Source organism: Brienomyrus brachyistius, unplaced genomic scaffold (assembly GCF_023856365.1).
Source record: "Brienomyrus brachyistius isolate T26 unplaced genomic scaffold, BBRACH_0.4 scaffold53, whole genome shotgun sequence".
Lineage (NCBI taxonomy): Eukaryota > Metazoa > Chordata > Actinopteri > Osteoglossiformes > Mormyridae > Brienomyrus > Brienomyrus brachyistius.
The window spans coordinates 667,808-737,405 of NW_026042328.1; the positions used below are offsets into that span (position 1 = coordinate 667,808).

At 43.9% G+C, this 69,598-nt stretch overlaps 5 protein-coding genes across 20 annotated transcripts; 3 read left to right on the forward strand and 2 right to left on the reverse strand.

Moving 5' to 3' along the window:
* Nucleotides 1-5,329: 5,329 nt before the first annotated feature.
* mak (male germ cell-associated kinase) lies at nt 5,330-19,975 on the forward strand. Of its 9 annotated transcripts, none has more exons than XM_049000849.1 (16): nt 5,330-5,424; nt 7,919-8,210; nt 11,532-11,586; nt 11,878-11,999; nt 12,926-13,008; nt 13,510-13,642; nt 14,464-14,635; nt 15,084-15,251; nt 15,492-15,779; nt 16,251-16,423; nt 16,534-16,676; nt 17,085-17,219; nt 18,297-18,371; nt 18,480-18,599; nt 18,764-18,850; nt 18,942-19,975. In XM_049000849.1, exons 2-16 carry the CDS (start codon nt 8,107-8,109, stop codon nt 19,091-19,093), a joined length of 2,010 nt encoding a protein of 669 aa, XP_048856806.1. In that variant the 5' UTR covers nt 5,330-5,424; nt 7,919-8,106; the 3' UTR covers nt 19,094-19,975. The 9 variants fall into 9 exon arrangements, with proteins under 9 accessions (XP_048856806.1, XP_048856805.1, XP_048856807.1 ...); XM_049000848.1 differs by having other exon boundaries at nt 5,331-5,450; XM_049000850.1 differs by lacking the exon at nt 12,926-13,008 and adding an exon at nt 12,254-12,333 and having other exon boundaries at nt 5,342-5,450.
* Nucleotides 19,976-20,102: 127 nt separating this feature from the next.
* LOC125723994 (transmembrane protein 14C-like) lies at nt 20,103-22,269 on the reverse strand. 3 transcript variants are annotated; one of them, XM_049000823.1, is made up of 5 exons: nt 22,195-22,269; nt 21,847-21,951; nt 20,794-20,895; nt 20,607-20,694; nt 20,103-20,334 (listed from the first exon to the last, which is right to left on the reverse strand). In XM_049000823.1, exons 2-5 carry the CDS (start codon nt 21,920-21,922, stop codon nt 20,277-20,279), a joined length of 324 nt encoding a protein of 107 aa, XP_048856780.1. In that variant the 5' UTR covers nt 21,923-21,951; nt 22,195-22,269; the 3' UTR covers nt 20,103-20,276. The 3 variants fall into 3 exon arrangements, with proteins under 3 accessions (XP_048856780.1, XP_048856779.1, XP_048856778.1); XM_049000822.1 differs by having other exon boundaries at nt 22,149-22,259; XM_049000821.1 differs by having other exon boundaries at nt 21,847-22,253.
* A 520-nt stretch (nt 22,270-22,789) lies between these two features.
* On the reverse strand, nt 22,790-27,034 carry pak1ip1 (PAK1 interacting protein 1). Of its 3 annotated transcripts, none has more exons than XM_049000818.1 (11): nt 26,918-27,034; nt 26,199-26,347; nt 25,766-25,928; nt 25,055-25,178; nt 24,867-24,941; nt 24,359-24,411; nt 24,132-24,277; nt 23,814-23,911; nt 23,575-23,674; nt 23,265-23,385; nt 22,790-22,948 (listed from the first exon to the last, which is right to left on the reverse strand). In XM_049000818.1, the coding sequence occupies exons 2-11, from the start codon at nt 26,274-26,276 to the stop codon at nt 22,812-22,814; spliced, it is 1,095 nt and encodes a 364-aa protein (XP_048856775.1). In that variant the 5' UTR covers nt 26,277-26,347; nt 26,918-27,034; the 3' UTR covers nt 22,790-22,811. The 3 variants fall into 3 exon arrangements, with proteins under 3 accessions (XP_048856775.1, XP_048856774.1, XP_048856773.1); XM_049000817.1 differs by having other exon boundaries at nt 26,199-26,341; nt 26,918-27,031; XM_049000816.1 differs by lacking the exon at nt 26,918-27,034 and having other exon boundaries at nt 25,055-25,175.
* trnau1apb (tRNA selenocysteine 1 associated protein 1b) lies at nt 26,362-32,620 on the forward strand. The gene is made up of 9 exons (XM_049000819.1): nt 26,362-26,649; nt 27,338-27,435; nt 27,584-27,683; nt 28,092-28,144; nt 28,452-28,583; nt 29,239-29,358; nt 30,028-30,298; nt 30,591-30,633; nt 31,167-32,620. Exons 1-9 carry the CDS (start codon nt 26,614-26,616, stop codon nt 31,307-31,309), a joined length of 996 nt encoding a protein of 331 aa, XP_048856776.1. The 5' UTR covers nt 26,362-26,613; the 3' UTR covers nt 31,310-32,620.
* A 2,386-nt stretch (nt 32,621-35,006) lies between these two features.
* Nucleotides 35,007-46,684, forward strand: LOC125723998 (transcription factor AP-2-alpha-like). Of its 4 annotated transcripts, XM_049000829.1 has the most exons (8): nt 35,052-35,154; nt 37,132-37,266; nt 39,627-40,043; nt 41,074-41,125; nt 42,476-42,707; nt 43,346-43,464; nt 44,801-44,942; nt 45,265-46,684. In XM_049000829.1, exons 2-8 carry the CDS (start codon nt 37,222-37,224, stop codon nt 45,545-45,547), a joined length of 1,290 nt encoding a protein of 429 aa, XP_048856786.1. In that variant the 5' UTR covers nt 35,052-35,154; nt 37,132-37,221; the 3' UTR covers nt 45,548-46,684. The 4 variants fall into 4 exon arrangements, with proteins under 4 accessions (XP_048856787.1, XP_048856786.1, XP_048856784.1 ...); XM_049000830.1 differs by lacking the exon at nt 37,132-37,266 and having other exon boundaries at nt 35,007-35,154; XM_049000827.1 differs by lacking the exons at nt 35,052-35,154; nt 37,132-37,266 and adding an exon at nt 37,993-38,470.
* Nucleotides 46,685-69,598: the final 22,914 nt, after the last annotated feature.

The window sequence follows — 69,598 nt, forward strand, 5'->3', positions numbered from 1 at the left end:
TTGAGTTCTGTTTAAAATAAAGTTCTCTGTGTTTTGTGAGTCGTGGCTTTGATTGTCCCTCCATCATGCGCGACTGTAACGGTGGGAGCCTGAAGATATCTAAGCCACTCCCATTGTTTATGGTTTTCCACACATTTCTGTGAAGAATAAAACTGAACTGCACAAAACTGGACAGACAACTGGAGATGTACAGCTTCCCCTGGTGTTACTGGAGGTGTAAAAAACAATCACATACTCTTTATATGAAAAATGGTGTGACCCTGCCGTGATGTGCAGGACGCTCCCCCCCCCCCCGCCCCCCCCCGGCTGAGTTTTGACCAACCCTTCCAGTACCAAGAACAGCCCATTACCCTGTAATTCCTCACACTGCTGCCAGCATGTTATGACAGGTGGATGACAATAAAAGCAAGCAAGGTGTCCAGGAGGTGCCACCTACAGCTTCCTGTGGAAGCCTGAGTCATTTTTTTCAGTTATACATGTGAAACAATTTTCTCACTGTTTGCAACACATCCATACTTGTATCTGACATTTGTGCAATTCCTGTATCTTGCAAGTTTTGATGACATCAGTAACCGGGGAGCCTAAACAAACTGGGCACGTCGAGGAAGCTAGCACCACTCCCTCAGCTGAACAAATGATGGGAAATTAAGATGAAGAACAACCTGATTCACCTAACAGGAAGACCCCAAATCCTGCCCGCAGAAAGCTACTTAATGCTACGTCAGGTACAGATTTTCTTATATAAGAATGATGCATTGGATGAGACATGATTATGCAAATACTTACTGTACTTAGTGAAGTGGCAACCGTCCCATATTACGCTGTGCCTGTGTGTGTGTGAATAACACTCAACAAACTTCCCGAAAGGCTACGTAAATCCTTCATCCCCAAAAATTAGTCTGGAAGAATCTATCGTGCGTGTCTTATATGCTATTACCATCCAGGTTTCTTTTGTGATAATACAGCACCCCCCCCCACCCCCCCCCAAGGCCTGATACCAAAGTACTGGTAAAATGTTAAATACACAGGAGATGCGGATGCAGTACGGTCAGACATATTGTGAGCTACACAAATCATTGTTAAGAAGTCTTGGCATTATTAGGAAAAGGGGGGATCCTGCATCCTGTCCCACCAAACGAAAGGCACAAGGCACATCAAATTATACTGGAAACTATGAAATAACATCATGGGCCCAAGGGCGGGATGCTATCCAGCTGTGCACTTCGTCACAAGAACATCCATAGCAAGGAGACTTCTCACATATAAAGTCACATGCAAAAATAAAACTACAAAAATTGAATATATTTCATTATACATCAAGCATTTTACTAGCCGTTCACCAGGGCACAAGAGTGTTCATCCCGAAATTCAGACAGAATTGGCAGCTTTGGGGCTCCCCAGTCTAAGAGGTTGACTGAAAGCCAGCTGGAGTGAAACAGGGAGGGGACTCCGAGGGAACGGGCGCTTGGCAGCCAGTGAATCAGCTGCTGTCTCGCAGGCTTAATCGATCTTAATCAAGGCTGCTCCGCGCTTGGCTAGAGCTTTTGAAACTTAACACGACAGAAACACATACAGACACACACAGAAGTGAGCGTTTACACAGATAAACTGTCACTTCTAAACACTCTTTCTTTATTTCTCTCCGAAGACACAGTGATATACTAGAGTCGGTGTATACAGTGGCAAGCCTAAGCAATTCAATTCAATTTTATGCATACAGCGCTTTAAACAGCGGAGCACTGTCATAAAGCACTTTACGACATGCTGGGCCAGAGGAAAAGGTGTGGCACAGGGAGTAGGGTGATTTCCCGGGAGGTGCTCCACAGAAACAGCAGCTAACATCCTGCTTTGGGGCGCATGCTGCCTACAGTGATGCGGGCAGCAAGTTCCCCCAGAGCTGGTGCTGGTATCACTTTCTGCTGCTGTAATAATAGGAGATTATTGGAAGGAAGATCAGTTTCTTCTCTCTTCAGAGAATACCAACTTCCAGTGAACTGTATGTCTCTGCAGTGCACAGAGCAATGCAGGTAAGCCCAAAAGATGAAGAACAGTCTTAGGTGCCACTGCACTGACCCTGTGCTGGACAACCTGACCCTGCAGACAGCTGAGACAAGTGGGAAACACAGGCACAGACACACCCAGCACAGGCACAGACACACCCAGCACAGGCACACCCAGCACAGGCAGTCCAACACCAGGAGGTAGCTTGGGGGGGCTGTAGCTACTCCCGTGATAACCAAAACACCTCCTTAGCACTATGTGGTTCTGTGATTCATTTGGAATTGGTTATGTTTAACGTGTGAATACAATAATTTATACTTTGAAAATAAATACACTAATAAAATGTGTGTAGGTGTGTTGGGTTGTTGGAGTAGGAATTAACCTGTAGAGACTGGGACATTAAAGAGAAACTCTGAATTTCAGAGCACCCTTGCAGAAAAGTCAGGCAATCCCATAGCACCAGTAAAAGAAAATCTCGGGCTCTGCCCCTGAGCACAGGCACACAGCACAAGCAAAGATATGCAGACAGACACAAAAAGGAACACACCAAAGGACAGACACACACACAGATACGCACAGGAATACACACAGGCACACAGCACAGGCACAGATATGCAGACAGACACACAAAGGAAAACACCAAAACACAAGCACACACACAGATACACCCAGACACACAGCACAGATGCAAACACAGGCACAGACACACAGGCACGCACACACAGGCACACGGCACAGGCACAGACATGCATACAGACACACAAAGGTATACACCAAAGCACAGACACACACACAGGTACACAGCCAAGACACAGACACACACAGTCACACAGCACATGCACGGACGTGCACAGGTAGGCACATACATACACACAGATACGCACAGGCATACACACAGGCACAGACACGCACAGGTGCACACACAGGCATAGACACACACAGATGCGCACGCACACAGGCACAGACATGCAGACAGACACACAAAGACACACACCAAAGCACGGACACACACAGATACGCACAGGCATACACACAGCACAGGCACAGACACACACAGTTGCGCACACACACACAGGTACACAGCAAAGACACAGACACACATAGTGACATAGCACAGATGTGCACAGGTGCACACACAGGCACAGACAAACACATAGATATGCACAGGCACACACATGCAGACAGACACACAAAGGAACACACCAAAGCACAGACACACACACAGATACGCACAGGCATACACACAGCACAGGCAGAGACACACACAGGCGCCCACACACAGGTACACAGCAAAGACACAGACGCACACAGAAACGCACAGGCATACACACAGGCATGCACACACACAGGTACACAGCAAAGACACAGGCACACACAGAAACGCACAGGAATACACACAGGCATGCACACACACAGGTACACAGCAAAAACACAGACACACACAGCACAGACACACACAGTCACACAGCACAGGCGCAGACACGCACAGGTGCGCACACATACAGGCACACAGGAAAGACACACACACAGACACATGCAGGTGCACACACAGGCACATTCACACAGCAAAGGCACAGACACACAGATGCGCACACAGGCACATAGCACAGAGACAAACACAGGTGCAGACACACACACATTCACACAGCACAGCTGCACACACAGACACATTCATGTATTATTATCATTGTAGCTACTGTCTATTCAGTTATATGTGCAAAACCCTAATCCAAAGAATGACAACCTTACCCCCTACCCAGCCCTAACCTTAATCATAAGTAACCAAACAAAATACAAGACTTTGGGCTATTTTAGTCTTTTGACTGCATTCACGGATTTTTATGAAATTGGGTTTAAATTGTGGGGATCTAAAATATGTCCCCACAAGGTAAAAAAGTAACAGGTTTTGCCACATGGTGGAGACACACCCCCACACACAAACACATACAGTAGTATCTCAGTATCACTTCTGCTTGTTCTAGTTTCAGTCAGAAGACATAAAATATCACACCTGGATGGTAGCTTCTCCTTTTATTCGATTATTATTTTACCCTCAGAAACATTCCTTCATTCCACAATCTTCATTCTTACTCTTTGTGAGAAACATTTTCTTCAAAATTTTTCCAGTAATTTTGTGTAGAGAATTTTATATTATGAATGACCTGCGACCCAGCGCAGGCTGAGCGGTGGATGGATGGATGGATTTAGTAGGGGGATTTCTGAAGCCTCCATACAGATCGCTGAGGTCAGGTGGGACAGGGTTAATCGGTGTTCCAGAATCAAGACCAAGCAAGATGCTCCTTGTCTGGTGAACAAACTTCCCGAAGACCTGAGGTCCGCTAAAACTGTTAGCTCATTTAATTCAGACCTTAAAACAACACATTCAATAAATTAAATTAGGTTAGTCATACACTGTCACTACCGTGTAACTTCTTTTTTGGTTAAATATTTGTTTGGCTTGTATTGTTTTTTTATGTCTCCCTATGCTTCCATACTTACATTACGTACTTATAATCTGCTTCCCTCTGAATTGTCCTATATAAATAAACTTGCCTTACCTAAAACTAGGCTTGGCGTCTCTGTTTTAAAATTAAGTTACTAGCGTGTAAAACTTAATGCGCACATAAAATAAGGATCGCTTCTGGTCTCTAGTCCCTGAAATATATATTTTACCCGATTTAGAATTGGGTAGTTTAAAATCGATGTGGCACTGAGCGTTAGTAGGTGTTCTGTGTAGCTGCGGTAGATTATTTTCAGAATTACTAAGCAACTATATGAACACTTGCTCTAATAAACCGCCACCCGTCCCACCCCTATCGCCGGTCGCTGATCACGTTGCTCCATCTACCGGAAGAGTAAGAGGAAGAGTCTTTTAAAAAAAATATATTTTAATCCATGGTAATTCCGCTCTAAAAAGACTTATCTGTTCTGAAAATTATTAAAGATATAAAGGAAATAATATTTATATATATTTCTGTCAACAATATTAGATCAAATTAGTTTGTATTTTACACATCCGTATTCCATATATGTGGCAAAATTCCTATCTATACCTGTCAAAACAACAAAAACATTATTACAAACAAACAAATCTTATGAAGATTTTTTTTATTGCGAGGAGGTACAGTGGACATTACTTCCATAAGAAGACTATCTGACAGAAATTAACGTATATAATGTCTGGAGCCACGGCGATCGCACCCCAGGTCTGCCACTAGGGGACAGTAAGCCCGCTTTTCGCGGCGCACATCAAATCCCAGAATGCACAGCGGCAGACCGGTCGGGCAACGCGTTTGCATGCGGGGCGGAGCCTCCGTTGCTAAGGTGAAGGAGTCACACACATCAAGCGCAGTACAGGGTGACGGCGACGGCGGCACCTCCGGCACGGTGAAAGTGCTGCCTTTCCGCACACGACACAGCCGCGTAGGTGGGGAGCGGGGGTCTGCATGGTAAGAGTGTATGAAGCGGAGAGGGAAAAGCCTTGGTCAGTCCTTTAGCTGGATGGACCTAGTGGGCAACTCGCCATGCGTCGTAATCGCGCTGCCCTGTTCACCTAACGTTCCCTGCGGTAAATCGCCCTGTCGCCTGTGTGCTTCGTAATTATCTATATATGGCGAGTGTGAAGACACACTTTTGTTATTTGAGTGTTTTCTTTTAGCTAAATAGCTTAATAACTGATGTCTTTAATAAAAGAATGATAATTATATTTAGTGCCCATTTCAGTGAACAACGATATACCCCAGGATTGAAACATTTTTTAGTCTTGCGACAGTGTTGTAAAATGTACTACTTTATTGTTAAGGAATATTTGGGTTTCATTTTCCTTAAGTTTAGTGCTTTCTAATTTCTAGTGTCTGACTGCTGACTATTTCCTGAAAAATATGAATGGAAAATATGACTCGGCAGAGGCAGTATGACTCAATGCATAGGTTGATCTTTTTGATAGAAATTGCAGGTACTCATGAAATTTAAATAGCCTGTCATTTAATTGTACTTAATTGTAATTATCTTTCACATTGTTATAGACATGCTAGCTGATTTCGCTGGTAAATATAACAGGTAAAGATAAGTGGCTGGCACCTGGTTAGTGTGCAGTTGTGTGTGCTTGCTTGTGCCCTGCGATAGACTTTCATCTTGTCTAAGGGGTGTCCGCCTTGCGCCATACGCAGCCTGGGATGGGCTACAGACCTGCTAACCCTGTCTGGGATATGCAGATGGATGGATGGATGGGTGACCGAATTTTAACAGAGTATTCTATGAGACTGGCATAATTATGAATCTAAAACCACCCATCCTGTTTATTAAGTTGTTAGATAATCCTCATGGGTGTGTGTCAAAGACAGTTACATGTTTGCGTGGCGAGTGTTTGAAAGGCGTAATTTGTCCTTTGCATAACTCTGTAATTCCTCCTAAACGCCTTTCCTGCAGATTACACCTGACCAGAGCTTAGCGTACTCTGCAATCTGCTCCAGCCAAGGCCCTATTTACTCCAGGGCTTCTAGGAACTATTTTTAGAGGGTCTAGTTATTTAATCCTTTGATTTTGTGCAAGCAAGTTATACGTAATGCTATGTGCTTTTAGTTCTGCAGAACTCAACTTTTTATTTCCGTAACACAGTGGACAACAGCCCAAACGTGAAGTTAAATTACATCTGGAATTCTAGGGTAGGTTTTAATCAGGAAACTGATTTATGATGATAATTTATTAAAGTTATACTTGTTAGTAGTTTGAAGGCTGTGGTGCATTAACTATCAGATTATCTTGACACCACAGGGTAAATAGTGCAGCATGATAACAGATTCCTCTTTTGATGTAGCCCGTGAACTCAGTAAAAGCATGGTGAAGATCACATACAGGAGAGGCAGAACTTGTGATATGTTAATCTAATTTGCTAGACTGTCTCGGCACTTTAATCAGGGGCGGATTTAATGAACAGGCTTGCCTAGGCTGCAGCATAGGGGCCCCAGAGTGCTCAGGGGCCCCCTACTGCCCCGCAAGTTTCTTTAGTTATTATTGTTTGAAAGTGATCCATAATTGGTTGTTTATATGCTTGCGAGTTGGGGATCAGTTAAAACCAATTGTAGATGCATCTCTATTTATACCTTTGTGAATTTTCTGGTATGTTTACCCGTAGTCTGTTTCCTGCGTGAAATGGATTTTATGAGCCTGATCAATAAGTTCTGTGCCAGCAAAATGCTGTAATGGTAAGAACTTATTTTATATTATTTTGAAACTTTCCCCTCTCTGTACCGTTATCTATGGTGATTGTGTATTGTGGATGCAGTGGACACGCATCACGCTGGAATGTTCTAAGGTTACTGATATTGTGATGCTCTGTTGGGCCCTTTCCTGCTGCTGCATATGACTGATTTGACAGTGTCAGTTTGCCACTTTGTTCTTCCCAGGTGGTTGGCTCATTTGGTACTGTGTCACATTCTCTTTGACTTTGTAGAAATAATTTTATAGTTAATAATACACATTAGTTTTATTGTAAATTGTTGAATCATTTTGGGCAGTGGGGGTCAGAAGAGGGGCCTCCGGAAAGTGTGGCCTAGGGGCCCTTGAACTTCTTAATCCATCACTGACTGGGATTAAGTGAACAAAACTGATGTTGTGTGGTGTACTGTAGTGTACAGTGGAGCACTGTGGTGTACAGTGGAGCACTGCGAAGTACTGTGGCATACCAAATATATTAGGGAGCTCCCCCAGAGATGATTTGCCATGATTGGCCGGATTGACTGGTGTTGGCGACCTCTGCATTAGGCTGAACGCCCAATGAGTTGCCCACTGCAGCCTCCATAGTGACCTTTCAGGAGGGGCTTGCATGGTCTGCTGCATATCTGACTTTGGGCGGTACTCTGCATCCAGCCTTTCTCCCAGTGACAGCTCAGTTCTCTTAAATGTTCTTCATCTGAAGGGCTGCCAAGATGGAACACCATCCCATCGGTGACACAGCAGTGACGCTTGGACGCCTTCGCTAGAGGACAGGCATGACTTTGTGGTCGGGGCATTTAGCGTAAGCCTTGTTGCTGGGAACACACCCCTCCCCCACTTAATGATCAAGAAGACCCACCGAAAACAGGGTCTCCTGAAGGACGTGGCCGCATGATGAATCGCTACACAACCCTGAAGCAGCTGGGCGATGGCACTTACGGCAGCGTTCTCATGGGCAAGAGCAACGAGTCCGGCGAGCTGGTGGCCATCAAGCGGTAGGTTCAGCTGCCTGCTGCTCCACTCCGTCCCCCGACCCGCTACCGGGGCCCCGCTCTCCGGCTGCTCCCCTCTGTCCCCCGACCCGCTGCCGGGGCCCCGCTCTCGCTCTCCGACTGCTCCCCTCCGGCTGCTCCCCTCCGTCCTCTGACCCGCTGCCGGGGCCTCGCTCTCCGACTGCTCCCCTCCGTCCCCCGACCCGCTGCCGGGGCCCCGCTCTCGCTCTCCGACTGCTCCCCTCCGGCTGCTCCCCTACATCCTCTGACCCGCTGCCGGGGCCTCGCTCTCCGACTGCTCCCCTCCGTCCCCCGACCCGCTGCCGGGGCCCCGCTCTCGCTCTCCGACTGCTCCCCTCCGGCTGCTCCCCTACGTCCTCTGACCCGCTGCCGGGGCCCCGCTCTCGCTCTCCGACTGCTCCCCTCCGTCCCCCGACCCGCTGCCGGGGCCCCGCTCTCGCTCTCCGACTGCTCCCCTCCGGCTGCTCCCCTACGTCCTCTGACCCGCTGCCGGGGGCTCGCTCTCGCTCTCCAACTGCTCCCCTTCTTCCCCCAACTCGCTGCCGGGGCCCCGCTCTCGCTCTCCGACTGCTCCCCTCCGGCTGCTCCCCTCCGTCCCCCGACCCGCTGCCGGGGCCCCGCTCTCGCTCTCCGGCTGCTCCCCTTCGTCCCCCAACTCGCTGCCGGGGTCCCGCTCTCGCTCTCCGACTGCTCCCCTCCGGCTGCTCCCCTACGTCCCCCGACTCGCTGCCGGGGCCCCGCTCTCGCTCTCCGACTGTTCCCCTCCGGCTGCTCCCCTCCGTTCCCCGACTCGCTGCCGGGGCCCCGCTCTCGCTCTCCGGCTGCTCCCCTACGTCCCCCGACTCGCTGCCGGGGCCCCGCTCTCGCTCTCCGACTGTTCCCCTCCGGCTGCTCCCCTACGTCCCCCGACTCGCTGCCGGGACCCCGCTCTTGCTCTCCGACTGTTCCCCTCCGGCTGCTCCCCTCTGTCCTCCGACCCGCTGCCGGGGCCCCGCTCTGCGGCTGCTCCCCTCCGTCCCCCAACCCGCTTCCGGGGCCCCACTCTCCAGCTGCTCCCCTCCGTTGCCTGACTCGCTGCCGGGGCCCCACTCTCGCTCTCTGGCTGCTCCCCTCCGTCCCCCAACCCGCTTCCGGGGCCCCACTCTCGCTCTCCGGCTGCTCCCCTCCGTTGCCCGACTCGCTGCCGGGGCCCCGCTCTCGCTCTCTGGCTGCTCCCCTCCGTTGCCCGACTCGCTGCCGGGGCCCCGGTCTTGCTCTCCAGCTGCTCCCCACCGGCTGCTCCCCTCCGTCTCCCCGTCCCCCAACCCGCTGCCAGGGCCCAGCTCTCACTCTCCATCTGCTCCCCACTGACCCCCGACTCGCATCCGGGACTTTCCGGCTGCTCCCCTCCGTCTCCCCAACTCCCGACCCGCTGCCAGGGCCCAGCTCTCGTTCTCCGACTGTTCCCCTCCCCTTATGGTGGGATAGTTTTCCTTTTTAAAGAAAAGTCCTACTGCATGGTTTGGACATTGTTAAATTACACAGATGGGACACTGATACTCTAGCAATCACTCTTCTGTAATCAGTGTACTGTAATCAGTGTACTGTAATCAGTGTACTGTAATGCTAAACTAGCGCTTTATGCTAAATTCTTGTTCACTGTATCACATGTGCTTGGGGAGCTGCGTGTCTCCCCGACTTGCGGGCCAGTGCGGCTCAGAGGCCTCCGGGAGTGCCGCTCGACGTCACCACCTTAACATCGTGACTTTCGCCTCGGCTTGTCTGCTCACAGCAGCGCCTTTTCGAAGCGGCAAATACACTGAATAATGGAGGTGGCGTGGAGGCTCCCCTGGGCCGGCGTGTAAACGGAGGGTCACCGTGCAAATGGACACCATGGGACGCCGGCGAGAAGAGTGAAAGTGGCGCAGCGTGTAATGTCAGCCCCGCTCATGCATTATTATCGCCCTGCGTTTATTCCCTTACTTACCACGGAGATGCTGCAGATCGCATTCGGACTCTTTCTAATCTCCTAGACGTAAATAGAACTAATGGAAGTGAAACAAGTGAGGGCAGATTTAAGGGGACACGGATCCAGGGCCGACGTGTGACAGTGATAAAGGGTGACGGACGCTGCCATCTCCCCATCTGCTTTCTATTCTCTCACTCCACTGTCAGCCAGCGCCTCCTTACATTTACGAAAGAAAATACAGAACTGGGGGCGGCATGGTGGTGCAGTGGTTAGCACTGTTGCCTCACTCCTTTGGGACCCGGGTTCGAGTCTCCACCTGGGTCACGTTTGTGGAGTTTGCATGTTCTCCCCATATCGCCGTGGGGTTTCCTCCGGGTACTCCGGTTTCCCCCCACAGTCCAAAAACATGCTGAGGCTAATTGGAGTTACTAAATTGCCCGTAGGTGTGAATGTGTGTGTGAATGGTGTGTGAGTGTGCCCTGCAATGGGCTGGCCCCCCATACTGGGTTGTTCCCTGCCTCATTGCTTCCGGGATAGGCTCCGGACCCCCCACGACCCAGTAGGATAAGCGGTTTGGAAAATGGATGGATGGAATACAGAACTGTGATTTTACAAAGCTGTGTTTTTCTTCTTGCTATTTTGATGGAAACTTAAAAGTGTAGCAATTATTAAACCATAAATAGTCACTGGCCGTTTATGGTCATTTATGTGCTATTGACTTAGTGCTCATCGCATTTGCTTCTCAATAATTCACCCCCCTGCGTGTTGTTGTGCCTCCCGCATGCCTAACACTGGCAGCATCAGTGTTGTCTGTCTTTTATTAATGACTTTGGTTATCAGATCCTCCCTTCTGATCCGTTTGTCTAGATTATTAAACGTCACGAGAAAATGTCCCTAAATATTGATGGCACATGCACGGATGCAGACTTATCACTGACCTTTAAATATTAAAGCTGCTTTAAAATTACACTTAAAATGAAAACATCAACAGGACACGGCGGTGCCTACAGGATAGGGGCGGTAATAAAGAATTGATGATATAAATAGTGCCTGTGTGCACTTAATCGCAATGGAAACAGCTGCGCATTTGCATATTTGTTTGTGTATTGCATGATTCAAATAAAACGTACCGGCCTCGATGTCGTTAACCAAGAAACACCATCACTGATGGACCGGGGCACTGCTACAGATTTTGGGCCCCATGAATGTGTATCATTTTGGGCCCTCAACCCAGACCAGCCTAATTATGTGTGAAAATTTTTACGACCCCTGCACCCCCCCCTCCCCATTACAGCACCCCCACTGAAGGAATTTTCAGGAATTTCATGCTAATGTATGTGGTCACCTTCCCTTAGAATGAAGAGGAAGTTTTACTCTTGGGAAGAGTGCATGAACCTGAGAGAAGTCAAGGTAAGAGTTTCAACTGCGACATCTGACCTGAACATCAAACCACGTTTAATCACTTACGAATTGACTGGCCACGGATTCAGTCCTGCTGTTATCCTGTCAGATGTGCGAGTGAAAATTATCCTGTAAAAATATCAGTCTTCCCAGCCTTCTCTTATAATTAACCAAGTATAACGATCCTGTAAGCATGTAAATCCAAATTGATAATGGTTTTAATTCTACTACCAAGAATGTATTTAATTGGTCTGTATGATTTGCTGCACAAATCTGAATAAAAACTGAATTTGTTCGCAGTCTCTCAAGAAACTTAGTCATGCCAACATTGTGAAATTGAAGGAGGTAATTCGGGAGAATGACCACTTGTACTTTGTGTTTGAGTACATGAAAGAGAACCTCTATCAGCTTATGAAAGACAGGTGAGCCTTCATCTCTGCTTGGAATCTTCATATAATAATCACAGCAGCTAATGTGACATCCATGCTTTTGTTTGTTCCTGGATTGACTTTGCAAAAACTCACTTATTGTTTAAAATAAATAAATAGATAAAAACTCCTGTCCTGATGTGTGTGGTGACTTTGAAGCCTTGCATGTAATTTTGTGTAATGATCACATTTAATGATTCTGAATCCAGCAGTTTGACAGTTCTGGTCTGTTGACTCTCTGTTTACAGAAACAAGTTGTTCCCAGAGTCAGTCATCAGAAACATAGTGTATCAGATATTACAGGGGCTGTCATTTATTCATAAACATGGTAGGTCTCTAACTCTCATTTGAGGAACAAGAAGAAGGGAGTCGGCAGCTCATTAATACTTCACAGTGTCGCTGTTTATTTGCGCTTATCCACAGTAGGGTTAGATGCGCTTATGACCTCAGGCGCTGCACTCCTGCTGCCATCTTTGTTTACTTTCCAGGGAATCCTACACTTTGGCTTTCAAGCAGCTGCAGATAACTCAGTTTTTCTTGTTCCTCCGAGAAATAACAGGGCTTGGGGTACCGGTTGGCATCAGAACCAAACACATATCCACATACAAGTCCTACAAATTATAGTGGCAGGCTGGTTTTTTCCTGGAGAGTCTGGGTCTGCCTGATGGGAACACACCAAGGACAAGGAAGTCATGTTCTGGGAGTTCCAAAATTCTCCAGATTCTAGTCCTCCGTAAGAATGGAAACGTTTGGGGCCTGCGGGACAATAGCAAGACAGTTGGAGTGTTCTAGCAGAGCAGGGCGAATCAGGTGCCAACAAGGTATCGCAAGTCCTCAAGACAAATGGCTTGATCTCTGAGCTGATTTTTCTCATCTTCTCTTTATGTATCTTTGCTGCTCCTCCATCTGTCTGCTGCCAGGGAAAATAAGATGTTCTCTGAGAATGAAATTAGGAACGTAATGTTCCAGGTACTCTCTGGTTTAGCATTTGTGCATAAGCATGGTAAGACTCCTGCTCCAGCTGTTCTTCTGCTCGCCTCTTCACCCTGATAACTACTCTATAAATTCTCTCCTGTTGCTGCTCTTCTGCTCGCCTCTTCACCCCAATAATTACTCTGTAAATACGCTCCTGTTGCTGCTTTTCTGCTCGCCTCTTCACCCTGATAACTACTCTATAAATTCTCTCCTGTTGCTGCTCTTCTGCTCGCCTCTTCACCCCAATCATTATTCTGTAAATACGCTCCTGTTGCTGCTCTTCTGCTTGCCTCTTCACCCTGATAACTACTCTGTAAATACGCTCCTGTTGCTGCTCTTCTGCTTGCCTCTTCACCCTGATAACTACTCTGTAAATATGCTCCTGTTGCTGCTCTTCTGCTCGCCTCTTCACCCTGATAATTACTCTGTAAATATGATCTTGTTGCTGCTCTTGGCATTATGAATATTGTGTGATGGTTCTGTTTTAGCGTGCTTTAGCAGGCTGCCTTATCTTCCCATGACCGGCCAGGCTTTTTCCATCGTGACATGAAGCCCGAGAACCTGCTCTGCATGGGCCCTGAGCTGGTGAAGATAGCGGATTTTGGGTTAGCGAGGGAGATCCGCTCTCGGCCTCCGTACACAGACTACGTGTCCACGAGATGGTGAGATTCGCATAGAAGTTTAACACAGATACCCTGGCAGAGCACATATAATCCCACGAACTGCATGTATCGTCATTGGTTACTCAGGAAGAGCCCTGTCTGTTTTTAAATGACATACCTGCAAAATTTAAACAAGCAGCATAATGAAATAGCAGCTGAAATTATACATTTCATCACGGAGAATCTACATATGTAGGATGAAATGAGTAATTAATAATGGTAACACTGTACTTGATGGCACAAAGAATATTGTGCTGTTATTACTTATATATTAATTAACCCCAAACTAAGTCTTAGTTACATATTGATTTCTTATTAATACATGCATCACGGTTCATTAACCATGAGTTATCTCAAGCAGTTACTATACTTGTAACTATATCTATTAAACAGTTCTATAAACCTTTGTGAACTTCTGAAGCAACCACCGAAGGAACAAGTAATGAATAACACAAGTGAAATGTTGATCTCATATGTGTTTATAATTAATGAATCATGATACATCTTTTATCTCAAGTAGCGAATATTTTTGTTCATGATTGGTACTTCAGTAATAACTGAGTTACTACTAAATGTTTGTGCCCAGTCAAGTAGTGTTACGTTAATAATAATAAAAATGATGAATGAATACTTAGAGAGTGTCTGCATTGGGGTCGGTTATCGCTGCGTTGGGGTCAGTTATCGCTGCGTTGGGGTCGGTTATCTCTGCGTTGGGGTCGGTTATCGCTGCGTTGGAGTCAGTTATCTCTGCACTGGGGTTGGTTATCACTGCGTCAGGGTCAGCTATTTCTGCAGGCCTTCTGATGTGGTGGGCTCCGCAGGTACCGAGCTCCAGAGGTGTTGCTCAGGTCCCCATCCTATAACTCCCCCATCGACGTGTGGGCCGTGGGCTGCATCATGGCCGAGCTCTACACCTTGCGGCCGCTCTTCCCCGGCAACAGCGAGGTGGATGAGATCTTCAAGATCTGCCAGGTCCTTGGCACGGTGAAGAAGGTGGGCAGCTGGCCGACCTCAGAGGCCCCATAGGCTGCTTAGTAGCTAATGTCCTCCTCTGCTGTCCTTTCAGATACTGCGTGTTTCTCAGTACCAAGAAAGATCATACTTGTGGTCTTGTTGAGACCAGTCTCGCTAACTTGCTTTATAAGAATGAACTTGGGGTACAATGAATTCTGGGATAGGTCTATTTTGGCGAGGATCCAAGCAATGCATATGTGAAATTTTACCGTCCTCCATGCTTCTGTTTTTGACTATTGGAACTGGTCTTTGGTGATGGAAGATGACATGAAACGGGTACACCAGAACACAAGTATGATCAAGTGTGCACCAGCTTCAGTGTATTCTTCAGGAGGGTCACAGCCTAGTGCAGGCCCCGTGTGAGGCGTGTGAGCTGCTCTACATCTGTTATCACTCGCATGTGACGCCTTTCATTTCTCGGGTACAGGGCGACTGGCCAGACGGCCATCAGCTTGCCTCGGCGATGAATTTCCGATTCCCACAGTGTGTCCCGACAAACCTGAAAACACTCATCCCCAATGCCAGCAGCGAGGCCATATCCCTGATGAAGGACATGCTGCAGTGGGACCCCAAGAAGAGGCCCACGGCCATGCAGGTGTGGCCTGGAGCCCCACCCACTGGACCTGCTTACTGGCCTCACCCCCTACACAGAATGGGCTGCATCACAGATTACATTTGTCATTGACAGGGCAAGGGTGACATTATGCACCTTAATGTGAAAAATAAATGGATAAATAGAAAGTCAAGCTGTTGGTTTAGCAGGTATTGGTTTGTTTTTCTAAACCTCAAGGCGACATTCTTTATTCTAAAAGCCATGTGTATCCCTTGGTTCCAGGCTCTGAAGTACCCCTATTTCCAAGTGGGGCAGGTTCTAGGTCCACCCAGCCAATATCAAGACCAGCACAAGCCCCAGGTGAGGACGGTGCACGCGGCTGAGCCGAAGCCCCTGGAGGCCCCAGAGCAGCCGCAGAAGGTTCCGGGCTTGGACCAGAGTAGGCCTCGTCTCCAGCCTCTGCACCAGATTCCCGTGCCCCAGCAAAACTCCATCCAGGACCGGTGCCATGGAGGCAGCGAAAGAGAGAAAATTGTGCCACTCACCCTCGGCAGCAGCTACTCTACAGCGGTGAGGATCACGTAGCACTGACTCCTGCTGCCTCACACAGCGCTGACTCCTGCTGCCTAATGCAACTCGGACTCCTGCTACCTCACGCAGTGCTGACTCCTGCTACCTGACACAGCGCTGAATCCTGTTACCATGCAGTGCTGACTCCTGCTGCCTCACGCAGCACTGACTCCTGCTACCTGACACAGCATTGAATCCTGTTACCATGCAGTGCTGACTCCTGCTGTCTCACGCAGTGTTGACTCCTGTTGCTTCACACAACTCTGACTCCATTATCACAAAGTGCTGACTCATGGTACCTCACACAGCACTGACTCCAGGCACCTCACACAGCTTTGACCCCTGGCATCTCATATAGCACTGACTCCAGGAACCTCAGGCAGCTCTGTAGAGCTCACACTCTACAATGACACACACAGCACCTAATGGGGTTTGTCACTGCTCTGATGAGGACCATGTTTCTAATGACAGAAAGCAGCTCCTGCAGGTAGCGAGAACAGCGTGACAGGCATGAAGAGCGGCCGCAGGCGGTGGGGTCAGAGCCTGCTGAAAGCAGCTGACAGCTGGGAGGACTTTGATGATGCTGACATGAGCGTGTCCTACTCAAAAAAGCCCAGTATCTCTTCAGTCAAGGAGCAAACCCGGCAAGTGTCAACTTCCAGGAAGTTTTAGTTTGATTAACTGTCTGTCACGGCGCCCTTCGGTTGCTGCAAGATCTGATTTGATACTTATGAGGCTTCTCATTGCTTATCAGGCCCGTGGAGGTAAAACCCTTCAATTCCTACAGTGCTGTCGTCAAGTTGCCAAGCAGCAGCACTCTGAGGCGGATTGACTCTGAGACATCCACCTCTTCATCCGCCAAACAGCACTACCTAAGGCAGTCGCGGTATCTCCCTGGTAAGTGTGTTAGGCCTTAGACGTCATCTTCTGAAGCAGCAGATCAATTAATGATTTTAGCATCAACTGCAGTTCCCCCTCAACACACGATGGAACGTCACCAGTCTCACTGTATATATAAGCATTTCTGAGGCATCCCAGCATCAGTTTCTTCATCCAAATTCGACTGCTTAATTATTATTGAAGTACTGTTTAATTCCATGTCAAGCGTTTCTGAACATCTGATTATTATTATACCAAGGGAACCTGTGTTTCTCATGATCTGATTATAACTAGGAACCACTGTAAGAGCTGTCTGGTGTGCCTGCTGTATGTTGTTACATGTTAGCTAAACACTCTTGCTTTTTGATTACCTATGTTCTGCTATGCAATAGAGAAGTGGTCATTTGATTTGCTCTTTCATTTTAGGAGTGAATCCCAAGAATACATCATTAGTTGGGAACAAGGATTTGGGGGATGATCTCTGGGGTGGTGGGAATGCTTTTCTCCGCAAGCCGCTGGGGCCTGTTGGAGCCGCACTGTCACTTTCCAGGGTCAATGCAGGTAATGGCCTCTTTCACGTGCAGTTGCCTCCACTGTAGTTGAGATTAAATTGCTGAAGTTGATCACGTTGTCCTGTCTCACACTCCTAATTTCCCTGCATCCCTTTTCATACTGATTCTTCTCGGCGCTGTTTGCAGTAGGCTTAAGTGGCAGTTCCTGGCAGAGATGGAGCTTGTTTTATTCATTCAATACGTAGACAGACACAAAAACCCTATCTCGGTTCCCTTGATTGTTTATTCATGGGAACGGGGGGTTTTGGGGCAGCCGCCAAAGCTCAGGTGTCCCACTAGATTGTCGCTCAAGGTGTTTCAAGATCAGTTTCTCCATCTAAATTTGGATTTGTCCCAAACCACGCTATATCCCCATCATTCTCCTTACTTTCCCCATCATTTCCCTTCATTCTCCTTACTTTCCCCATCATTATTTCCCTTCATTCTCCTTACTTCCATCCTTATTTCCTTTCATTCTCCTTACTTTCCCCATCATTATATCCCTTCATTCTCCTTACTTCCCATCCTTATTTCTTTTTTTCTCCTTACTTTCTCCATCATTTCGCTTCATTCTCCTTACTTTCCCCATCATTTCGCTTCATTCTCCTTATTTCCCCATCCTTGTTTCCCTTTATTCTCCTTACTTTCCCCATCCTTATTTCCCTTCATTATCCTTACTTTCCCCATCCTTGTTTCCCTTCATTGTCCTTATTTTCCCATCCTAATTTCTCTTCATTCTCCTTACTTTCTCCATCCTTATTTCTCTTCATTCTCCTTACTTTCCCCATCCTTATTTCTCTTCATTCTCCTTACTTCCCCGTCTTTATTTCCCTTCATTATCCTTACTTCCCCATCCTTACTTCCCTTCATTATCCTTACTTCCCCATCCTTACTTCCCTTCATTCTCCTTACTTCCCCATCCTTACTTCCCTTCATTCTCCTTACTTTCCCCATCTTTTTCATTTCATTCTCCTTACTTCCCCATCCTTATTTCCTTTCATTCTCCTTACTTTTTACCCTCTTACTTCCACTGTTTGAATTTCTTATGTTCCTCTTCAACCCCTCTGTTCTTCTCCTCTATGCACAGAAGAGAGTGTAGCTAAACCCTCAAACAAACCTGCATTAAAAGAAAAGATTCTTGACCAAATGGAGCATCTTAAAGGTAATTCATACTTGGAGCAAACTTTTTTGATAAACCACAGCTCTGAGTGTCATTTTGGAGCAAAAATTAGTTAAAAGTCCATTAAATGTCCATGTTGTCTCCTGCCAGGGAATTTTGTGACCACAAACTTTAGCCCGGTTGGCAGTTACATCACATCATATCACAAGAAGGAACCTGGATCTGCAGGACAGCGCCTTCACCTGGATCCTTTGGGTGGCACATCTGCAAGTAAGAGATCCTCCTGCCTCTGTGTCACAGCCTGACACTCCAGAGTTGTTTCCTTACTCTCTGCGGACAGCTGTCCTCTTGGCTTCACATGCCTACCCTTTATCCTGCCTCCTTGAAAGGCACTCCACCTCTCTGTAACTGCCTTTCTTTTCTTCCACTCGCAGTTGACTTTTCTTCCACTGCTGCTCTTAGAAATAACAAACTGAAACCATCAAAGCTAAAATCACCTTCCAAGAAAGCCGTGTCTGAAGGTAATGTGCAGTGCTCGCCAGTGCGATCACATATCTGGGCATGAAATACGCAAACCTCAGCCATGCTAATCATGCCTCTGTTGTGTGACAGAATATGAAGGCTGGAAAATGAAAGCATCCAAGTCACAGATGCCAGGGACCAGCTTTGCTACACCAGGGAAGGGCCTGCTGTCCAGAGCTGCCCCGGTGCAGCCGGTCCATGGAAGAATAGACTGGGCTGCCAAATATGGAGGCCATCGGTAGCACCATGATCCACCAGAACATCCCACGTATTTGGCAAAAACACGCAGGCCTCTCCATGCAGGAAAACACGTGTGAGGTGAGGGAGACTCTGCCTTGAACTGGGCATCCGTAATCTGGGTGTCGCTGTTATCCCTGTGTAGAAAATGTCTAAGGATGATTACATGCAAAAGTATATTACTTACTAGGCATGATAATGTGGTTTTTAGATATTAAAAGTCTGACCCAATAGGTTTCCCTGTCAGATATAATTTGTCTTGTTCAGTTAGCAATCTACATTGGGAAAAAAAGTAAAAAGGAGGTTGCAATACCACTTACTAAATCATTTTTGTACTGGAGAAAAAACACTTGAGTTGCTATTTTAGAATCCAACCATGAAATGACTGATATCTTTGCATAGTACTGTGTTGAATACCTGTACTGTAGCATGAAACTATTTTAAAGTTATTTCAAGATCTGTATGAAAAACATTTGTTTGGATATGCATGCAAAACACAAGAGTGACATCTAACCACAGAAACTTGCCCGAAGTGAGATTTGGGTTATTTGCTGGTCCTAGTACAGTATTTTCTGTAAAATGGTTTATTTTAGAAGCCCTGTATACTTCTTTGTTAGAATATAGATTTAATTTTGCAGTAAAGTGCTTTAAAAGCATAAGACATATACATTAGGTAACATTTTTATTGTCTTGTTTTAAATGCACTGTAATTTTACTTATGTATTAGTCTCAAATATAACATGACCTTTCCATATTTGTGTTTAAGAACCAAAATGCCATACATGTCTACTTGGTTTTACATAGTAACTTTTTAACGAGGAGCATTCCTCTTGTGCATTCATAATTTTATAATTTTTCTTGTACAATAAAATTTGCAAGTTTACAAATTTCTGCCTGGTCGAGATGGTTTAATATTTTGTGTGAAAGCGCATATAGTAAATCTAATCCTTTGATATGTAGCTTAGTAGTAATTATTATGATTTGTAATTATGTGCATTATGTGGTACACACCTGTAAGCTTTCAACATGCTTTATAGAAAAGATCAGAATATATTTTACACAGAATACATAAAGGTATATGACAATAATTCATTGTGAGAGCATCTAGGTCTACTTCATCGGTCATTTACACCATGAAAAGTATCTCCATTAGTATGCATGGGATCCGGAGAGTTCTGCTGATAATCACTATGGCCCATGGGGTCTCTGTAACATGCCTAGTCCAGTCCTACCTAACATCACCAGACTGGAAGAGAAAAGAAAATGAGGTAATGATTTAATGATTAAACACAAAGCAACCAAACGACAGTTTGTAAGTGGTGCCTAGCGATTGGGTGACAAGTCTCTGATCCACTCTTCTGACCTGCATGACTATTACAATACAAGAAAAAGATCAATGCCTGAAAAAGCAAAAGAAACCACTTCAGCTTCCAGTTTGACTATCCTTTAAGATGCATGGGTAGAGCGATCCCCACACTAAGCAGTGTAAATGAATGTGGTGCGTGCTAAGCGGCATACCTGGCTGCTGCCATCAGGCCTGCTGGCATAAACTTGCCGGAGTTTAAAAACCGGAATCCCATGACCCCCGCTAGACTTGCTGAGGTCGCTTTTCAAAAACATCAACGTTTAACATGCGTTAATGATGTTGTGCTGTTAAGGAAGATCACATCAGTGCTCCGGAACTAGGCAAACACCGTGAACCCACCTAGAAGAAGCCAAACGTGTTTTGGATTCTGACATATCTTGTAAGTACCAAGTCCAGCGAAGCCCCCAAAGAGCAGACCAGCAGCCAAAGAGGGCACACTACCTACAGTAGGCAGGGCAGGGCGCATGGAACAACACAAGCAACACATTTCATTAGGAAATCAACAAAACGCTTAAAACATAAAAATCTATACATTGGATTTGGTTTGGATTAATCTCGACCACTGGTCTAGCTAGGACATGTAATCCACACTTCAGGCACAAAACCTTTTACCAGCGCAGAAGGTTATACAGTAGTACCTTGGAACACGAACTTAATTCGTTCCAGATGGCTGGTCGAGTTGCGATTTGGTCAGGTCTAAGTCGAATTTCTCCATAAGAAATAACGTAAATGAATTTGATCCGTTCCAGACCGGCAAATACTTGGCTATTTAAACTTATTTACCTACCTAATTAATGATAAAACATTAACAAATAAAACAAAACCAATACACACGAAAAATACAAACAAAAAAAATGGTGCACCACCATCATGTCTCGCTATAATCTTTTTAATAATAGAGTTACACTCACTACTTTCCTCTTTGGTTTGCTGCTATCTCTGTTCGCTTTCTTAGGGGGCATCATTAGTGTACCACTAAATGTACTGTAGATACAGCACACAAAAAAATCACACCAGACACAGGAACACAGTTTTCGCACGTCGACCTCGGTCGGTAGGTACGGAGCGATTCATAGGCATCGGCATCCCAACAGAACGGTTTGCCTTCGTGCAAAAAGCTGTAGTTTCGATCCGTGTAAACTTTAGCAGAAAAGGTCGAGCTCCAAGATTTCGGTCGAAAAAAAAATCAAACGTTTGGTGAATTAAGAGGCGTTCGAGTTCCAAGGTTCTATTGTATACGATTATATTGCCAAAACTAAATTAAATTTGTCTGTATCTTAGACAGCGATACATACGTAGTACGACAAGAGCGATGGTACTGAATCCTTGAAGTGACGTTTAGTATGCATCGATAAACACAATCACAGTAGCAGTTACCCACGGAGTTATTACCTGCTTTAGCATATCCCACAATACCTCCGATTACAATCACAGCGGAGTATCCATATCCCATCCAGTCAATCGGCATTTCGTCGCCCAAAAGTACGACGTATTCAACTGTTATAACAATACAAATATGTGCACCACAATGAAATATGCAATCTGTTTTGACACTTAAGCTGATACCAGGGTAGCCATGACGCTACTCATTTTTAATTTGTTTACTTGACATTCGTATGTAGATACGAAAGACTGTTTGGCTTTTAAAATGAATAATCTTAGCCAAAACTAGGCGGCACACATGTTCTACTCACAAAGATTAAGTAATAGTCGATTTAAACTATTCAAATTATTAAACACCTGCGGAGATTGAACTCCGGGTTTTACTCGACCGCCCAACCTTTACAAACAGGAAGTGAAACTCCGGAAGTGTTGCTAGTTGGAGGCCCACGTGAAACCCATCGCTGGGCTAGTGACGCTATGCTCTTTTAAGATTTTTTTCTTTATTTTAACAATGGTTAACATTTATGCATGAATACCTGTATCATTCAGATAAAAAAAAAAACAAGCGCACCACAGGAAGTTTTGGTTTTTTACAACCGTGTGTATCCCAGCAGAATGTACAGCTTTCGGTGCATCATAAGCCTGAAATGTTCCCTTATACGCCATCGCAATGACAGAATATATGGGAATACAGAACTGTGGTGAACATGACTATTCTGTATATGTCCATACAAGTTTCACACGGAGCTAAAATTGACGATTTTTGTGTGTCAATATATACAGTTTGGCAGTAAGAGTACAGTACGGCATCAATTTTAAAATAACCATCCAAGCGACATGTGGTGGTAACCAACTGCGACAGTTCGCGAACGTTTAAACCACTTACGGAAAAGTGCAGCCATTCATTCTCTGAGAACTTGATTTACTTGTAATAAAGACATTAAACGATTCATTAAACTTGAAAAGGTTATTTATTAGTTTTTTTGTTTCTTTTTCTTTTCACCACCCCGTGTTTTTACTCTTTTTGTACAACTGGGCTCTTCGATGACCACTTCCTCTGTGAAAACTATTTCTTTCTTTCTCCTTTTCGGTTCAGTTGCAGTCGTGGATGCTAAAGCAAAGAATGCAACAGAAATTGGTACAAATCTCAATGCAAGTTCTGCCATTTCCATTACTTTACTCCCCTTTTTAACGCCCTTTTAGGTTTAAAAAAGTTCAGTGAATCAGACAAAATATTACAATATTGTACAATAGTACAATTAAAAGCAACAACATAATGCGTACATTTAGAGGGGGTTTGAAATAATGCTATTGTTTAATGTGAAATGGTTTCAAATTGAGAAATATAAAAGGAACTTTGTACAGACGCCTGCAAATGATCCCAGTAGTACAATATGGAAGAGCCATCACCGAGTAATTTACAGTACCTTGGGAGGTGACGTCCTGCTCTGCAGTGCATTCCCCCTGTGGGCCTGGTTGCCACACTGACAAGCAGGTCAGCCTGGCGGTGGTGTTCACCTTCCCCAGCAAAGCTGGAACCTCCATCACCTAAAAATGGAACACTCACTCTCACTGGAGCAACCATGCAGTGCTTACTGTCACACACAAGTGCTGAGAGCAGAAAATGTAAACCAAACATATTTATTTATATGTGAAAGCTGTGTCATTGGTCTAACTCCACCTCTGGTGTGAATTTACATTGACTAGGATAGTATGATATTGTAATCCGTACACCACCTTTTCAAGATTGACGTTCCACAATTTGATGAATCCATCATTTGATGCTGAGACAAGGACACAGAGATCGCCCACTGTACAACTGTCCAGTGATTTTACTCTATTAAAGAAAGTTGAAATAAAATACTTTCATTCAGGAAATAATTGGCATGAAGTAGGAATAAATGTTTACAAATAGTAAACCAGCGTAAGACCTCTTGCCCATTTCCTCTCAATGGCACAAAGATAAATGACCACACCTGTTCTCGTGGGCGATGAACTCACAGACACACTTCTTGGAATCAGTATCGAAAAGTCTCACTACTTCATCATCTCCAGCGACTGCAAGGACTGAATTCTGAGACAAAAACACTTTAGTTTAAAAATAAACGTCACATAAAATGTTCAAGATTTAATACTGCTGCTACAATAAGACAGGAAAAGTAAAACAGTATAACACTGTGCAGATACAATCAATTTTAAACAGTAAATTAATAATAACAAAAACAATACAGAATCTACAATCCAAGACAACTTTACAGCTGCGGAAAGAGGAAACCAAAGAGACGTGGCCTTACACTCAGAAATGTAATGGATGAGATCCTCTTTGGACAGGAGAAGGTGTCCATCACTGAGGCCGTCTCCAGCTTGTAAATGTCCATTTTGTTATTTACAACCACAACATATTTATCTCCAGCAGGAGACCACATGACAATATGAGCACCTAAAAAAAATGCATGTTTTTAATCCTCTAAGATCAAAGGCCGAAACAAACAATCCAGTGATAATAAAACTCGCAACTTACTTTGTTTAATATTTTTGATGAAGGCTGACCTCCCATCAATGAGATTCCAAGTTCTAAAGCAACAATAAGAGCCCAGGAAATGAGACATGCCAACATTTCAGTGATTAGTGCTGAGCTGATGTTTTATTAACAATGTACAGAAAAATAGACAAAGCACTTAGATGACTGATACCATCGATTAGAAGACAATGTAATGCAATCAGAACAATGACGGTCAGATCTGAACACAGATGGTTTGTACTGACGAAGGCTAAGTACAGAAACATCTGCACGGAATCCATGATGCAACTCAGAGTCGGACCTGATCTTCCTTATTTTGATGTTTTATTAATTTAAATTTATCAGTAAGATGTAGTGTGTTGCACAGGAGTTGGCTTTACAGACCTGTACTTACTGGCACACCTTTAAATTACAGGCCAAAGAGAGCTGCTAGGAACAGCTCAGTGTCATTAGCTACTCATAAGCTGGGGAGATGAATCAGGGCGCAAGGTTGCTAAGACAAAGTCACCTGAGAGTCTTGTCAGTTCCCACGGATAGAGCGAGTTTTCCAGATGGATGGACAGACACAAATGACACTTGACCCCTGACAAATAAGAAAAAAAACTTAACCTGAAGTTAAATACCTGAAAGATGACAGAAAAACTAACACAGCTGACTGCGGAGCGTTCAGAAATGCAGCCTGTGAGACAAACCCACCGATGAGCTTTGATGGATTTCAGACACTCCCACTTCCTGGTGCTCCACACACACAGCAATCCATCCTCTGCTCCACTCAGAAGGTGAGATGTGCCGTAAAACTCGAGGCATGAAATTGTACCTGCTCAAAAACAGTCAAACTCACTAACAAAAACCAAGTGGTGACATCATGCTTCAGTTTGGTGGCACTATGCTTAACTTTAACTATCAGTTAATTTAAGTGATGACCACTGATACAAATTCTCCTGTAGCTAAGGACAAACACCATGTCCAGTGGCGTTTCTATTCCACTACTGATTGTGTTACTCAATCGTGAAATGTTATGTATACTGCACATAGACAGCATGGCTCAGCGAGGAGCACTGCAGCCTCCCATCTCCTGGACTGGGGGGTTGATCCTTATCCTGACTTGGTGTGTGTAGAGTATTCATGTTCTCCACATGTTTAAATGTGTATCCACCCACAATCTAAAAATGTGTAAATGCTGTATTTTAGTGAGATTGCCTAAACTGCACTATTGTGTGTGCATGTCCTGTGAAAGACTGGCATCTAGTCCAGTGTCCAGCGTCCCATGTTCCCTAGTGAAACAGACTGGGATACGGTTCATTTTCATCAGAACCCAGTGTATAAGCGATTATGGGATGCTGGTGAATGGACGTATATTCACTTCATTTCATGATGGGCACCACGGTTAGATCGGGTATAACTCACCATTGTGATGGAGCAGGACTCCGTGTTCTCTTTTATTTTTCATGTCATAGAGCTGGATGGTTTCGTCCTTGCTGCCAGTCGCAATGTACCGCTCGTTAGCGGCCACAGCAGACAAGGACGCTGTGTGAGCATGGTGAGTGAATTCGGCTTTCAGCGTCCATTCCTGCACACCACAAGACATACCCATGGAACTATACAGTGGTTAAGCGATTTTATTTTTATTTTCAGTAATTCACCCCTCGATTTCGTTGATGTCAAAATCGAAAGCTTAAATTTGTGTGTATTTGTGAAATTCCGCACCTCTCTTTTCTACACAACAAAATAAAAACGTTCGAGACGAAGTTTGTCTCCGGAAAAACCAGGCCATCCAACATTCGTAAGTTTCAGTGTGTCCAGATACATAAGCACGCGTATGAATTACACACCCATGTACCTTTTCGCCTTTCTGCGCCTGATAACCAAAAAGAATCTGCTCGTAACTTCCAGCCACCAGCTCCAGCCCGGACTCCATGTTTCCCTCAGAAGCACATGTGACGGTGGATGGCTTCCGCTGCCGCGAGGCCCTTAAGGCTCCGCCTGTTTCTTAAATAAACGTTATCACTTTAGGAAATCACATTGGCTTTTTATATCATATTTGAATTGGAAAAAATAAAAATACTTATGAGCTACTTGAAGACAGTATATGTGGAGTGATTTGTTTTACAGGCGGCGCGAGGACACCATTTGGCTTAACTGGGGCAGCGTTGGAAGCCATTGCGTCGTCGGCAGTTAGCAGAGAGCAGTTTGTTCTCTGTCCTTTCTTCGTAATTAATATTTTTAGACATTAAAGTAGTTGGATACGCAGCAGCATGTTTAACCGGATGACAAGCTTGTGGATGGGGGATGTACGTAATTACGGTTTTATTTGTTAAAAATGCCTTCGTTAAACGTCGTAATATATGGCTATCGACGATGAGTCACGTTTGCTAACAAATTACAACGAACTGTATTTTGTTATACTTCCTGGTATCAAAAGTGCTATATTTATTACTTTTACGTAACATTGGTTTTACATTTCTACCAACATTCGTTATAACCTGTCGCATTTACTCGTTTTGGTTGCTTAGTTCGTTATTAAATATTATTTGACAACTCGAGAAATAATATGCTAACCTGCTCTTGTGGTAAAGAATGGGAAACAATTGTATCATTTTACGTTTAAATTTTATGTGTAAAATGAAATGTTTGCGGTGAGACGCGCAAGCACTCTAGTGACCAAAATCCCGTGGAGTCGCGCGCCAGGCCTCGCGCTACAGCTGTGACCGCACGTGCCGCAAGTGACTATGGTGCAGACGGAGCGATTGGTCTGCAAGGGCAAGACTTAACACGCAGCTTTACTCAAACTGGGTATCACGTCAATAAAATGCTGTTATTCATGGCAGGTCTTTGTTGTAATTATGTAATTTATGTGAAAACGAATAGACGTTCAGGGCTGGAACGTACTTATTTTAAGTATATGGTTCTATATATGTGTATAAGCTCAGATTTCATGAGTGATTTTTAAGACTTTCTCACCTTTTGCTTTTCTTTCAGTTGGACCCCTACATGGATGAGAATTTCATCAAAGAAGCATTCAGTGCCATGGGAGAGACTGCTTGTGGAGTTAAAATCATAAGTCACCGAGTAACTGGGTGAGCAGCCATTTTGTATATACATAGCGTACATACTTGTCTGAGGACACGCCTTGCCTGTATTTCATATTTGTTGAGCATTCACTACAATCTCTGTTTCCCTTTCAGCAAGTTTCAATGAGTCTGAAATGTCCTCCTTGCTTTGCAGAGGTTCTGCTGGCTACTGCTTTGTAGAAATGTCAGATGAAGCCAGTGTTGACCGCTGTGTTCTCAGACTGAACGGGAAGCTAGTTCCAGGATCCAATCCGGTAAGTATTGCTGAAGAAGGGCCCGGACTGCCTCTTCCATTTTCTCTCCTTAGCTGTTCACTCATTAAGATGACATCACAAAGCTGTGTTTCCTTTAGTAATTCTTTTATGTTTAATTGTGGAGCTCCCCCTGGTGTTTAAATGTAGAGTGTGCAGGTCAGCAGCCCTTATTGGCAGACATGTTAAGTTCCAATTTTAATTTACTATGTCTGAAGCTTGTCAAATGAACTCTGTTATGAACTTACTGCCGAGCAGGAAAGCCTGCACTGAGAGGCAGAGGTATGTAACTAAAAAAATGCTTCCACACTCTGATTGTATCTCATACTAATGTCCTTAGTGATGTAACAGTGTCCATCTGACTTTCATGAGGGTCTGAGGTACCTTTTCTTTCTATTGTGCTTTTTTTAGCCCAGAAAGTTTAAGTTAAACTATGCGACATATGGCAAAAGACCAGAGGCAGGGTAAGTCCATGTTCTTTCTCCTCATTTAGACCCAGAAAAGGTGGGAAGGGAGGTGATTAAGACTAACTGGCTATATTCAGCTTTCTGTATTTTACAGTATGACTTCAACTAACTCATTGTGAGCATTTTTTTTACCTTGCATCTTTGATAGAGTTCTGGAGTATATGTAACAATTTGAGGTCTTGGTCTCTGCCCTGTGCTTTTCAATTGTGCATGCTGCTGGTCACATTATATAAACAGCAGATTATAATCATTGCTGACCCTGCCACATGCGTGCCTGAAGGAGTTCTTCCACTTGACTCTGCAGGCCAGAGTATTCTGTATTTGTCGGCGATCTTACTCCGGAGGTGGACGACTTTCAGCTCCATCAGTTCTTCATGAAGAAATACTCCACGTGCAAAGGGGGCAAAGTGGTCACCGATCCGTATGGAAACTCAAGGTAAAATAGCAAGGACGTGTTGTGCAAATTACCAGTAGGGGCTCTAACCCACTTTGATGTTTTTCTGAAGTACGCGGCGATGGTGAAGAGCCCAGATTCAGGCTGAAGATTGTCTCCACCCTTGGATATACATAGTTTTTGTTCTGTAACTTGATTTTGTTTTTCAGATTGACAGTTTTGTCAAACCTTGTTTTAAATGGCTCACTCTTTGAACTCTCCCGAAGTGTGTGGTCTTGGTCTTGAACGTTTGCAGAATTCAGATGTCCAGCCGCCTTTGGTCTGGCGTGACCTGAGTGTCACCTGAGTGTCACCCGCACCCCCGGGTGGCTTTCACTGGAAGCCCTCTTTGCACGTTGGAGTAGCAGTGTGCTCCTTGCTGCTTTTTGCCTCGTCTATCGTAGCATTTATATGGAGGAAGACTTACAGTGGTAATGTGGTTTGCTTTTGTTCCAGCTAAAACTATTGTTTTCCCCATATAGGATAAGCAAGAGCTACACACAATTGAAGTGATGCCACTTCATATTAAAAGTAAAACAACATTTTTCAGTTCTTCCATAAATATATAATATTTTTTGTAAGTTTTTCTAGTTTGCATGATACCGCGCCTGTGGTGCTGGGGGGGAGGCTGACTGCTGCCAGGGCTCTGTTCACACAGAGGCTACGGCTTCGTCAAGTTCGGCGATGAAAACGAGCAAAGGAAGGCTCTGGAGGAGTGCCAGAATGCCAGCGGTCTGGGGGGCAAGCCCATCCGCATCAGCATCGCCGTCAACAAGGGGTGAGTCCCCAGGGAGGGGCCTGCAGCCCTTTCCCGCGACAGGGCTACACTCTGCTAGCGGCTAAAGAGCCGAACTGTCGGCGAACGTGGGTGTTTGGGTGCAGCAGGTGACTCGTCACCTTCATTGAGTCGTTTGAAACATTTGCTGCTGTAAATGGCACTTTATGCTTGAGCAATATCACCGATGCAATTAGCAGGGAGGGTTATTTGCGGTGGTCGTTAGGCAGTGGGGAATGGGGTGCACCTGGGAAGTCACATGACTGTCACCTAACAAATGAAAGCGCTCTTGTGGTGGGTGTGGCCCCACACCGGCCAGTCACAGCTGTAAGAGGGCCCCCACCTGCACTAACATTTCCCTTGATTATTAGCTGCAGTAAGCTTAGGCTTTGCTCAGTATCCTTTGTTTTGGATTTAGGAAAAGTGAACAATTAGTAAGTATAACCTGGTGTTCAGCTGATGGTGCAGTGGCACCCAGTCAGAAGGCTCTCTGCTTCTAAATATGTACTTATCTCTTGGTTTGATTGGCACCTTCCAGAATTCTGTTGTTGGAGTTTCATTTTATTTAATCTGTGGTCTAATAGCACTTGTGCTATATATTTTTTTTTTAATTGGTTAACTGAAACCTTATGTTGGTACACACATAATCCTCATTTTTTCTGTATTTTTCAGCAACAAGATGAATAACTATCAGCAAAATTACAACTACAACAATTACAACTACAACAATTATGGCAATTACAACGGCTATCAGCAATCATACTACCAGCAACCTTACCAGAGCTACTACCCACAGTGGGGCTATGACCAGTACAGCAGTTACAGCTACGGCTACGGGTCTTATGGGGCACCCCCCCCGGGTCCTGGCATGATGCCTCCGCCCCCTCCCATGGGCATGCCTCCCATGCCACCAATGCACACGGACACCCTCACGTCTGCTGAGGTAGGGGCTGCTTTCTCCTTCATTCGGCTGTGTTTTTGCTCGCTCTTGCTTTGTTGGCACAGGGAAACATCTGTGGTGTGTATTCTTGCTTAGCCGGATAACTTGACGGATTTTAGGTTGTCTGGGCTGAATGTAATTAAAGAGTCTATTTAAACTGCGGTACCGTAAATCTGACAAGTTATCCGGCTAAGGATGTAATGGACCCCTGGTCTGTGGTAAATATAAAGGGCTTTGCTCTGAATGTTTGGGGGTGTTTGGACCACTTGAGAATGATGGATCTCCGTCCTTTCAGCACACCGAAGGGTCTGCAGAGGATGCTGATGAAGCTGTTGAAGGTAATCCTTATCCTGTATCTCTTTATTCCAATCTGGGGGGATTTAATCTGTGTTCATTGACATTTGTAGGGCTGTGCTAGTTGATATTTTCTTTCTGCAGCTATTGTTTGCTGTAGCTTTCATAAAAGCCTGAGTATGTAATTCCAGTCCCCAGGAACCTGAACATTCTGATTGTCACAGGGGCCTTTTGGTTAGCACCTGACTTACACCAGACATAGCGAGTGAGTTGTTAGAGAGAGCTTCAGTACATCAGTCTCCAAAAAAAGTTTAGTTTTTTTTAGTTTTTTTTTTGCTTAGCACAACTAATCTATGAAAAATTAGGCCTTAACAATGGAAACATTACAGTCGAATTAAAAGGAAATTTAGCTGTACTGACGACTGTTAAATTTGTGGTCTGGGTGTGACTCCCTGGGATTAGCCAGTGTTAGGAAAGTTAATCATGTTGTCTGTTTAAATGATGGTGTGTGGCTGTGGTCCCCTCGCCGGGACATGCCCCGCCCATGCTTGGTGCTGATGTACGCCTTCCCTCTCAGACCCCAACCCCCAGCTGGATGTGGATGCTCTCAACAGGCAGTACATGGAGCGCAGTGAGGAGCTGTACGATTCGCTCATGAATTGTCACTGGCAGCCACTGGACAGCGTCACCTCCGACATCCCGGCCCTGGCCAGCTCCTGAGGGTCCTGGCCATCCCCCTCCCATCCAGTGTGTGTGTGTGCGTGCATTGGGGTGCCTCTGGGGATCAACAGCCATTAAAAATACCCTCCCTTTACTGATTTTTATATGTAATTATTTGGTACTTTCAATGGGTGGTGGTGTACTCCAGAGGTGTTTCACGTCACACGTTGAGGACTGTCTCTCCTCCTCCTGTTTCTCCCGGTGGCGTTGTTTACCCTCTCGTGCATGGGGACTCTCTGCCCGGCACGAGCGGGGGACTCTCTGTCCGCGCGAGCCGAGGTTGGTCTGACCCGGCTTGTGCCACTTGGACCACTGCATCTGCCTTTCTGCTTCGACTCGGATGGATGGATGGACTCTCCATTTGGCTGTGAATGAGGGTGTTGCTGATGGTGGTGGGTGGGGGGGTCTGAGCGCTGGAGTGTAGTGGCCATCGCGTAATCCTTACCTTCTGAAGTGATCACCTGTACAGCCGTGGGTGGAGCACTGCCCTTCTCAGACTGCCGTTGGAGGCACATCGCTCGTCACTGCCTGCCATAGCTTTTATATATTATATATAAATGTGGTGTAAATTGAACAATTTGGTGTGTCGTGTGTATATATCTTTTTTTCTTGTTTTGAATTACTGTCTGCCATTATTAAAGACAGAAACTGGTTACTCTGGGAGGTCAGCTGTTGTCTTCAAATTCTCTGAGTGTGGGGCATTTCGTGGTACTTCCTCCTGTCTAAGGTCTTGCTGAAGTAGAAGAATATAAATTGGCACGACGCCGGATGTGTTAAGGACCCTTTCTTTGCGGGAACTCCAGTCGAGTGTCTTTAAAAAGGATGTTTGTAAACAAAGTAGAATGCCAACCATATTTTAGGTGGAAACGCCTCTCATCATCATGGCTAAGATATTTCATAGAAAAATTTTGCTTTCAGTAGAACTTCCGCTTTCCGTTTAAAGTTTATTTTCTTATAAGACCGTCAAACGTTTCATGTATTTTTGTATTAAAAGTCATCGATATTTTTAAGTACTCTGGCCAGAAAGAGCGGCTCGATGCTTGGGGATCTGATATTCAGACAGACACTAAACCTATACGGAAGAGCTTTACTTGATGAAGGAATGTTTGTTTCTATGTGCGGCAAACACCGACCACGTACTGCGCTTGCTAGTTCCGTCCAACTCTACGGAAACGGCGGCGAGGTTACACATCTGTTATTTAGCTTCTGATATTTTTTGTGAAGCTCACTGAAGTTATGGTTGAAATTCTGTACGTATTCTCCTGTTGCAGTCGTTTATAGAAATAAACTTGGGCATACGGAAGATTATAATGGAGTAATGTTTTGATTCTGCGACTGGTGATTAAGCCTTCACGTAGAGGCATTCCCCCTTGATAATGCATTAATGTGTGTGGGTGTAAACGGCTCCTCGCGAACTAAAGACCATGTGACTGATCACAGGCAGTGCGGCGTAGCTCGGCGATTCACACACTGCCCCCTATAGCTTAATAAGAGCTCAACGTTTGTCCTGATATTTTCAATATTTTGCAAGAGGTTTTGTTTTGTAGTTTCAGTATCAAAGGTAAAGGTCGATATACGACTTATCCATTATGTTGAAATAGGACAGTGAATCCATTTCGGTCGAAAAAAAAAAATCCTTCCCCCAAACCACTAGGTGGCGCCGTAAGACTACATCTTTAATCTAAAAGCTCTCAAGTCCGGCAATAAAGACAAATGAATATGATGCAAAGATATTAAACCTTCTTATAGAGCAACAACTTTCAGTAGTGATGACGCTTCTTTGATCAAAATATTTGATATTTGAGTCAGATTCTTATAAAAAAACTTTTTCAAAGCATTAATGAAAATCTTAAAAAAAGACCATTTTCAGCCTGCTAACATTATTTCCCTCATGCCCTGAATGATAATGGAAATGCAGCCTCCGTTTACGTATTAGCCTACGTTAAAGCAAGTTCGCTCATGCCTCCACATTTCCCTGCAGAGGCCAGTCAAAGATGTACTCCACCGTTAAGTCCGTTTTTCATCGGATGATGGCGCCAGAGATCTAATTATTTCCTTATTGCGGGCGGGCCCTGGTCTCTCTCTCTCTCTCTCTCTCTCTCTCTCTCTCTTTCTGTGTGTGTGTGTGTGTGTGTGTGTGTGTGTGTGTGTGTGTGTGTGTATAAAGGCGTGCTGGAAAATAAACCGTATGTAACCTTAAGTTAATATCTTCGTGTAACTAAGTTGTCTTGGACCATCTTAAGCCAGAGGTTTTATTCTAAGAATGGACAAAGATTTTATTTGATGTGGCATGATACGTGAAAATTAAAAATGCCTGTTGAATTTTGCTTTATTTATATTTTAATTCACGCAAATATTTAGTATATTTCATGTCATGTATATGTTATGCATAAGCTTTACATTATATGTAAGTTGTCAGTTAATCGGCCTATAAGTGATAATTTATTATACAAGTATTCATTATTTATTCATTTTATTTAAGGTATACATTACATTTAGAGTTTAGGATAGTTATTCCAGAATCCCTGTACTACATAGGTGGGGAGATATAGTAAGCCTAACAGAAACTTAATGTTTCCTAGACTGTACCCAAGTGTGCCCAGTCTGAAGTGTCCATTCCGAAATCGTATTTGTAGGTCACATATAATCTACTTCAGCATGTATTTGCTTGGATGCAGAGTTAAGTGGATTTTCTAAAATCTAGTGTGGATTGCCTCTGAACTGTCTTTTGAATATATATTTGGATATATGAGAATACATAACAGTCCTACTTAATAGCTTAGTGTCCTGACTCAAATTTCAACGAATTATAACAGGCCTACATAATACGCATTATGCGGTGTGCACTGCTTCGTGTGCTTTCGTTATGGCTATTATTTCTGTTCGGCATTTACGAACACCCGCGACTCAGTGGTCGTTCTTTAAGGCTCTCCTTGCTTATTTGATAGGCTAACGAATGTGCTAAATATCTGGAACTGCGCTACGTTGTTTAAACTTGTGATATTAAAATATGTAATTTGATACGAGTTGTATAGAGTTTCTTAAGAGCACGTTGATAAGTGAACCAGCTATTTCACGCTTCATTTGACAGCATAAACGTCACTCCATGAGCGCCGTGTTATCCTTATTTTCAGAACTTTTAACTTTTTAAATTGGACAACTGTACACAGAAGTGGCGAGCTATGGAATATTTTACAAAATCGTAAGTTCAGTGTATGTTCTTTGGTTTCCGATTTCCAAACAGGTAAATTGTTCGAATCAAACCGCATAGGTATTTAAATTTTCACATTGCAGTCTGTGCTATATGCCTTTGCAACAGGCCAAAAACACATATCTTCACATTTATTTATTTCAGTAGAAATGATATTCGATACGGATTTATTTCAGAACAAAATCGTGAGAAGAAGAATGAAATGGGCCCATTAACACGCTGTTTACGGAGACCAAAGTTTAATCTACGGAAAGGTTTTGGTTATTTTGTCATTAGTTATACCTGTAGAGTATCAGTCAAGGTTTTAGGTTTCAACTTTCACAGCGGTTAAATTTTGTTATTCAATAAAGTAAATTTCTTTGGCATATTGAGTACGAGTACGAAGAATATATATATATATATGCAGGATAATTGTTAACGTCCTTTTAGGGCAGTTTGGAGTTACAGAGCCAGCTAGGTGCGCATGCGCCGCAAGGTGGCACCCTGTTTTATGGCCAGGTGAGATGATCCTGTTCAGGTAAAAGCAGAATTTCACTTTGAGATCAGAGGTTCAGTGAGATAACACCGTGCATGATCCAACATACAGAGTAAGAAGAAAACAATGTCAATAATGGGCAAAATGGGGGATTGGCAGGTAGGTGTTCTTTAATGGTACATTTTATACTTGTCTATCATGTGTCAAATATCGTCACGGTCATTTAAATAGAAAACCAAACGAAACATAAAACGCTGCCGTCAACTTTTCATTAGCAAGAATGAGAACCATCAGGCAGCAGTAATGGGCCTTGTAGTGTGATTTGTAAGACTGAGGCAATGTAACATTTAATGTATTTTTGTAGCACGGAAAACTGCCGTTAAATCTGAGATTAAATGATTGGCTTCCAACCAAGGGTAAAGACATATTTCAAGGAAAACACAGGATCTCTTTGGTGCTGAATGCTATATTGAATATAGAATTGTGGGGTCTGAAATATGTTTTCCCTGTACGAGTTGCACTGTCACTTAAGTATCTACTCTCACAATACGCACCTTTTTTGAAAATAAAGGAGACGTGTTTTGGGAACGTGCGTCCTGATCATTTTAACAGCATATATGGCTGTTAATAAAACAGGCCTTCGTAGTGATTGTGTCAGGCATACAGGACAGTCACTAAATAAATCCTGCCTTAGACTCTTCACAGATGTCCTGAAGACAATGTTTCCCCCCCGAAACATCCTTAATTTATATTTCATTTAATGACGTGTAGGCGCCTCAATATTATTCAATTCATTTTTAAAATAAATTCGATTATAGGCCTTAGCTAGACAATCATACTCGCATACAATTTAGCGTTGGCGCCCTTTTCTAAAGTTTAACATGGTAATGCCAGGCTGATTTATCCATGCGGCCGTATTCTCACATTTTCAAACACATTTTCTTTCCGTAACAACACTAATTAAAGAAATCTATATTTCAAACCACAAGTAAACAGAATCGTTCGCTTAAAATGTAAGCGTTCGAAAGTGTATTAAAGATTTCTGTTTACTTCTGTTTATACCCTGAGTACCATTTCTGTTTATGATAATCTTTTAAAGTGCATTTGTTCATAAATACCAAAAGTAGTGCGTGGTTACTAGTGGCATATATGACTATAAAGAAATGAAAGACGAGGCACCAAGTTAAAAAAATACAAGAACCCAAAAGAGAAATCCAATATTTCAGCTTGTATCTCACCGTCAGATATTGTGATCCTTGTGAGAGATGGTACGAATCTTGACCTTTCATTAATGACAACGGATTGGAGTCGCCCCCCACCCCCCACCCCCCAAAATGGAGATTAAAGCCAACGCCTAGAAGAGCTTTACCTGTTTTCCCCCGACAAAGCGGGTCTTTAGCTGTCGCCAGGGACCGAAGCTGAAACTGTCTGTTGCGACTCCGCATTGACATTAAAATAATGTGTTTTTTGTTGTGATAATTATTTTCTTTTTAAATGCAAACTAGTTTGCTCAACTATAGCCCCTTACCTGCAATGACTGTTTACCGTTTGCATAACACTAGTAGGGCTGGTTTTAAACGCCCCGGCCTCAATAGGACTAAAACAACAATTTACTCTGTTGTCATTTTAACATGAGAGGCACAATCATGTAGCTTCAGTGATTCAATGAAACCGCATCTATATGCTATATTTTTTACAATTTATACATGCCGAAAAAAACTTCAGAAATATTTTTTATTTCAGGCGAATGCATGAGATATGTTGCGTGAATCCGAGCCTGAATTTAAAGGGGACATTGGGTTTATATTGTCGCTAAACAAATTATTCATGTGTTTTAAAACTCATTACAATTTGCTGACCTTTTAAAATCACTTCGCAAATTGACAAATACATACGCTTAGGTTTTACATGCGTGTCTGAACCTGTCAGTGACATGCATTTCAATATCGGCATATTAAGATGACCCAATCGGAATTAAAATATGATAAGGGGAATAAATGTGTTCTCTGAAAGGCGGGCACTCTGCTTGGAAAACGCCTGGGTTTAGCTGCGCACGGACGCCCGAGAGTCGGCGATCGGACTGCTGCCTCTATGCTAATGAGCAAATGGGAAACAAGCCTTTGCTTTGGCCATTAGAGGGAGATCGCAGAGCGCAGACAGAACAGCAGCGCCTCACTGTAAGATACGGAAAAGGCAGCGGCGATTCCAGCACGTGCACAACCGAAAATGCTTTGGAAATTAATGGATAATATTAAGTACGAAGACTGCGAGGTAAGCAGGTTTTCATCGTCCAGCACAATTTGATTAAAATTAAATTATAAAAAAGCAGTAAAAATGCACAGAAAACAAAATTAATATGTATGGCAACTAAAGAAAAAACTTAGTAAGTTCAAATAAATGAATTAATTGTAGTGTATTTTAGTTTAGAATTTTATTTAAATATAGTCTTAGAAAAACTGTAACCACATGAAGTACGATGCCTTAAGTAGTGAGGACGATGATGATAATAATAATAATAATAATAATAATAACAACAACAACAATAATAATAATAATAATGACAATAATATGAAAATATATATAAAGGTTGAACATGCCAAATTGAATATAATTTTCTGTTTAATCTACAGGTACGCGTGTACTGAGGCATTTATAGTAAACTATATTAAAAAAAGAAAATGCTTGAATGCATTAATGCTGTTTAGCTTTAAAATAGGCGCGCTCAAAACAACGTTTTCAAATATTGTGAATCAGTTATAGGTGAGTGGTGTGTTCTCTAGTTTACGAAATAAAATGTCATGTCAAGAAATTGTCAAAAATGCACTGTACCGACCCTCAACAAATTTTATGCTCAGTTTTAAAGTAGTGTGAACTATAACATGATTTGCACCTTGTTTCATTGGAACATTCATATTATGGGAAGTACTGCTGTTTTCGCTCTGTAGGTGTGCGGGCAGTTTGGTTTGTTACTTATTTTGGCAGTTGTGTAGAAGTTGCGTATCCAGTCAAACGGGTTTAGACTGCAGGGCCGCGCCAGGAACGAGACCAGACGTTTGTATTCGCTCTCGATCGCTGTTTTTTTTTCTTATTTAACTATCGAAGTTTTGGTCCATGGACACTGGTACGCTTTTCTAAACGGACGGTCGATTGTTCGGTGTTGAATTTGTTATGTGATGAAAAGCTAATTGTAAATGGGGCACGGAGTGAGCGGACTCCTTATGCTACTCTGCTCGCTGTCAGCACGAATTTTGGACGTTTTTCATCTTCGCCTCAAGAACTCGACTTGGCCGCTGCCTTAGACGGGTCACCCATGGATCAGTCAAACGGAACAAGTAAAACAAACACGGAACGCGGAACATCGGGGGCTGATATGAAAAACAAGGCAACTGGTCGCCCGAAAAGCCGCGTTCAAAGTATTAAAAATGGGCCAGTCCAGAGCAACTTAGGAATCACCGAATTTTCAAACGAAACCGAGGTACAGAGGGGTTTCTTTCTCTTTTCGTTTTCTTTCTCCTTTAATTCAGTCTTCTCACTTTGGCTTGCCCTCGAACCTTTTAAAATGTTCCCCCTTCGTTCTGATTCGCCAGACGCAGCAGAATGTGCCCCCTTTTTCTCTCCCTCTCTCTCCTTCTCTCCCGTCTCTCTCTCTCTTTCTCTCTCCATCTCTGATTAGATACACTGATTCTCCGTTCAATGGACGTCATTTAGTGCAGACTCTGCCTTGAGTTGCTTCCTCGCTTCACGCTCGATTTCCGACCATTCTTCTCTTATTAAGTATTCGTGTTATATTAATAGTCATGAATATCTGCTATTAGGAGTCCGAGGGAAGGAGCTGATCTCGGCTAATATGAGCCGGAGCCAGGCGGCTGCTCAGTTATAGAGCGGGAAGACAGAAGGAGGATATGAAAAATTCCAAATAATAATCTACGAGACATAACACTGCATTTTAAAATCAAATGAAGGGCAACGGGAATTTAACCAAATGCTGATGGATTACTGCGCTTCGGCGGTGCATATATGAACATCGACACTGTGAACTGGCAGTAGTGTGTTGCTGGGCTTATTTAAATTCCCTTTACTTACTTTTTCTTATTTTATCGGTTTTTATTGGTTTCCTTTTATCCCTGAAATTCTGCTGTCAGAATTTTTCGAATCGTTTCGCAGATGTTAGTACACAGTTTTTCCGCGATGGTAAGTATTGCGGACAGATGATGCAAACGAGTAAAACTTTGTATTTAAGCACAGATTCCAAGCATTTTATTAACTCTCCTGGAGGCGTTCTTGTATTATTACAATTTGCCAACAGGAATCGGTCAGTGGAAACGTGACACACGCTAGAAAATCCTTAAGACTTTATATCTTACACACTACAACAGTTACGCATAAATGCTGCCTGACCTTTTACTTGAAACCCCGTCGACATTATAATTATTATTATTTTATTTTCTTGCTGATGGTTGTATCAGGCCTACACGTGTATGCGGCTTGTTTTGGCTACTTCGTGGATTTTAATTAATAGTGATTTTTCTTGCCATGAAATAGTGCTGCTAAAATGTGCATAAAATTGCGAATATTTAACGGGTGGTTGCAAATATGTAAAGTGGGTCATATTCTTCTTTTCTTTTCCACAGGATCGTCACGACGGTAGCAATGGGACGGCCAGATTATCCCAGCTGGGGAGCGTGGCTCAGTCTCCATACGCCAGCGCTCCGCCGCTCTCCCACACTCCCAACTCCGACTTCCAGCCTCCGTACTTCCCTCCACCTTACCAGCCCATCTATCCGCAGTCTCAGGACCCTTACTCGCACGTCAACGACCCCTACTCCCTCAACTCTCTGCACAGCCAGCCGCAGCCGCAGCACCCGGGCTGGCCGGGACAAAGGCAGAGCCAGGAGGGCAGTTTGCTGCATCAGCATCGCGGCTTGCCGCCTCAGCTATGTAGGGACTACCGGAGGGAAGTCCTCCTGCCATCAGGACACGGAATCGATTCTGGACTCACGGATTCTATCTCTATCCATGGAATACCTCATCCCTTAGAAGATGTTCAGGTAACACAATTTAAATTCATTTTACCACATGCTGCATTTCAAAGCACCGCAACCAAAACCGATGTAATACATTTTATTTATTCCCCTACATGATTACCATCCTGGTAATTTTTTTTTCGCCCGTACTTTGCGATCTGATAAGATGAAGAACAATGTATCACTTTACAAATTTGCAGTATTATGCAAAATATACTATATTTATTTAAAATATTGACAATTGTAGTCGTCAAAAATCAGCATCCTCGTCATGAAATTAAATAGATCATACATTTCCACAAATCAATACAATTACAGTATTTTCATCATGAATGAACTCTATTGTGTATTTTATCGCATATTACTGCCTTGCTTCCTGTTTTAGTATCTAATTTTTGACCAGCGATAATGGAAACTGACTAGTAGTAAATCTGCAAACAGTCACGTATTATGTCACAAAATTTAGAAGGTTACTTAATTAATTGGCGGCCTTAATTCATGCTATGCCGAGGATGCTGCAAAGATATATTACGCTACGTGAACCTCTTGGTTTCCTTTATTGTACATAACGTACGTCGAATTAGCTTAACGTTCAAATGATAATAGGAAATAATTAAATATAGTAATAAAAAATAAATTCCCAATATACATTTGCATTCAGTAGGTTGCAACTCAAGTAAGTGAGAAGTGCCTCTTTTATGAAGGAAATAGTCTTTCCGTTGATTGAGCTCATTTGTCATGCAACTTGAACAATCTCGAATTTCAGGCGCGATGTGCTCGATTTGTAATCACAGTTAGACATTATGTAAACAGTAATTCATTCTTAGTGTAGCAGCGCACCTCGGCTTTTACTATTTCAAAGTTACTTCGTTAAGTCATTGGTGTTGCAATCCCGTAAACAGTTTATATACTTTTATCCATGCATCAGTTCGGCTGAACGCAGATGTACTCATACACTAATGCTACCTGCTCTCACTTTAAAAACAGCACCTGTGAAATCAGCTCGTTATGCTATATAAACCGTTTGTAAATTAAAATTCCGGTTATTTTTCAGCACGTCGAAGAGCAAGGCATAAATATTCAAGACCAGACTGTCATTAAGAAAGGTAAGACATATTTTTGAAATATAGGCTTTACGCTGTAGGGTAAACAATTCGGGCGTATTAGATAAGATTACGTTCGCTTTTGAGTTCATTGTTTCTGATTGGGATATATACATATATGCTTTTAAGAGATTTTAAAAGAAGTACATTTGTTAATGTTCAGCAGAGAGCCTCTGTCGAGGCTTGTTCTCTTGTTCTCTGTTATATTATCAGTATCACTTATCAGTGTTATCAGTACCCTGATATTTTAAAAAATCAGCTGCTAATGATGTGTGATTTCAGTTGGGGGCTGCAAACAGTTTAGTTGAAATTATTTGCCGCTTCACACTTTTAAATTTTTGTGGTACAATTCTCGGTTATTTTATGACCGTTTCCTACTACAATTTCTGTAATCGGCGCTTTGAGCCTGTGCAGTGCTCCATATTATGGCTTCGTGAGCCGCAAAAAATTGGAGTTCGGTAGTTTTTTTCACCTCCTGAAAATACGCAGCTTATATGAATTTTTCTAAAGTCAAATGAGATACGTGGGGACAGATCTTAAGAGATACTCTGTGCACATCAACATGATAATTGGCTCTTATATTAGTAATCTCAAGAGTTCGTTTAACTCCTATTGTCTCTATTAGCCTCCCCTGAGCTTTTAACGTCACAAGTCATCTGTCCAAATTTGCCAGTTCTTTTGTTTCCTGAAGACAGCGGTATCCTAAACAAAACGTCATCAAATAACCGTATTTATAAGTATTAAATTGTATTCTATAAAAAAAAACGTCTGAATCTGAAACGCTAGTCTGAATTGCGGAAAAAATACACAAAAAATGCACATATAATAACTCCATTATATGTGTAAAATTTTGAAATATTTCACAAAAATGTATTTGCTTAAATTGCGTTACAGTATACATAATTTAGTACATTTTACACGACATCGTTATTACGTTTCAGTCAATCTGACATGTTCCTAGGTTTGGCACATTGCTTGAAAGATTAAGCTTGTATTATGAAGTGAGCAGGTTACAAATTGTTGTGTTTTATGTTATAGAGCAGAGTAATATAACTGATATTAAATCGAAATATGCCGCATATCGTTATGCGTTTATCGGGCGGTAGATACTGCACTGTGATTAAGTGTTGGATTATATGTGTTTTTTAAAGAATGCTGCTAATTAAATTGAGACTGCAATGAGCAAACGAGTTACACCTTTCAGTTATCTTTAACCTTCATTCTATTCCTGACAATATTACTAGTAAAGAACTTTCCGAATAATAGCAGAAGATGGACTTGAGCGCCTTTCTTTCAGAGTCTTTGAACGGACTGGGATATCGAGCGCATGTTTGACGCGTTTCTTGGTTGTAGGTCCGGTTTCTCTCTCTAAGAACACGAGCAGCAGCATCTCCACCATCCCCATGAGTAAGGATGGCCTTTTCGGCGGCGTGATAAACCCCAACGAAGTCTTCTGTTCTGTTCCGGGTCGCCTGTCTCTGCTCAGCTCGACATCCAAATACAAGGTGACGGTGGCGGAAGTGCAGAGGCGCCTCTCTCCGCCCGAGTGCCTGAACGCCTCTCTGCTGGGAGGAGTGCTGCGGAGGTGGGCTCTCCTGCCGCTTGCTTTGGCTCCGTCCATGTGTACACTAACTATCACAATAAAGGCAGGACCGTTTAACTCCACCGGGAATTTCAGTAACACATAACAGTGCACTTGCCTTACATGTTACTGACTCTATATTTGAGAAAACTTGGGTGGTTAAAATCGGCTGAAATATGTTTAAACTGAATATAAACAAACGTAATATTTAAGAATCAGAAGATGATATCGAATCTTAAAATGTAGGTTAATAAAATAAACAAAGCTGCCCGCCTTTGTCTTGGCTTCGCCTTGGGGTATTTTTCTCTGCAAATCATTACATTTTTAAAATATTAAAACATTACAAACTGTCAATGAATCTGAATCATATAAATGAATCTGAATAATAGAAAATTGTTATAAAGGGGCTGCTGCACTGAAACATGGTAGGCAGTACCTTGGCTGGAGTTAAAGAGTGCATGCATTCGTTGTATGCCTTATGGAAATGACTGATAAAACATTTCCCTCAAATATTTAATGTTTCATATGAACAGCTGTAGATACACTGACTGTTTTAACTATTGATGCGACCGTGAGGATTTTTTGTCTGTTACTTTGCATGGATGAGGACGTGAGCATATTCTCTTCTGTTTTTAATATAGGGCTAAATCTAAAAACGGTGGAAGGTCCTTAAGAGAGAAACTGGACAAAATTGGGTTAAACCTGCCAGCAGGAAGGCGCAAGGCGGCGAACGTAACGCTGCTGACGTCACTAGTGGAGGGTAAGTTACGTGCGCGCCACTGTCTGGAATTTTGTTGTTCACGGAAATTACGGAAAGGTCTTTTTAAGAGTCAGTCAAAACTTTCCTTATTGTATTTCACACCTACTGTGCAATCGATAACACATTAAAGGCATATGTCACAATAATGTTAGATTATGGTCAATACAAAGGCACTATGGAAAACGTTTCTTTTGTTTTCTGCTAAAGCCACATGAGCCCATATCGGAGCGTGAGCGCGGTCGGGCCGAGGTTACATTCTGCTGAGCGAGGAACATGCGTTTCATCACACCGCCATCCAGAATATATTTTCTGGAAGGAAATTGATTTTTTTTTTTTAATATATCCCCATGTAACTGTGTAATCAGTGCCAAAAATGTTATTGTATTTTATGTTGATAACACAGTACAACAAACAGGGCTGTTTATTTCAAAATTAGACGGATCTCCCATTTACACAAATGTAAATATATTGTATAACTTATGTAACTGTGGCATATGGTAAGCGTTTGTCGTGCAACGGCAGAGGAAACCCATTGTGCTTGCAAATTGAACGTTGCTGTTTCGTGCAGTGGCATTTGGTGGGTTGTGCGTCGAGGTGAAACCCTCGAATGGTTCATTGGTTCCTGTTAATCATTGCAGTTGAGGGCTTGAATGCTGTATTCCCTTTTTTACTTCATTGAAATTAAGTCTATTATATGTTAATAAGCCTGAAGAAATGTATGATTGGGTTGCGATAGGGGAGTGGGGGTCGGTATACAAAGGCAATCAGGTATCTGGTGAGGGACAGTGCCGTTTCCAGGTAGATATTACCGTCAACGATCCGCTCCTTTTGTACATACCAGGGTACTGAGCTTCGAATTGAAATCCTAAATGCCTCGAAATGTTGCATGTCAGGAAATGCCGCAGTCAAAACCCAACTGCTCCAGGAAATTAGAACCGAAGATAGGAAGGACAAAAGGCGAAATGTCTCAGTTGAATGACTCCAGTAAGACTAAAAGAAGACTAATGTCTTCCCGCTTGAAATTAAATTTCGATTGCGGATCGTAGAACCTTTTCGGAATTAATGGTCAGTATATAAACGTATTGACCCAGCAATTCGGTGTCTTTTGATTTAACATAGTATAACAATGTACACTGTAAAAATTAACATATCCATTACGTGTTCACCTGTATGCACGGTATATTGTCTTTAAATTCGAATAATGTATTGAAGCAATATATTTTTAAGAGATCAGTGTTTCTATAGGCATGCCGTCAGTATGTCTGTAATACACACAGTAATATAGAGATTAATTGCGGGCTCCTGTTAATGTGTAACATTGTTTCACTCTCCTTAGGCGAAGCAGTTCATCTTGCCAGAGATTTCGGTTATGTCTGCGAAACGGAGTTCCCAGCCAAGGCAGTAGCCGAATATGTAAACCGTCAACATTCTGACCCAAATGAACAAGTCCAAAGAAAGAACATGCTACTAGCGACGAAGTAAGTTAATCTGCTGTTATTACAACGTCGAATCCAATAATGTTCCCGGCTACAGTGACACATTAAGCGTAGCATAAACATGTTTGTCACATGATTATGGCGTGGGTAATTTAAAAAGTTTCACTACTGGATCTGCAGTTACAAGCCTGAAAGTGTCACGCATTTTTTTTGGCTGTTCTATTCATTAGTGTCTTAAATTGAAGACTATAACTGCGCCCTATATCCCCAAAACTTTCAAGGATGAGCTGCGTATTCTGCCTTGTCATTATGCTCAAATTGCGTAGACGCTCACGCTGACATTAATTCGCTGTGTTTCTTTTAGACAGATCTGCAAAGAATTCACAGACCTGCTTTCCCAGGACCGTACTCCCTTGGGCAATTCCCGACCACAGCCTATTCTTGAGCCAGGGATTCAGAGCTGTTTGAGCCACTTCAGCCTAATTTCGCATGGATTCGGTACCCCGGCGATGTGCGCGGCCATCACAGCGTTACAGAACTATCTGACGGAGGCGGTAAAAGCCATGGACAAGATGTACCTCAACAATAACAGCCACAATGACAACGGCACCAAAAGTGGGGATAAAGAGGAGAAGCACAGGAAGTGAGTCACCTCGCACAAGTAGTCCATTATAAATATTTAGCGATACAAATGATCAAGAAATCGTACAGACCACCCCCGGATCCTACGATTTTACGTCAGTTTCATCACATTTCAACTGTGGAATCATGGGAAGTCAGGCACCCCTCCAATTAAATTTAATAATCTCACGGAAAAAGAGATGGAGCTGCTTGAAAGTAAATAAATAAGTGAATAATAGGAGGCCCCCGTCACTTCGAGGACTTTTGATGTGCCCCCCCCTTATGAGCTGCGACGGACAGATGAATTTCAGCAACCCTCATATATCGCAAGTTACGATTGTAGCCATATGAAGAGAAAGTAAAAGGATGCATTTTTATCAGTATTGTGAAAAATAAACTTGAAAAAAAAAAAACACACACAGTTCCATGTCATGACTTCAGTGATAGACTTCCACGCCAAGGTAAAGCGACCAACTTGAATTTTGAATTCTAACACGATTCACGGTTATATAAGGGAATCAGTGTTCATGTATGTATATATTTATTTAAGTGTAATTTAATGGGAATTGTAAATATGGTGCGTCTGTTGAAGCTTTTTTATTTATCTGGTTCCTTCTGTTTTAGTGGGTTTTATTCGATTAGTTCTTCATGTGGTTTCATGGTTGTTAGCAAAGACGATTCTCGTTTTCCTCTGGGATCTTTTCATTCAGCCCTCCTGTAGCATGTTGAGGCGACAAGGAAGCACCTGAACAAACTCCTAGAAGTAAAACTTTCGTTTTCCTGTACTTCATTATTCGATTTTAAAATGAATACAGCAAAACCCACAAGATAACGAGAGACGAACTGTTTTGCGTTCGGGTTTTCGTTTAACAGGAAAATGTGTTATGTGCCAAGCGGATTATAATTTACCCTTTGCTCTTTCCTTGAAGCATCATTACAGCAATAAATGGATATTGTCTTTTGATTTTTTTTAAACTTCTTTGAAAGAGTTGAACATTTTTGAGGCCACGTGACACCCTACAGGCCTGTGTCCAGCGTCTGACGGGGGGGGGGGGCGGCTTTCCGCGTAGCTGTGTTGTATTGAGCTGTGCTGACAGCTTCTCATTCTTGTCTATGTATTATAGTCCTTTGTTGCCCAGAAAATAAATATTTGATACGCTTTATGTCGATGGTTACACACATATATTGTTTTTATTCCGTGGTTGGTGTACACGAGCGTGTTTTCCTTCATGACAGTATTTTTATTTAGCACTGTTAGTGTAATTCAGTTTAACGCTCCCTAGACGGTTTCTATTTGCAATATGCAGCCGCGCTTTCCCTCATGTGTAATAATAATAATGGTAATCTCAATACCAGCTAAAACTTTCAACTCCGGGAGTTCAGAAAACGGTATCGTAAAAGGAAATAACATACAGCATCGTCCCTGACGCCACATCGGTCTGAAATACTTGTGGTTGCGAGATCTGTAGATTTCTATTTCTTACGACCAAACGAATAATTTTTTCGATGATATCCTAAAATGTTGCACTGTTTGTTACTGGATTGTATATGTAGAAATAATAATAATAATAATAAATATATAAATAAATTGTTCTATAGTAGACCAATTTAGCACTATTTTACTTATGTATAATTAGTAAATGAATTATTTGTTTTATGGGCTTTAAACTGCAAGATAAATATAATTTAAGCAGTCAACGGTGATGAATTTAAACAAACAAATTAACAAACACTGACCATGGTACTGCTGACCATACAATTCCAGTGATAGCGAGTTAAAAAGACTGCTGAGATTGGTAGCGCTATAACACGGTTTACATTAGTCACCTTCTTAATTTCACTCAGATCTTCGGTAGGGATCAACATTTTGCTTTTCGGGTGAAAAGAAGTTAACTGTATAAAGATCGATACTAAGGTGTACATACGGCGACCTGCAGGTGGAGTGACGTGGCCGCGTGAGCTACACGCCGACGAACGATCCTCTGTGGTGTCGCCAGATCTCAGCTGCAAATTTGTTTTCAATTAAAGGAGCAAACAAACGTTAAACCAGAGAACAGCTAACACATAACGAAACATTTATCGTATCCCTTTAATTGTCTAATTTATAATTTCCCACCAGACACAAACTACCAGTCAGGCAAAACTCCAAGCAAAAATAAAATTCGCCTTTTTTCATTTTTAACGGGTCTGATAAGCCATTCAATTCATATTAGAGTGATGGTGAATTGATTCTTATGGTATACATTTATCAGTACTCTTCTGCAACGACAGTAATGTTGGAACAAAAGAGAAGCTCTCACATTTCAGCAGTGACTCGCAGTATGTAGCTGTACTTGGCCGATTGTACCCATAACCCCTAGTTTGATATAAACGAATTACATCTGATTGCACTTCAATTCACCAGCGTATAGTTTCCTTCTTTTTCACTAACCACCACGGTCTTAATTGAAATATTAATTAATACATTTTATTCTCTTTAGTTTTTGTTATTAATTAAAAACATTGCTGTTAAAATGGATTAGTTTGTGTACAGACGAAATGGCGAACAACCTATTGCGTTAAACTGGCACGTTAGCGTAACTTTAAAGTTATTTTTTAATTACATAAAGGAAGTATTTTACACACAGTTGAGCAATATAAGAATCACTAAGAATTGTGTAATGTGTTCCAAAGAATGTTAAATCCTGATGAGGAAGCTGCTATATTAACTGAGGGTAAAACTGTTGTTTAATCGCCCGTGCGCTGTATCGTTTGAGAGACTATCTGGCAGCATAAATAAAGCTGAAAAGATTACTTATGGATACGCAGCTCCGGACGAAAATATGGAACAGCAGCTCCCCACAGAACTCGGGGTAAACTGGCCCGCACTCGGTGCACATTTGTTAACAATCAATTATTTAGAGTTGTATGTTGAATAATATTGTTACATGGATAACAAAGATTTACGAAAACAAAGTAACCGTGTATTAAATACTATGTAACATTTATATTTATGTATGTCATTTCATGCCATTTTTAAAAACAGGTTATACACCAGTGGTATTCGTGAATTCACTCATGTGATTCCTTTAAGTTTTCAGTGAAGCAGTAAAGTGACTAATTATCTACTGCTTTAACGTAGACCTTTTTGCGTTTTTACTACCCTGACTGACCTCATCCTTCCGCTGGGACACGGGCCCCCGTGCCGAGAAAGGTCAAATTGACATCATCAAATCATTTATGATTACCTGCGGCAGAAGGGAGTCCGCTAGAAAAAAACGGGAGGGAGAGAGGAGGAGGGGAGGCAAGGGGGGGGGAAGGGGGGGGGGGGGGGAGAGCTGAAGCGCCGATTCAATTAAACCGACCTGACGTCTGTCAATAAGTTTAACTATGAAAACTAAGCAACTGTCACTTTTTTAGTTAATTTAAGAAACCAACTCACAATGGTAGGAGAAAAAAGGATAAAATCGGTGGATATTTCAAACGGAGCCAAAGTTAACCATCGAGAGAGAGAGAAAGGACGACAGTAGTGGCCTTATGTTTTGGTTATTGTGAAGTTAATCCGTTTGTTTTACTCAGAAAATGTATATTGTTTTAATACAAGAGTAAAATTAAGTTTAAAATCAGCGTTGTAAGCATCTTAGCGTGTGCTCTTGAGATAAGCAAAAACATAAAAATTAATAACAGTTATATAATAGATAGCCGGGCTTAAGTATCACTTATCAAGAACTGCCGAGTGAATATGCAATGACGTCACGTTAAGTTATTTGATAAAACATGTATATTGTTCACAGACGACGTCTATCAGGAAATTTCGAAGACAGCGCAGTGCTCCACATTTAGTCAATGGTATTATTTTGCTTCAGTTTATGTGACATAAATCTGACTGGCTGCGTCCCTGATCCATATTGAGTACTGAGTACACACATCACCTATATTCTCATATTATGCAGCATTCTGCATATATTTCGACATCTAAACAATCGTCTAGGTTTTCTTTAACCCGAATGAATTTTAAACATCGAATAAATCTTTTTTTAACACATGGTTGTCCGACATTCATGGCTCTACCTTTCACTGTGTTTGCACCCCCTCTCAGTTGCTGCGGGCTAACTCGGAATTATTGTAGGCGTAACCCAGTTCTCTACATCAAATGACCATATTTAGAATCATACTGTAATACAACTGTGAACAGTTTAAACTGTCCTATAAGCCCGCGATTTCAATGAATACGAAAACAAATACAAAATGATATGTTTTTTATAAATCAGAAATAAAACACAAGACAAAAATCACGGAGCGAAATCATCAGAGTCAACATAACGGTTCTAGAATACAATGTAATCACTCGGAACGTTAAAAAGCCCATCGAGTGTTTAATATATGCCACCACCCTTAGCCCTAATAAGAAAACGCTTTTATGTCCCCTTTCTCTTAATACAGTTTATATTCCGGCTTCAGTCGCTTTTTCTTCCCACATTCTGTAAAGCCCGGCGTGGGGAGCGCCGCCTCAGGCCAAACATATGCTTCTTTCCATTGCTCTAATCCAAATTCAGCGTTGAGGAATAATTGCTTCAGTGGCCATGACTTCGCGGGGGCTTTGTCCCTCACTTGGCTTCCAACATATAGACACACGCCATTTCAATCAGCTGCCTTTGAAAGCTGTCTCTCTCCCAGTTTAAAAAAATCTAATCTAAGACACCGCGTACAATGTCAACGCACCACCAAAGTTCACAATTAAATCGCGATTCTTTTTTCCTACAGAAATTTTGCTGAAGAAAATTCTGAACTATTGAAGAAATCTGTCTTTTGGCCTTCATATCAATATCCACACATTTTAATCTTTGTTAGGATGATGTTGACATTTGGTGCCAATAATGATTTGATGGGTGATGTGCATCACAGGGCGTCAGTATTACCTTGGATCGTCTGGCTTGTTTCGAAACGCTTTTTAATAGCTAATTTGGAAGCAAAGCCAGTGTATATTAAACATTCTGAAGTTGCTTTGCACTTTCATTTCTTATGTTAAATATACACATAACTTCCATGTGTGTTAATAACCGATTAAATTAACTCTAAATATTAAATATTAACAACTGCAGCCTAATAACCATTTTCTGGAAACCGACAATTCGATGTTTTTTTCCATTCGTACGCAAATCTGACAGAATGTCATATGAAAATAAAAACAGCCCTGAAAACCCGTCTTAGGCGACTTTTAACTACAAATTCGCTATGAATTATCATTAGATAAAGGTAATCGAAAAGTAATTCTCACCTTACAAAACATTAACTGAATACATACTAACATTTCTATTAGAAACAATAATTCCCCCATTACCACTACACGATTAGGCTACTAACAGCGAAATTGCAGATGCCATTCATTTGCGTGGGAGTGGAAGTTTTCTCCAACTAGGCAACGAATAGGCCGTCATAGTGCGACGGAAACAAAGAAATAGCAGAACATAAGGTGAAAAGTTAAAGACAAACGCGTATTATAATCATATCGATGCAATTCAACCGTATAATAATGTGTGATGAAAAAGCCTCCTATTTGGAAAATGTGAAGAATACAGGTTTTATTACCGGAGAAACCTGAAATCAAATATTTTTCTTATAACCAAATAAAATGTTCTGTATAGTAACAGAACCATCCAAACTGCTGCATCCTGCATCGAAAATTGACACATTTCCAATGGAGTTTGCAATATTCTATTTTTATGTATTATTGTATAATAGATAAAAATACAATATATATTATCATATAATTGCATTATATTATGATGTGTCAACAACAACATCCAACGGGCTGCCAGCAAAGGTCTCCATCGGCGTCATTCAGGAAATTCTAAGCAGGGAAATTGAGCCCTTTACTCCTTCAGGGTGTAGGACTGCTGATGTAGATCCACCAACAATAACAGTGAATGATCAAAGAAAAACGACAAGCTTTTCAATAACACCGCTTGCCACAAATGACAGGAATTGTATTTACTTAAAGCACTGACAATTTGTTTATTATAAATATAACCCTATGCCTGTGAAAAACAACATTACAAGTACACAAAAGTTCGTGGTAATTTAACAAACTGAAAGGGTGAAACGGCAGGAGAGCGAGCGGAGATGCAGACCAGGTATTTGGCAACACTTTTAAAACTGATGCCATAATTTAGTAACATTTTGTGTAATTATATAAATTATTAAGTTCATAATCATAACCACAGTTAGATAGTTTTATTTCTGCTCATTTCAGTATATTTTATCCCACGCCATTATCACTTATTGTAGAATTTATTTATACATTATAAAAAATGGGAAAAACGTATACGGGAAAAAAAATCAACATAAAATGTTAACGGTGCGATTTGCGACATGAGCAATATTAACATCTTTAAATATTAACGTAACAGCTTCCTAGATTGAAATTATTTAATTGCCCGTTTCGCACATGTTTTAAAGGCTGCTGCTTAAATGTTGGCGATTTATTATGAAATACAAACGGGCGAATAACAGAAACTGTGTTTAGTTTCGCCTTTTTGGAACGTCAACAATGAAACATAAAAATAACGCCAGAGAAAATCGCAAATCAAATGCAAAAAAATGAGATCATTTCGTGCCTGAATTGATAGACATGATTATTTCACACCAAAGACGGCCACTTTTTCATCCAGCTGATATCTGATCCGTCACAAAGGGTCATACCGCAGCTGTGGCAAACCCAGCGTTATTATGAAGTTTGATGATGGGATCCCGTTCAAACTACTAACCTCGAGGCGGGCAATAGCTTCAGGCACCGCCAGTGCCACCCAGTGATAAAAGACTTACTACTCCGCGTGCGTGAGAGAGCAGATTTTGCTCGAAACGTAATCAGCTCACAGACTTGGCCTCGGCAGCTCGGCTTTTTATTATAAAATATATGACTAACTTTTACCTCGAGGTCCTTATCTCGGGTTCAGCGGATATGTATTTCTTCTCCCGGCTAACTAAGGACATGCATTTGAAGAATCCCATTGAGTGTCAACGAGTAGGAAACGAGGAGTCAGTGATATAGACGGGTACTTTAAAGATCTGAGGTCCCGAAGCTTCACTAAATATTAACCAAAGTCTGGGTGAGCGTTTGCAGCGCGCGCTTTTAAAGTAATCCAGTGCAATACCAAGGAAATCCGAGCTCTCTTATATAGTCAATACTCAACTTGACATTGCTTGACACGAAATTATAACAACACAATGAAATTATTTTCACGATTCTGGGACAAAATGAATACACGTACTTTTATATAAAAACAGGAAATGGTGTTTATTTAATAAAATGCATAGAAATATACAGAAATTGGATACATCTATTAATAATGAATTTTATTTTTCGGACTTAGATTTCGAAAGATAAAATAACATAACGGTATTAAATTATAATGCTCTCTCAGCATATTTCCGCTCAGCCGTCGTATAATTTTATAAGGACTTAATTCAAGATGTCTAAAACGAACAAATATTAAAATTAAATCAAGATTTTGATTTAATAATGGCAATAACATCTCCATCGAAAATTTCATTAAATGCCATTAAAATACATGATTTTAGTTTACTACTAAATTTATCGTTTTAGTGGCGATGCTTTCACAATAGCAGCAATGATAGCAAAGCAAATGTTTGTTACATTAAAATAGTTGACAGTGATTATGTAACTGAACCGAATAGAACGTAAGAGCAGTTTTTCTAAATTTGTCCCGATCATTGCTCAGTATTTAATCTTGCGAGATTGTTTGTGGTTTTCTAAAAAATACAGAATGAATCTTTTATTTAGCGCCAACAATTGTTCTATAGTGCCAGCAACATCATCTTCAGTTTCTTGTTGAAACGATTCGCAATGCCAGGCAAAGAAGGTAGATCCAGATCTCAGTATTAAGACTTCCGGCTGACAGCGTATCTATAGTTCCAGCAGAGTCCGTAATGTTCAGAGACAGTAACGGGAAGGTTAGGCGCATCTGTAAAGGCGGTACCTGACAAAGTGTTTGTGTGAGGACTGTTGTCCACGTCACATTCATATTTGCTTGTGCCAACTGATCTTCAAGTCAGATGTTCTCTGTTTTTGTTTGCTGTTTGGGTTGTTAAAGTGGCAACATCGGTGTTTGCCAGCCACTGCTGTCACCCTCGCTGTCGCCCGTACATTCCAGAAAACACACGCGGACACTGTATTCCCCATCTGTCCAGGTAATGCGAATTTATACAAACGTCACTTTTAAAAACAGAAAATTCCCTCATTTATGTATTTTTCCTCATATGCATTCTCACTCTGCTTCCATATCCATTATGTCAGAGGGTCATACCGTAAAACTTTTTTTATCTTTTATTTTAATTAACCAATTTTTGTTCTCTCTGATAAATCGCAGGTACAATGCTTGGTTACGCCTCTTAATTGCTATAAAAAGTGAAATGCAGTGTCATTGATCGATTGATTACTGTAGGTTTCGTGGAGAAATCTTTTTCTGACTGCAAGGTAGCGCATTTAAAGCAGACAGGATGTGATGTAATAATCTCGTTCTCTATACCTGAGACGCACACAGAAATGTAGGCTGGTGTGTGTATACGCTTTTAACCACTGCTGAACTGTTAATCAGCCTTAACAATAAACCATGACAAATGGCAAATCATCAAGGGGGAGATTAAGCCATGACTGCCTACGTCACAGACTGCCATAAATTATTATGAGCGTCTTATAACGGCAGCTCTGGAAAAATTAGGAGACCACAGCAAAAAAATCTGTTTCACTCATTTCTCAATTTATGGTTATGCGTCTGTGTGAAAGAAACATTCTTTTTTGCAAACTGCAGCCTGGTTCCTCTCTGCTTCTCATTGATGAAGAATTCTTCTTCGCTTTATGGGACTTCAGTTCAGCTTCCAGCAGCCTGATACGAACTGTCCCACTACTGCACACCTGCACATAGTGTTTCCCATTCTTTTTGAAGGTCACTTGAGGTCATCCTCCGATTTCTCAGGCACTGCCGGATAAGTTGACGGTCATCTTTGGCATAAGAAAATTGTTTCTGCCCTTTACCTGGCTGGGTTTTGGTTACTGCTAGTCTCTCCTGCTTCCAGAACTTAATGTGACATAGAGGGCATCTGCAGCCACGTCCCCTAAGCCGATGAGTTTGTGTCCTATGCACATAATTTTTTTTTTAGAAATCAGATTCCATAAGGAAGAGATTATTTGAGACTGTTTTTTGCTGATTACCCTGCCTGGATGTCATAACTCCGGAGAGTCTCACGAATGTCGGGAATGCGGACATGCGCTGTGTTCAGAACAGCAGGGACCCGCAGTTTCCCCGCCTTACACACGAAGCTGCCCCCGTGCGCCGCTGCGTCCGTCTAATGAGCCCATCACCCCCCTGCACGTGTGAGCTGAGCTACACGGCGGCGGAGGCAGCGCTCGTGAGCAAACGGGGGACTCCCCCCGGCGGCTCCGGACTGTGGGCGGGGCTTCCCGTGCACTCGCTCCATTTCTTAAGACTTGTGATTGTTGTTAAGAACTTTTGGGGGGACCTCACCGTCACGGAGTACGGGGTTGGGGCAGGAGGTGTAGGTGACTATCCCTGAATAAGATAGTTTGAACAGATGATGATGATGATCATTATTATTAACATCATCTTTCATCACCATTTACTCACTACAGGGTCATAGTGTGTTGATGTTGTTATTTACCACATATGATACCTATTAATATGATATTAATAAAAGATGTTTAGAGCACAATAAAGTATAGCTGTACATATTGCCATTTACTCAAGCTCAGTTTACTGTTAAAGAGGTGAAACGTATAAAGAACCTGAAAGGCATTTTTTATATTAAGAAATGATGGCTCGGCCTCTTTGGAGCGAATGCACTATGGTGAAAAGGCTGAGCCGGAAGGCTGTGGGTTCACGTCCCCCAGAGGGAGAGCAGAGAAGGTGCCCGTCGGCTCGGCAGAGCTGCAACAGCGGACCCCCCCCGCAGCGGCACGCTGGAGCCAAGCCTCAAAAAATCTCCCCTCCTAATTTCCTTTGAACTTAGGAGATAAAAAAAAAATAAAATTAATAAAAGACAATGAAGGACAATGAGGAGAATCTAACTGATTTACTCCTTTCAAATTAATAGCAGTCATTATCTCAAATTCTATTTCATACAAATGAATATGCTTTAATAGTCCAGGTCAAACAAATAGTGCAGTGCGAGAGTAAGTGAGAGCCGGCGCCTGCGCGGCCCTTCAGCGGCTGCTGCTGTCTGGCTCACTGCAAATCTCACTGCGCTTTGATATGGCCGACCGGTGTCACCGTCACTGTAAACAGTAATTGTCAAACATGTTTACTCGCAATCGCTCCAGCAGATGTTCCGCTTTGTTTCTGCAGCCTTTGTATCTCCCCTCTGCAGACATACCCCCCCCCCCCCCACACACACCCCCACTCCCACCCCCTCACTGTCGCTCCTAGAATACTGAGCAGGTATTTCCGAGGTGCTCCAGGGTGTGTGTGTGTGTGTGTGTGGGGGGGGGGAAGAGAGGGGTGGGGGTGGTATTATCTGGCTCCTCATCACCAGCAGAGCCCACTCCTGCCCAGTGTGGCCTGCAGGCGGCTGTGGTGGGGGGGAGGGCTGTTGGAGGAGGGGGGTTCAGGGCATCTTCTGACTGTCTGCCTTGCAGCCATGCAACCTCTCCATCACCCTAATCTGTTAATTGTACACCCTCATTTGGCACACAGGGACGTTTATGCTCGCAGGAACGTGCTGGCCAATGGCGGCGGTCCGGACAGCCCCTCTTGCTGTTAGCATTTGATTGGCAAGCCCATGTGAACGGGAAGGCCTACCCTCCCTAGGCGGCGATGGGCCACTTGGAGCAGTCAGAACTCACCTGCCCCCCCCCCCTTTGTCTGCTGTATCAATGGCCAATCAGCGTGGTGCCCCCCCCAGGTTATTCTGACGATGCTTAGCTCACTGGTCTCCACATCCCTCTGTCCACTTCCTGGCCAAAATAGACTGTGTTTGTTTTGAAAAGATCGAGCAGTGCGAGGCGTCGTTTAATGTTGGGGGGGGGGCAGTGGGAGGGGGTGACATGGAAGTCTGGCCCTGATACAAATTCCATTTGTCCCTTCTGATTAATTTCCTAAGCAAAGCCACACAAAGAGGGGGTCGTATTTAAATCGTGGGGCTTATTAAAAAGTCCACCGTTTACAGGAGGCTGAGAAGAAATTTCCAGAGATGACAGGGGAGGTAAATAGGCTGAAATGGGTGAGGAGGTGGGAAGGAGCAGGCTGGCCGAGCCTTTGCCATCCTGTGCCAATTCCGGCATTTCTAATGAATGGCCATCATAAAAGGCTAAAAATGATAAGGACATTATTCATTATTTCCAGGAAAAGGACGTCAATGTCTGACAATGAATTGCGGGCCTGTGCCCCGATGACAGCATGGGAATTTACAACACGCTGTTAACAGTTAGCACTTTCGGCTCTTACATACAGGTGTTTTTAAATCAATCACTAATGACCTGCTGTGCTGCGTGTTCTCACAAGCAAAGGCGCTCTCACTGCACCATTCATTCCACCCAGGTGACTTTGTTACTGCCACTCAGCTGCACACATCTCATTTTGCTTTCCATTTTGTTATGTCTGGGTTGGATGTACAGCAAGATTTGTGCAGGCGGATATTATCATTATTTGTTTTAAAAAGCAAGTCCTTTGTTTGGGGAGTTTGTGACTTGATTTATATGTTTTTAAAGTCACCTTTTGCACCAATGTCATTCCAAAAACCCGAAGAAGCAAATCATCAATGAAGGACAATAAAGTGTGAAATGAGAGCAGTGCCAGCCATGACACTGGAAGCAGGGGGACTTTGCAGTGCCAGTCTTGACACTGGAAGCAGGGGGACTTTGCAGTGCCAGTCATGACATTGGAAGCAGGGGGACTTTGCAGTGCAAGTCATGACATTGGAAGCAGGGGGACTTTGCAGTGCCAGTCATGACATTGGAAGCAGGGGGACTTTGCAGTGCCAGTCATGACACTGGAAGCAGGGGGACTTTGCAGTGCCATGCATGACACGGGAAGGAGGGGAGAGGCAGTGCCAAACTCCATTAGAATTTCCATGCTGGTATGTTTGAACCTCTCACTGAGGGCTGTAAGTATAATCTGGCTGTTGCCTTATTATCAGTTTTGGTCAATTCTGAGTTGAGTGTATCACATATAACGTCTGGACTTCACACAGCTGCACACACAGCCTCACACAGCTGCACACACAGCCTCACACAGCCGCACACACAGCCGCACACACAGCCGCACACAGCTGCACACAGCTGCACACACAGCCTCACACACAGCTGCACACACAGCCTCACACACAGCTGCACACACAGCCTCACACTTTCCTCGTTGGTAAGTAAGACTCTCCCCAGTGTCCTGCATGAGCAGCCAGCTCGAGGGCACAGTGGCAGCATCTGGGGTTTTGGAAATTCTGCCTTTTGGTCGAACGTCCATTTGCCGCTTCACTGAGCTGCACTGCTGTCCAGCGCTAATGTACGTCCTTCTCTCAGTTACTAAGATTTAAAGCCTGTATCACAGGACCACTGAGGGTACTCTGCTAATGGTCCTTCCAACTTAAAATTTTGTTACTTAAATATAGATGAAATGAAATAAAACAGCTTAATCTGGGATGCTTTCCATAGTAAGGGATCAGATGCATACGAAATATAAAGCAAAATATCCTCGAGGAAAGGCTTCCCAATGCTACAAATTCCTCAGCCTGATCTCCCAGTGAAAGAGTGCAGGATTTACATCACACAGATTTTTACGGGCTGACGGCCAGAGGCGTGACCCTGTCTCTTATATTTCAGAATCCTAAATATTTTTGGGGGCTTTTGGCTTTGGCTTGATTGTTCTAAGCGACAAATGCACCATTAATCCAGTTTGTTCATACAGTTCTCCAAAGCCAGGGAGCCCATTTCAGTCCCCTGCAGAAACATCAGCTTGGGCGGAGCCTCTAGCTGAACCTGATGGACCTGGTTGTCTCCACCTCGCCGCTGGTCTCATATAACCTCACATAAGGTGCTTCCATAGGGAGCTGGGAGGAGGAGAGCCGGAACAGGGTTATGGTTTAATGAATGATGTCATGGAAGAGTCTTCATGTCGGCATGTCAGGTACTAGATAATCTCCATAGTCTGTTTCCAAGGCTGAGTTTCAGTGATTTTTATAAACCTTAATCTGTATAACCATTTTATAGCGACGAACCTGTATCTGCATTTAAATGTGCCCGATTACCAGCTTAATTTTTTTAACCTTCTTGGTTGCAAATATATTTTTAGTTTAAGTCTAAAAAATTCCGGTAAACCAGGTAACCAGAGAGAGGAAGTAATCTTACACATTCCACAGCCTTATATGGTCACCACTCTATAAGTCAGCTACACCCACAGGTACTGATGAGGGACATATTGCTACATTGTGCCAATTTATGTTACATTCTTTTTGTTAAAGACAGTCTTGATTAGTTTGAAAAGCTATAAGCTGCAAAAATAAAAACTAACTAGATTATCATTTTGAAAACACATTTAAAAGTCTACAGCATAATAGTGATAACGATAAATGAGAGATGCTGTAATTAGCAGGGAGATGACGGCGTCTCCCACTCTCAAGTTCAGAACGTTAAATTAATGCCCCCCCATAACTTAGTCAGCAGAGAACCTTGCAATGCTACTTGTTCTTTAATTAGCTCAAATGATCTCGTCTAACCAGGCCTGCAAGCATCTGAAACCAGCTTTTTGTGACAGGTTACAGGGCGGAGGATGGTCATGGGTCAGGAGGGTGGGACTGAAGCAAACACAAAAGCGTCATTAAACAAAAGCTTTGCCACGAAATGGGGACAAGGCTCATTTAAGAGCAAGAAAAATCTACACATAACCAAAAACTTTCAGAGACACTAAAGCAAATTGAGGCGCCAGCTCTAGTCCCTCAGACACCCCCCCCCACCAGACACCCCCCCCCCACCATATAAGCTACCAAAGTGTCCAGCTGACCTTTTAAAGAACACTAACGGGATGTTTAAGCTAATGTGGGCCAGCTGGCTCTAATTAATTGGGTCCCGTTAGGCACAGACCCGCTGAGCTCTGCTACAGCCTCCACATCGCAGGCCTCTCACACCACTATCCTTTTAATGCCTCCGAATGCACGCTGCCTAGTGGTCATGCTGCACGAGAGAGATGAAAGTGGCCAGCGAAAATCAACCTCTGTGCATGCTTTTAGCATGACGCAGGAAATGCGGCGGATGGTGCAGCTGCACTCCTCTGTTAGACACTTCTGTATCATTGGATACGTTTGTGCCGCATGGGAGCAGAAGAGAGGGAAAGAGAAGGGAAGAGGAAGAAGAGGGAGAAAGAGGGAGAAGATGGAAAAAGAGGGCAAGGAGGGAAAAGAGAGGAAAGATGGAAAAGGGGAAAGAAGGACAGAGAGGGAAAGAGAGGGAAAGAAGGACAAGAAGGAAAAAGAGGGAAAAAAGAAGACAAAAAGGACAGAGAGGGAAAGAGGGGGACAGAGAGGATGGAGAGGAAAAAGCAAAAGAAGGATAGAAAGAGGAAAAGAGGGGAGAGAGTGAAAGAGAGCGAAGGAGGGAGAAGAGGGAAAAAGGGAAAAATAAGGAAAGGGAGAAGAGGGAAAGAGAGGGAAATTGAGGGAAAGAGGGAAGAGAGGAAAGAGAGTGAAAAGGAGGGAAAGAGAGAGAGAGAGAGGGACAGAGAGGGAATCAGGGAAGTGAGGGAAAAGGGAAAGAAGGACAGAGAGGGAAAGAGGGAAAGAAGGAGAAGAGGGAAAAAGAGAAAAAGAGAGGGAAGAGAGACACTGCTGAGGGGCACAGCCTGGAAATTGCAGTGAGCACTGCATGGAGGTCAGTGCTAACAGGTCTTCTTTACTGCCACTTTAGATTATAGAGCAACTTCCTGTAAAAAAAGATGGAGACAAATGAATGCAGCTGGCCTTTGTGTGCTGTGTGCTTATTCTGTGGTAACACGCCGTCACCTTGAATGCGCTGCGTGTGTGACTGTCTGCTGGGGTCTATGTGCTCGCCTTGGCGCCCTTAAACAGAATGTGTGTTTGTGGGAGCAACTCATCTCTCTGGTCATCATGAATGTAAAGAGAGTGATGATGTAACGTGAGATCACACCCGCTATCCCTGCACGCACTTCCATCACTACTGCATCTGCGAGTGCATTTAGAAATTCAGGATGACGAGGTAAAGAATCCGTGTATGGCCTGGGGCCCCGGGCCCCTGGCCTAGAGTCACTGCGTCTCCCTCACAGGGGCCCCAAACACATAACTCACAGGCCGTAATTAAGGTGCTGCTGTGAGATCTGAGTCTAAATCCCGACTCTGATGCGATCACTAGGCTCTATGCTGCCAGTACCATGGTACCCGGTGAAATGACATCATCCATACAGCATGTTCACAACAAAACATTTCAACAGAGCAGTGTTTCTAAGAATTGGCAAAATGTTAAAAATTACCAAAAACTTGTTTCCGAATCTTATAAAAATCGTGAATAATGGTGTTGGTTCAATAATGGCTCCGACAGGCCTGAAATTCCAGATGCTTGTAAACTACATCTGTGTCAGATGTTAGCATTACAGTATATATATGTATTATTCATTTTGGAATGCCAGAATATAAGGATTTTCTACTAGCCACAGGGTAGGCCCTTGTTGCTGGGACCACTGTGGTATTTCTGAAGTCTTTTTATTCAGTGCTTGAAATGACAGATAAACTGTGCACAGTGTCTGCTCTGCTCCTGGAAATGTCGCTTGTCATTTGTAATCCTGGAGTGTCTGTCCGGAAGCATTAAAAAGCCATTATGGCTGTTGTGGACAAGGCGGGAGGGGTCAGACCTCTGCAGACAGACCCCTGGCTTGCCATGAGACCATGTCGCACTGCATGGATGGATGGATGGATGGATGGATTGGTGGATGCGCAGATGTTCAGTAGATGTTCCTTTTGTAGCTGGTCATAGTGTAAGACTTATGTTGCATTATGGGAAAAAATGACATGACAAAAAAGTCGAATGCTGAGAAGATGCCAGGGCTTTGTGTAGAAACCAAGACCATTCAGGAGCCAGGACATCTGAGCAAATCTGGATGTTCCACTTAAACACTGCAAGTATGGCATGAATTATTCATAACATGGAATAAAAGGAACGTGAGAGAATAGAAAAATATTACCCAACTCATTTTAGAGGAGGGACGTTCTCAGTTTCTTGGGTTATACTCAGTTTTTATGTAATTATAGCAATAAACAAAATGTCAATTTAAATAGATGATTTTCATGCATAAAATATATTTTTTTAAAATGAGTCTGATGACAATAACGTGATGAGAGTACAGCCCAGCATTTTGGATCTGTATCTTTTATTTGTGTGTATTTGTCCTGCTGCGGCCCCCCCTGGGAAAAACACACCGATTCAGCGGGGAGCATTTGGAGGAAGTGACCATTACAACTCTCAAGAACTGGGCCAAAATGGGAAAGAACGGAGCTGACAGGCCATTGGTCAATTCACGAGTGGAACACCCACGATGTAGGGCCATGCTGGTGTCCCAGCGCTCGGTCATAGATCATGTCTGAGAACACATCTGGCTTTAGAGGACCTGGGACAATGGGCACGGGGTCCACGGGGCCCGCTGGAGGCCTGGCCGGCCCACAATGCACCGTTCATGCCCCCTCATTGCCAACAAGCCACCTTGTGACGCTGTCGGAGCTGGGTGCAGGCTGTGGAGGTGATGCAGCGGTGTTGGGATGTGGCCGTGGAGCGGTGATGTGAACGTGACTCTCGCCGTGAAAGAGACACAGAGTCTAGGTGCTTTTTACTTTGACGCGTGATGCCTGCTTATGTTAATTCAATGCGCGTTATGGAGACAAAGTTGCTCACCGCTTCAGATGAGGTGTCATGGTCCTGAGAGGGGTGCGTCTCCCACGCAGACACATGCTTCGACATCACACCGGCCTTGATCTCCGTAATCCGCCCCCCCCCCTCGTTTTCTCCCTGCACACGACTTGCTGCTTGTTTGGAATCACAGAAAGTAGGTTATAATTTCTCCTGCGTAATTCCCTTGCCTGGCGAAGCTTGTCAGGAAAGATGCATGGTGGTGCTTTGAGGAACTACAGAGGAATCTTCCCGGATTCTTCAAAACTGGGGCGTCGTAGAGCCTGCAACACTGCAGTCATCACAGCGACCAGACGGCGGACATATTAACACACACGTCATCCCCTGGGGCGATTCGCAGGAGTGACTGTCGCAGAGTGTGAGCAGCCTCCCAAGCAGAGAAACACCAAGGATATTCCGGAGCTTTCTGAGGAAATCATACCCAGCGTTTGAAACGATGCTATTGTCAGCTTCGCCCTATTGTTTCCTGTGAGGTTTGACCAGGTAAAAAGCTGTCAGATGTTTTAAAATGCATCTATCGATCCTTTCCCTGACCACTTACCCTACTCTGGGTCGTGGGGGACATGGAGCATTTATACAAGGCGTTTATTAAAGTAACCTCTATAAATCAATTTCTGCAGCAGTTACTTTGGCCTTTCGATCTCTTGCGGTCCTCTGCTGCTCATCAGGTTTTGGTGAGTGTCAGCAGGCGGCTGCAAACACATATGATGCATCTGCTGATTCCTGCACTGGAGCCACGCCGCCTCCCTACTGCCTTTCACTTCACATTCTGCTTAAGCCCAGGAACTTGCTCTGCCAAGGAAGCGAATCCTAACCAGTAATGTCTGCCGAAATTGGACCAAACATCACAAAGTCAGCTAATCCCTGCAGGTTCAGGGATTAAAAATGTGCCTCTTGGAAGCTCCTCTAATGCAGCAGTTTTGGTCTCTACAAAAGGATCATTATGTCATATTTACAATGACATGTGTTGCCTGAGTGGCTGCAGTAGACCTAGACAGGACAGACACTGAATGTGGTGGCCGATGGGGGGTGGGGGGGCGGGACCCCATCCACCAGCCGGAAGCCTCAGGACGTGTCGCATTAACCCTCTCAAGCCGTGATTGATGTGATCTGCACCCAGCAGGGTGCGTCCACCTTAAGCCGGCCGAGGAATCACAGCAGCACCGTCAGGGGGGCAATGGAGGAGCGATTTAATGAGCCGGACGCCATGAGCCAGCCGCGGCTGCTCTGTCATCCTCCGGCAGGGCCGTCTCCCTCCCCAGGACAGAGCTAATGGCTTCATCATTAACTCCATTAAACACAATTAAGACACTCCACAGAGCGGACACACAGTGGAGGCATTGTGTTGCCCGGGAAGGGGTGGCTTGCTCCCTTTCCACGACGGCTCCATCCCAGACGAGCGGGGTCTGCCGCTATAACAATAACGTCTTGCAGTCGTCCCTGCGCTGCCCCCTTTTGACACTGTGTGACCTACTCATTGTTCTTCAACAGAGAAAATAGGTTTCCTCCAGAAATAAAAACACCCCCTTGTCCTCCTTTTTAAAAAACACAGTCTGTATAAGAAAACAAGGTGCCCTGGCAGATCGTTCTCTGGGGGAATGTTTAAGAAAGGAACTAGATGTTTTTTTCTGCTTCAGACTTTGCAATCATTTACCTAATATCAGAAAAAGGGCATCAAATAAGTCTTGGCCTCGAACTCGATATGATGCGCTTTCTGTACTTAGCTGGCACTTCTCTTCAAAATGCATAATTTTAATTAACTGGATCGTTTTTAAAGTATGTAAAATGCCGTGCGTGAGTGCTCAGCGCCTGGGTGATCGTTCGCTTTCCGTTCAGATGAGCGACTTCGCGATCAGGCCCGACAGAGCGCAGATGCAAGCGCGAGGCCAATGTCAGCACAGCCGCTGGACCTCGGCTCTCCCTTGCGCTCCTGTTCTTCCTGCTGCAGCTACTCATTAGCGTTAAATAAGAATTATTCGGGCTGCGGTGAGTTAAACGGACGCCTTGCCAGAAAAGCAGGGAGAGGCAGGGAAGGAGAGCGGGTCTGAGCCTGCAGAGCCACTCCGGATAAAAATAACGAGTGACACGGCAGAGGACAGATCCTGGCGCTTCTCTCTGCCCCGGGGCTGTGCCTGCTCGTCCTGAGCTGAGATGAGGTGGGGGGCGGGGAGGGGGGGCTGTGCCTGCTCGTCCTGTGCTGGGATGGGGGGGTGAGGGGGGCTGAGGGAAGGGGGGAGCCTCTGTTTGATGTATGAGCTCTGGCTGTCCATTGTGAGCCTCCCCTCTCCCCAAATTAGCTCCAGGCAAAACAAAAATCTTTTGTGATTAATTAGAAAAACTGGACAATTGTGAATCGAGTCTACAAAGCCAGTGTACCGCAATATAAATAGTAAATGAAGTCCACAGCATGACATCTGTACAGTGTGTGTGTGTGTGTGTGCTTGTGCCTGAGATCATAGGACAGGCTGTGCAGTTTGATTGGCGCCGGTTTAAATCATATAATTTCTGGGCTTTGACACTTTTTTGGATCATCTGAAGTGACTCATTATAAATTCATTGATGGCTAACTGCCTCTATTTATGGGTGCATGCTGGCATTGTGTGCGAGGCTCACTCTGGGCAGCACACTGCACACTGCACACTCAGTGAGCGGCACGGAACCGCACGCCGACAAGGAGCACCACAGTCATCCGCTTGAATGTGCAGGCGAACGGAAACCTCTCAGTCAGTGGCTATGGGATCCAGCACGCGCTCACACGTGCGTCATGTGCCTGTCTGTTTCCCCTGACGTCCGATAGCCCTGAATAAACAGCCATACCCACGATTAGAGTCTCCCTGCATTCAGTCCATCCTTTCATCCTTTCTTTTCACTCATTCAGGCTATTTGTTTTGGACTCGTTCTTATGTCACGGTGCCGTTTTCATCTCTTAGTGACAACCCAGGTTTCGGCAGCACAATGTGTGTGTGGTGGGGTGGGGGGGGAGCTCTTCCGGTGGGAGGGAACAGCACCCAGCACCCCTAGTGAGGTGGAGGAGTGCTAGTCCCCAGTCTCTCTTGGTTTTAAATGGGGGGGGGGGGGCTCTGGCAGCTCTAAATGGGGGAGGGCTCTGTCTGCTTTAAATGGGGGGGGTTTGCCAGCTTGCTGCTGTTTGCTGTGCTTTACGGTGGCGGCCATATGGCTTGCAAACGAGGCCCGTAATCGGTGTGCCCGCCAGCGCCCCCTGGCCATTCTCACCGCCTGGTCCTTGTAAAGTAATTAACTCCTTATCTAATGATACTCCCCCCCCCCACCCACATCACTCGCCTCTCATTTTTCTCCACCGTTTGGCTCGCTGCAGTACCCACTGATATTTAAGGAATCCCCCGCCCATGCCCCCCCGGGCGGCACAAGGCCGCTGGCCACTGTAGCCAGCGGTCAATCGATCAGCTGATTAACCCTGGCTGCTGATTGGACAGAGCTGATTGAACCCAAGCTGGAGAAATCGCCTTTGGTCCCTTCGGGTACAGGCCACCGAGACGCGCTCGATGCTGGTGGGGGAGGGGGGCAGGCTGGTTTTAAAATTAGCCCCCAGAAGCCATCTTGAAGCGCGAGAAATAGTGTTCAGGAGATTTAGTGCTACCACCACCGCTGGCCAGCCCCCTGCTCTGTGCTGGGTTTACAGCTGGGTCATGCAGAAGACTGGCCGCTCCAGCCATCTGTGCCTTGGTCCGAGGCAGAAAGAGAACTGGGCTCCGGCCTGGAGCAGCCTTCCAGTGCCTTCCAATGCCTTCCAGTGCCCGGGGGCCAGCATTGGGGATGGGAATGTGTGACCGTCCCGTCACAGTGTCATGGCGCACAAACGACGGCAGGCGTTTGCATGATGACTATTGATCGGATCTTTTCTGAGATGTGTCTTCAAGCATTGGTCAATAAAATTAATATTATATAACATAATGCAGGGGGACATCTGCAATGCTTCTATGGTGCCAGTGGGATTACAAAAGGAGAAATGAAAATCATTCCCTGACCTGCTACATCAAAGGTGATGAAGTAAATAATCAATCCCAGATATGGTTTACAGGGAGGATGGCAGGACCATGCACTGATCCTATGTGACAATTACAGCTGGCTGGGGGGTCCATGTCCTGAAAAGACATTGCCACCTGTAATGGGGGGTGGGGGGTGGCACCTGGCAGCAGCCTCGTACTCTCTGGCAAATGAAAGCGGAACCCATAGCAGGCGTAATTACAGCCGAGATAGCTCTCGTTCTTTAGTCATACCATATGCAAGATTTCAACATTGCAGGAAACAGGTAAAAGCACTGCTTTGGGGGAATGGTAGGTGCTGCATTGCCAGGTTACTCAGGAAAAAGCATTCTTGTGGAAAGGTGACACCCATCGTGGATGACAGCCATGGGCCTTGTGAAGGTCTCTGAATTTATAAAGTTACATGAACAGGACATTTGGTCACTGGGAAAGGTCAGATATTGGGGAGTGAAAGTGCAAACTCTCGAGTCCTCACATCTACGCATGAGGAGATCCATGCATCAATATCATGCAATGGTGCATGGCTCCAGTCCTCACACCTATGCATGAGGAGAAATGTGCATAAAGATCATGCAATGGTGCATGGCTCGAGTCTTCTCACCTATACATAAGGAAAAACATGCACCAGGATTGTGAGATGGGGCATGGCTTGAGTCCTCACACCCATGCATAAGGAAAAGCATGCATCAAGATCATGCAATGGTGCATGGCTCGAGTCCTTTCACCCACGCATGAGGAGAAACGTGCACCAGGATTGTGAGATGGGGCATGGGTCGAGTCCTCGCACCCATGCATGAGGAGAAGCATGCATCAAGATCATGCAATGGTGCATGGCTCGAGTCCTCTCACCCACACATGAGGAGAAACATGCACCAGGATTGTGAGATGGGGCATGGCTTGAGTCCTCGCACCCATGCATGAGGAGAAGCATGCATCAAGATCATTCAATGGTGCATGGCTCGAGTCCTCTCACCCACACATGAGGAGAAACATGCACCAGGATTGTGAGATGGGGCATGGCTCGAGTCCTCGCACCCATGCATGAGGAGAAGCATGCATAAAGATCTTGAAATGATGCATGGCTCCAGTCCTCACACCCATGCATGAGAAGAAACGTGCATCAGGATTATGCAATGATGCATGGCTCCAGTCCTTACACCCATGCATAAGGAAAAGCATGCATCAAGATCATGAGATGATGCATTGCTTGAGTCCTCATACCCATGCATGAGGAGAAGCCTGCATCAGGATTGTGAGATGGGGCGTGGATCAAGTCTTCGCATTCATACATGAGGACAAGCATGCATTGGGATTGTGCAATGATGTGTTACTTAAGTCTTTGTGTGTCTGCAGACAGAGCTTTTAAGGAACTGAATCTACATAAACGTATCTGCCTCGAGGTCAGAGGTTTTCATGGTGAAGGGAGATGCTATAAAGCAGGTGCTGGGAGGGTGGCATTTCCCTGTTACCAAGATTTCCACACATTTGATTGTACAGAACCTCGGAATCCTGGGCCCAATCTGAACCTGGTGGTGAAAATGACTGAATGGAAGATGAGAGGATGGGTAAAGTTTACAAAAAGGTCTGAGAGATGAAGGGGAATTGTTTGGCTATGGGAGTGGCCATGCTGGGAGGTGACAGCTATTTTGAAATCAGCAGAAAGTTCATGGAACAGGCTGTGAGGGTCTGGCTACATTCTTTCAGAGGCAGTAAGTGCTTGCCAGGGGATCCACCTCTGCTGGGCTCATGTGCCAGGGGATCCACCTCTGCTGGGCTCATGTTCCAGGGGATCCACCTCTGCTGGGCTCATGTGCCAGGGGATCCACCTCTGCTGGGCTCATGTGCAAGGTGTAGCCCCCTGGAAAATGTTCCGGGGTGCTGGTTGGACAGCGGACCTTGCTTTCACACCCCAGGCTTCGCTCCCACCTGTGTATCTGCGTGAAAATAAGCAAGACGGCATATGTGAAGAAACACAATTCAGTGCAAAAGGGAAACAGGGCTACATTTCATTATGAATGAGTAACTGGGCGCGTTGGCTTATCTGCCTCTCCCCCCAAAGTCCACGCCCCCCCGGTACATTTACTGTTATGCTGTGGTGAGAGTTATTCTTAATACCCAAAATGTGATGATGTGATGCTGGGTGAAAATCCCTTTTTGTAATACTATTCCAGCAGGCCTCCAGAGAAGGAGGTGGTGACCTCATCCCTGTATGCAGTTGAATGCTTTGTTTCTGCAGTTCAGGTGATACTCGCCCACAATAGGACCTCTGCTGCGGGAAAGGTCACAAGACACATTTCACCAAAGAAAAGGGGTTTCTGCCAAGACACTGCAGTGTGTCTCACTTCACCACTTCACACTCGTCAGCTGTCAGCTCTCAGATGTGCTCCTTTATTTTGATAGAAGTGGGTGGTTTAGTGTTGAGCTCACAATGCTGAGCCAGTTACAGCAAGAACCTGACACATTAGGCGGTGACACAGGATTGTGGGGACGTGGGGCGGCCACTGGGCACAAAGAGCCAGCTGCAGCTCTGCACAGAACAGAAGAGAGTGAAGTGCAGCTGCCCGCCCAGGCCGTGCGCCGCTTGATAAGAAATGGATTAATGATTTAAGAAATTGATGCACTATTAAACTCTGATGAAGAGAATCCTGCTGTTAAAATGTTCACTTTCTTGCCAGTTTAAAGAGAAGGCAAATGAAAAGCAGCAGTGGTGTTGACTTCTGGATGGAGCTGAACGCAGGTCCGGAGGAGAGCAAAGGTCGGGCCCAGTTGAGGTGGAGAGGGCTGGAGACTAACCTGCTGGTCCTGGGTGGGGCAGGTGGGGAGAAAAGGGCCCGTTACTGATCAGCCACCATTGTATGGCTCCAATCACGGCCCTGTAGCCTGACTGTAGGCCCTGCCTGCACAACAAGCTCTGGAACCATGCTGCCTGGCACCGTCATGTGCTCTCTACTGCCTCCTGTAGGCCAGTATAGGACAAGCGCAAATGCCTGGGCTGCTGTGGGATGGTAGACGTAGCTGGGGTTTGTACCAGGTGTCCCACCTGGGATGACATGTCCTGATCCCCCCCTCCCCCCTACACACACACACACACAGGTTTGTAATTATATCTTTGTGGGGACTCTCCATTCATTGAACCTGAA

Excerpts from the sequence above, each read along its gene's own strand:
- trnau1apb (XM_049000819.1), top strand. The coding sequence starts at position 26,614 with ATGTTTAACCGGATGACAAGCTTGTGGATGGGGGAT. Across the intron at positions 26,650-27,337 it reads CAAGCTTGTGGATGGGGGAT|TTGGACCCCTACATGGATGA; the intron begins GTACGTAATTAC and ends CTTTTCTTTCAG. Across the intron at positions 28,584-29,238 it reads GATCCGTATGGAAACTCAAG|AGGCTACGGCTTCGTCAAGT; the intron begins GTAAAATAGCAA and ends CTGTTCACACAG.
- LOC125723994 (XM_049000823.1), bottom strand. The coding sequence starts at position 21,922 with ATGCCGATTGACTGGATGGGATATGGATACTCCGCTGTGATTGTAATC. Across the intron at positions 20,695-20,793 it reads ACACGTTTGGCTTCTTCTAG|CGACCTCAGCAAGTCTAGCG; the intron begins GTGGGTTCACGG and ends GTTTTTGAAAAG. Across the intron at positions 20,335-20,606 it reads GGCCTGATGGCAGCAGCCAG|TCTGGTGATGTTAGGTAGGA; the intron begins GTATGCCGCTTA and ends TTTCTCTTCCAG.
- mak (XM_049000849.1), top strand. The coding sequence starts at position 8,107 with ATGATGAATCGCTACACAACCCTGAAGCAGCTGGGCGATGGCACTTAC. Across the intron at positions 13,009-13,509 it reads AGCATTTGTGCATAAGCATG|GCTTTTTCCATCGTGACATG; the intron begins GTAAGACTCCTG and ends ATGACCGGCCAG. Across the intron at positions 15,252-15,491 it reads AGAGGCCCACGGCCATGCAG|GCTCTGAAGTACCCCTATTT; the intron begins GTGTGGCCTGGA and ends CCTTGGTTCCAG.
- LOC125723998 (XM_049000827.1), top strand. The coding sequence starts at position 38,306 with ATGGATCAGTCAAACGGAACAAGTAAAACAAACACGGAACGCGGAACA. Across the intron at positions 42,708-43,345 it reads CTGGGAGGAGTGCTGCGGAG|GGCTAAATCTAAAAACGGTG; the intron begins GTGGGCTCTCCT and ends TTTTTAATATAG. Across the intron at positions 43,465-44,800 it reads GCTGACGTCACTAGTGGAGG|GCGAAGCAGTTCATCTTGCC; the intron begins GTAAGTTACGTG and ends CACTCTCCTTAG.
- pak1ip1 (XM_049000818.1), bottom strand. The coding sequence starts at position 26,276 with ATGGAGTCCGGGCTGGAGCTGGTGGCTGGAAGTTACGAGCAGATTCTT. Across the intron at positions 23,675-23,813 it reads TTCATCGCCCACGAGAACAG|AGTAAAATCACTGGACAGTT; the intron begins GTGTGGTCATTT and ends TTTCTTTAATAG. Across the intron at positions 23,386-23,574 it reads GGAACGTCAATCTTGAAAAG|GTGATGGAGGTTCCAGCTTT; the intron begins GTGGTGTACGGA and ends TTCCATTTTTAG.